This window comes from Nipponia nippon, unplaced genomic scaffold (assembly GCF_047370975.1).
Source record: "Nipponia nippon isolate SJK-2023a ecotype South Korea unplaced genomic scaffold, ASM4737097v1 scaffold_6, whole genome shotgun sequence".
NCBI lineage: Eukaryota > Metazoa > Chordata > Aves > Pelecaniformes > Threskiornithidae > Nipponia > Nipponia nippon.
This window is the reverse complement of record NW_028262380.1, coordinates 6,042,622-6,114,710: the sequence shown is the minus strand read 5'-3', so window position 1 is coordinate 6,114,710 and position 72,089 is coordinate 6,042,622. Positions and strand designations below refer to the sequence as shown.

At 39.1% G+C, this 72,089-nt stretch overlaps 1 long non-coding RNA gene across 1 annotated transcript; it reads left to right on the top strand.

Annotated features, from left to right (window-relative positions):
- Positions 1 to 12,676: 12,676 nt before the first annotated feature.
- LOC148051329 (uncharacterized) lies at positions 12,677 to 56,017 on the top strand. The gene is made up of 2 exons (XR_015700015.1): positions 12,677 to 13,017; positions 55,492 to 56,017. It is a non-coding gene; the product is annotated as an uncharacterized LOC148051329 (long non-coding RNA).
- Positions 56,018 to 72,089: the final 16,072 nt, after the last annotated feature.

The window sequence follows — 72,089 nt, the reverse complement described above, 5'->3', positions numbered from 1 at the left end:
AAAAAAAAAAAGTGATAAAGAAATTCAGAGAAATATCATATTCATAGAAATTACATCTTAGTTAGGAGGTCCCTGAGCTGAAAATGATTGATAAATAGTAAAGTTCTAGAAGATAACTGCATGTTTTCATTTTCATATACTCTTTTGTAGATATACACTATGGACAACCTTGGGAACAGGGTGCTGGCTAGATGGACCACAGATCTGATCCAGTATGGCTATTCTCATGTTCTCTCTGGACTTTTTCTAACTTCTTAGCTCCGTATCTCTCTCTGCCTCTTCCTGTGCAATTTGTGGAATGTTTTTCCACTCTGTGTGTGGTTTTCATTTTTTCCTTCTTTACATAGCAAAACCAATCAGAAGAATGGCAGGACAGTTGTGTCCCAAATAGCTTCATTTACTGCATCAGGTACTCCATTACCTTCCTTGAAGAATATTTCTCTGAAGTGTTTCAGGAAGCTTTTGAAATACGGATATAGTGAACATTATAAAGGAGAAAGTACTTAAAGATCTACCACTGTACCTTTTTTCCCAGGTTTATTCTTAATCTTTCAAATTATTTTTCTTGCTTTCTTCCACTCTGTTTATCCACTATCTATCACTTGCTCTCTGTTTTCCTCTACTTTTGCTCTTTGTCTAAAAGTTTTTTAACTTGCTGATTGATGTTCTATTCTATTCACAGTCGAATCAAGAATCCACACGTCTTTTATATAAATAAGCAGCAGAACAATACACTTTCTTTCTTTTGGAGTAAATATCAAAAAAATTTGATTGATGTCAATAGCACAGAGCATGAGTGGTAGAAACAGCCTGATGATTTTCAAAGACATTTCCCCCTTCTGTACTTTCACAGATTCATTCCTATTTTTTCATTTGTTCTGTTTTCTTTCTCTTTCTTGACAATGTTGGTGTTCTTCTGTTTCCACCTGAGGGGATGAAGGCTCCAAAGCCATTTGTTTTTGTCAGGCAGCTCTGTAACCATGTAGAGATGAGCATTCTAGACTGGAACCAGTCCCAGCCCAATATGTATATTCAGTAAATATGCTGGGATTTAGAAATAAACATTTGCAAAATAGAGGCACTTGCCCTGGTCAGTAGACATACTTTGGCAGGGGTGGCATGAAGTTACTGGCTGGAAGAAGAATTGAAAGCAGAATGTTTGAGATTTCATGTGGAAGAAATGACCGCAGAGTTCAAAATTACTAAGGCATACACCTTCAAAACTAGTATGTACTGGTGGTATCATTATAAAGTTGTCAGACTATTTGTTTTCAGCATCTAAGCAACTTAAGGAGCCCCTGGTCCCCACATAATGAACGGAAACAACAGGCAATTCAGAGAACTGAATTTAGAAGCCTGAAGTAGAAGGCAATACAGAGAGCATCACAGTCAAAGATCAAGACAGGTACAAAAGATACTATGCACTGTACAATGAAACAGATTTGTTTAGCAAAATGGCGTCTTTTGTCCTTAAAGCCTATGAATCTACTACCGTGTTCACAGAAGGAGATCAACTATTGTTCATGGATGCTGGATCAATGCCCTCTGAAGGGAAAACAGCACACTTCCCATGGAAATCTGAATTAAGTCAGACCATCTGACAGAAGGAGAATACTCTGAATAAAGAATGAAGCCTTTTGGGACAACTTATGCTAATGAAACTAGCAACATTAAATGAGGAGGTGATACTCCCTAGGAACGGAGGGAGCATCAAGAAAAAGCATCAAGAAAGAGCTAAACCTTGTGTTTAAAAAATGATTGGAAGTGGGCACTTTCCCCTCCCCCATATTATAAAAATAACTGAGCTAGTAAGAAAAAGACCAATTCTTATTTTATCAATTGTCTAACCAATACAAGTGATAATGCATTGCTGATAGCTTACACCATCTTGAAGCATGCATAAATTGGAGACTATGGCAATAGCTGCAAGAATAAGTTGGGTGAAAATAGTTTATTTCTTCCAGAACAGGACTTATATGTGATTAGTTCTCATTCAGAAGTATATGAAGATATAGACTGAGGGAATACCCTGATCAAATCAAGTTTACTGATTAGAAATCTCTTGACATTTTACAGGGCAATCACAGGAATATATTGTCAGTTGTGAGCAGCACATATAACTAAATACATTTAATACCGAGGTTTTGTTTATTTAGAATTTATAGTAGTCCAGTGGTTCTGATACAGTGTTGCAACCAAATTACAATCAAGCCAGGAGGGCACTGTAACAGGTCAAATCTAAGTAATAGAGATACTAGGCCAAAGAGAAAAAATATAGTTCTATTTTCATTTAATGATAATAAAATAATAATTATGTATAATACAGGCTACTAGAATGATCAGTTCTGCATATCTGATTATGAAGGAGGGTGCCGGTGCAACTACTTGGTTCTGCCTGCTTATAAAATAAGAAGACACCTCTCTCATCAGTCCTGAGCAGCTCTATAATCTCCTAGGACAGAGATTCCACAGCCTCTCTAGGACCTTTTTGCAGCATTTCACCATCCTCAGAGTAAAAACATTTTTCCTTAAATCTCATCAGAATGTCCCAATTTGAGCATTTAGCAGTATGGATCCTGAACTTTCCTGGAGCTGCTACCAAAAGCGTTGCAATGGCAAACCTTTCGTAGGAATGTTGTCATACTGTCCTGCCCTCTGTGGTGCCAGTCTATAGCTACTCAGTGCTATGTGAAATTCTTTCCACTCCTGAAAAAGAAGTATGGATTGGAAGAAATAAAGTTTGCAGGTTCTGTGAATTTATTATGTGTGTCACTCTAGGGAAAACTGGTTTTGGCTAGTGATGAGCAGTGCTTTAAGAATAAGCAGCCTTCTACTCATCAGAAGACATTACTCTTGACCAGTATTGTGGGCAGCACTCTAGTATTGTAAATGCAGCTGCTGTATAGAACTACCTCTGTCTGATTGTGAAAAAACATATTTGTATTCAATATTAATTTCTGCCTCTGTTACAGATAGAGATCCTGCACAGTTGTGTGTACATAGCAAAGCCATTACACTAGGGAACATCTTCAACACTAACAAGCATGTAGTTCAGAAAGCATCTGACTGTCTTAGTATCCTTCCTAGATTAGTGCTAATGAAAGTTTATTCTTCAGTTACTCGTTTTTGCTAACGCTTCTTTTCCATCACCAGTAAAACAAGGTTATTTCAGAGGTGGCACAGAATTATAGTGTACTTCTTACCCTGTGAACTTTTTATATTATCACTTCCTCCAAAGATTTTAATTATTTAAGCCCACAGAAACATTTTGATGGCCTGCTTTTACAGTGTTCATAGCAACAAGAGATTTTATGGCATCCAAAATGATTTCCTTTCACTTAACTTAAGTAGTATGACAAAGGAGCTACCTCAGTTTCCCTTCTTTTCTGTTATAGTGACAAAGAAGGGAACAATCACTGAGATATTGTGCAAAGTGAGGTAACTTCACAACCCACTTGCAAAAGTAGAGTTAGAAGAGTGGTCACTCCAAATGGAAGCTCATCCATACCTCTGAAGGAAAAAGCCTCTAAACTGAGGCTTGCAATCCTGGCTCCTTTCAACATAGAGAAATAGCTGGAGGCTAGAATGCTGTGAATACACCACTTGGCTTTCTTAGCCGAAATCCATGATAATGCTCTCACATGCATTTACTTTCCAGACTTCTTCCCTCTTATATTCCTGTGCTGGTTCAAGAGTTTTCAAGGGGCACCCCAACCTCTAGGAACTCTGCCTCTACTTTTCTAGAAAAGTTGGAACAAAAGAAGACAGAAAAAGGTTTTTTTTCAATGTATGATGAATTGGAGCTTATATATGGGCTGGGACCATTTTCAGATGGAATCCTGAAGTACATCAGGAGCCAAAGAAAAGGCTCTGAAGATAAGGCTCATATAATACGTTGGTGATTCTTGCCACATAAAGACCATTGTACCTAATGGAACTTTTGTTTGTCTCAGTTCAGGTACCACACCCACATTGCGAGAAACAAGTGTCTGTTTGTGTGAGAGCTGCCATTTTGGACAATTACAAGTACTGATCAGATCAGAACCTAAAACTATGCATTTCTATGAAAGGAGCTGAAAAATGTACATGCTATATTGCAATCTGTAGCAAATCTCCTAAAACTTCTCCTGAATGAACACAACAAAAAGATCAAGCAGATCTTTCTCTTTCCCCTGTGATCAAATCTAATGGTGCTCATTTCAGAAACAGCACAGTGCTATTCACTGTCAGCAAAGGATTCCACCTGTGTACCTTCTAGTTTCTCTCATCACATTAAGCCACTTGTCATTTCATTTAAATACTTACATTAGATTTCCTGATTTTTTATTCATCATGTCACTGACAGAATCATAGAATCATAGAATCATTAAGGTTGGAAAAGACCCTTAAGATCATTGAGTCCAACTGTTAACCTAGCACTGCCAAGTCCACCACTAAACCATGTCCTCAAGCATCACGTCTACCCATCTTTTAAATACCTCCAGGGATGGGGACTCAACCACTTCCCTGGGCAGCCTGTGCCAGTCAGTGCCTGACTACCCTTTCAGTGAAAAAGTTTTTTCTAATATCCAACCTAAACTTCCCCTGGCGCAGCTTGAGGCCATTTCTTCTTGTCCTATTGCTTGTTACTGGGGAGAAGAGACTGACCCCCACCTCACTACAGCCTCCTTTCAGACAGTTGTAGAGAGCGATGAGGTCTCCCCTCAGCCTCCTCTTCTCCAAACTAAGCAACCCCAGCTCCCTCAGCCGCTCCTCATAAGACTTGTGCTCTAGATCCTTCACCAGCTTCATTGCCCTTTTTTGGACACGCTCCAGCACCTCCATGTCCTTGTAGTGAGGGGCCCAACACTGAACACAGTACTCGAGGTGCGGCCTCACCAGTGCTGAATACAGAGGCACGATCACCTCCCTGGTCCTGCTGGCCACACTATTCCTCATACAAGCCAGGATGCCATTGGCCTTCTTGGCCACCTGAGCACACTGCTGGCTCATGTTCAGGCGACTGTCAATTAATGCCCCCATGTCCTTTTCTTCCGGGCAGCTCTCCAGCCACTCCTCCCCTAGCCTGTAGTGTTGCAACTTAAAAGGCAACTTAGAAGGCAACTTAAAAGTTCCCTAAAGGACTGCTGGATCTAGTAACAGATAGACACATACATGCTGGTTCAGTGCTGCTAATCTATGCTTGAAGGAGCAACTACCTGTAAGAAGTCTCACTGTAAACATAGCATACATTTGAGCTCTTGCATTTGGAGAGTAAGACCAACAGCAGCTTGTGCTGCAGACGTAAACTCTTTAGCTTGCAGATCCAAAATCAAAACTTTGCTTAACTGAAAGTTAACTGAAAGTTAACTGAAAGTTAAGCAACTGAACTGCTCTACAGCCAACCATCTTGCACTTGTAAGTGATGTCCAAACAACTACATGCAATCCTTTGTGATCTTGCAGGATCAACATACTGTGAAATGACTTTGCACAGTAATGATAAGTATCCCACATCATAGCTCTTTATGCAGAGCATAGTAAACAATATTAAAGTTTTTCTGCTTTTAAGCTTCCTGCTGCTGTAGTTTAAATAGTCCCATTTATTCACAAGCAAGTGAAAAGTCTAATCTCTTTCCAGTTCTTTCTGCACTTCTTCAATTTAGAGAGGCATCCACTGTCTGTGCAGAAATGTAATTATGGTGATCAACCTTTTTGCAAAACAATACCACAGGGGCTTTAATGACAGTAAGAACTTTTCTGATGAAGGGGCAGGAAGGGAATGAGACTTTTGCAACAGATCATGCCTGTCTGGAGGAAAGCTGGCGTGGAAGTTGAGTCATCCTTGTATTCTCTAATTACTTTTTCAATTGATGATGAAAATTTCCTTCATAGATTTGTTTAGCATTGGAGTGGTGCACACTGTGCAGAGCAATAAGGAGCAGAAATTTGTTTTACTCAGCTTGAGATAAGATCCTGATATCTACTCATCCATTTTCTCTTGTCTAATGAACAGAGAAACAGACAATTCTAGGATTCAGATGTCTAAAATGGGTGAGATAAATGCTTCTGAGGAGGACCCATTTCTCCCCACTGATTTGAAAGGGAATTCAGAGAGCAAGGTCAGTTGCAGATGTCTATCCTGAGACATCTGTGCTAAGAGAGGAGAATCCCAATCCCGTTTGTGAGTTCCATGAGAACACTTGGTTCTCATGGCTGCATCAACACACAAGGCAAAGTGAAGTGGATCAAATATTCTCTCTCTTATATGTGGGCTCTTTGTCTTAATTGCTTTCCCTGTATTTTGTCCCATACACAGATGATATAAGAGTGCTCTTTTTCAAGATTTGTTTGAAAGCATTTTTCTAGTCAAAGGATTTTCATCACCCTCTACAAACTTCAGAACTAACATTTTCTCTTTAAGGGAGTTCCTTCTCCCAATAACTTCTGCAATGACTGTAACATTGAGCTTCATTTTGTACATCATATTGGTGCCAAAAGTCTAGTCTAGAACTTTCTTTTTAAATAATTTACTGTTCATTTACATATAAAAAGTTTGCGTTATAAGTTAACAATGTTGGCACGGAGCACAGAGATAACATTAAACATCCGAGATGAAGTTGGCTTGTCAAGTTTAACTTTGTTCCTTGTATACACAGGTGAATCTTTAAATGCAGCTGATGTCTTAAGTAAGTGAGGAGGAGAGAATGAATCAAGGTGAATCATACCTTATCTGACCATTTTCTTAAGGTGTTTCATGTGTTTGGACAGTTGTCTGTTACATATCAAATTATGACTAAGTCCCAGGCACATCAATTACAGCAGGAGTAGAGAAGCATCCTGAAGGATCTAAGTCAGTGGGGTCAGGCTGTAGAGGTTGCAGAAACTTAGGAAGGTATTGAGAATTCCCTAGTAACTGCAACACAGCCATGTATTGAATAAGGATTAGCTCCAAATTGTGGATGCTTCCCTTTGGTAATTATCATCTACAGCTCCAGCTTTTCTAGCATGAAGTTAACCTCTTCCCATTTTGTAGAAAAGTCAGTGTAAGAGCCAGGCAGTTTAAAAGGCACAGCAAAAGTCCAGCCTGGTTTGTAAGAACCAAAAACTCATCAGAAAGTGTTAAACACTCTAAAATATGAGGCATATTACGAGGGCATTCCACATTTCTGTTGGTGCACCCTGAAACAATTTGATTCAGTTTTCAAATGCTTCCTGAGAAAAGTATAACAAGTGGCTGGGATATCTTGCCTATTTCTATTGCATTACAAAAATAAAATACCCAGAATTAACATTGCAATACACTGGAATGATTATAATTTTTAAAATATATTAGACCTAGTCAGTCTTTTGTCATCTTTATGTGCCTCCTTCTGAAGTTTCTGCCATACTGTGGGCTTGGAAACCTGTGCAAACATGGCCGCTTTATGGAATCTGTGACATAAAACACATCACGCTCGAGCTCCACGCTTCTACCATGCCTTGGTATTTTATGAGCTGCAAAATCAAACACTAAATACTGCCCCACCAATGTCTCCCCCAGTTGAACTGCCCTGCCAACAGTTGTTTGAACTGCCTTGCCAGCGGCTGCGCCCGTTTGCAGCCACGGGGTTACGGTGCTCCCTCGGAAGCACTTTGGTAACGAACCAGCACAGTGCCCAGTCACGGCAGCACCGGGGCAAGGCTCCCTCCTCCGCCACCCTGGACTCAGCCCAGGTGTCTCGAGCCCTCCCCTTTCCCTGCCAGCCCCCTCTTGCTATAAAGCGATCCCACTGCTGCGCCTGATGTGCCCGCTCCTGCTACCCTTCCCAAGCATGGCGGCTGCCCCAGTTCGCTGAGCGCTGGGCACTGCAGGGGTTTCATCTGATGACCCTGCGTGCCAGCACTGACGTGCTCTTTTGCAGCATGAACTGATAAGAGAGTAGGACCTGGCGGAGATGGGGAGGGCTGCCTGGTCCAGTGGCCTTGCCTCAAGCACAGCAAATTATTGAGCGCTTGGAAAGAAGTTAACATTCTGCCCCCCTGCCTCACCCTGGTTTTTTTTCATTACTCTCTGACCTGATGTTAAGACTATGGCAGCAGCAGTGGACTGTGGGAAGGGGTTCCGCAGCTGAACTATGAATCACGTTTCATTTTTGTTTTGACTCAGGAAGCTTTCCTTGTTTCTACCTTTGGTAACTTAAGGTCATGTGCTCTGGTGCTTCACACACTGTTCTATAGACCAGCAGCGCATTGTATAGTGGCAGCACCCATCCCCACCCTCTGGCTGATTAAAAGGCATCTGCACCTCCTTCCCATATTACAGACACAATAAATCAAGTACAACACAGGAGCAGAAGGCTAACAGTAAAGGGACATCGATCTCCCCCAGTGTCATGGGGTTGACAGGAAGATAATGCTGATTATTGTGAGATGCTAGACTTCAATGATGAAGAGGTCCATCCACCAGCAATGGCTGATCTGCAGCCAATGCCAAGATGTCCACTGCCAGATGCATCCCTGTTACCTGGAATCCCCAGTCAATGCAGCCCAGATCAACTGGAAACATTGAAAAAGCTGCCTTTGTCCTTATCAGCCACAGAGCAGTGGCCATGCTAGAGGTGTTTCTGATTGAGCCCCTTTCCAGACTCTGCAAGTGAAATGAAAGGGAGACAAAATGATGCTGCCATCACTAAAAACGTTAGGATGCTAGTTACACTAAACAGATGAATATTGTTTTAGTGAATAGATTTTTTTTCTTATTTTTTCAAAGGAAAATAAAAAAGGTATAAAAATGGGTGTCAGTAGAACCTTGTCATGCTCACATAGGAAGCATGGTTTTACATTTGGAGCATAGGATCTGAAAACTGATTATTTCTTTGAAGACAATCATCATTAGAACTTGATCAAGCCTTTATTAAAAATACTGAAATCATAACACATATATTTACGGTAAAAAAACCCATAACTTCCTCTGAAATTTAAGTGTCCTTCATCCTCTTTTCCTGGCAGAAAGTCTTTAAAACAATATGGAAAATAAGTATTAGAAATTGCTCAAATTAATTAAAGATAATAACTTTTTGAGGTGCTGAGGAATTGAAGGGGAAGAAATGGATTCGAAGCTGTTGATATATAATGATGTTAATGTGAAGGCAAAAAAATCTAAAAGTGTTAAAGAAGCAAAGGTCATCATTTGTATTATCATTCTATTTGTGTCTTTCATATCTATTATATGTATTTCTTTCATATTATCATTATTACTTACTACTGGGTTTTTCTGTATTTTTTTTTTTTTTTTAAATAGGAAGAGAGTACATATATTACAAAAACTGAGACCTGTCCCTCCATGTTGGGTAATCAGACCCAAGGTTGGACACCCAAGTGTCAGGGCTTGTTCGTGGTGTTGCTCCGTTCCCACTTACCTGTTTGCAGTTCCAAAGCTGGAGAGTTCATAGAATCGTTTAGGTTGGAAAAGACCTTTAAGATCATCAAGTCCAACCGTTAACCCAGCACTGCCAAGTCCACCACTAAACCATGACCCCAAGCACCATGTCTACATGTCTTTGAAATACCTCCAGGGATGGGGACTCAACCACTTCCCTGGGCAGCCTGTTCCAATGCTTGACCACCCTTTCAGTGAAGAAGTTTTTTCTAATATCCAAGGTAAACTTCCCCTGGCGCAGCTTGAGGCCATTTCCTCTCGTCCTATCACTTGTTACTTGGGAGAAGAGACCGACCCCCACCTGGCTACAGACTCCTTTCAGGCAGTTGCAGAGAGTGATGAGGTCTCCCCTCAGTCTCCTCTTCTCCAGGCTGAACACTCCCAGCTCCCTTAGCCGCTCCTGACCAGCCTTGTGCTCTAGACCCTTCCGCAGCCTCGCTGCCCTTCTTTGGACATGCTCCAGCACCTCGATGACCTTCTTGTAGTGAGGGGCCCAAAACTGAACACAGTACCCGAGACGCGGCTTCACCAGTGCAAAGTACAGGGGCACTATCAGAATTTAAACTTTCAGCTCTGCGACCATGCTGAGCAGATCCTCCACCTGCTCACACCTCACGCAGGTGTTGTCTTGGCTGCCCTCCATCACCAGAACAAGGCTCTGGCACTTCCTGCAGCCAGAGACATGGGTGGCTCCATGTTTTTGTAGTAGCTCTGTCTGCTTCTGCTGATGGCTCTTGCCCGAGTGGAAACCATGGCCAGGTCTTTTCCAGGAAGGTGAAAACCACAGGTAGAGCTCACCAGCTGCCTGCGCCCTGTCTGCATGAACTGCTGCACAAACCGCTGCGCCACGCCCTGGTCCCTGGTGCTCCCTAGGGGTGTTTAAATCTCTCGCGGTTGCCCCAGCAGCGCCCAAGCCCTGTCTGCCTCACTCGCGACAGCTGCAGGTTTTTGGCGCAAAGGCCCCACCAGGCTCTTTATCGGGTTCCCCGGCACAGGAAACCCCCCTTTCCATCCCAATCTAGCACCCAGTCACAGGACTTAACGTTGCTGCTGCCGTGTGCCTCACTGACTCGAGTTCTTAGGGTCATGCCTTGATATATATGTGTGTGCATACATATATGTATAGATATATATATTGGGCGGATGTGCATGGAAATCCCATACAAAAATCACTAGGAAACTGTCCTAAAAACTTCTTCCAAGTTGCTGAGAGGGCTTCTGTGTTCTAGGAATGCCTTAACCAAACTTGGATGTCTAGTTTTAATAATCAGTTCATACTGATTGATTTTAGATAACTCTGTCCTTGGACCTGGCAAGTCCCTCTACCACATATTACTACCTTCAAGGGAAAACCATCAGGAAGGAGGGTGGATCCATTACTCAGCTGCTACAGTTTATTGCCCAAAACATCAGCTAATAGGGAAATTGGTGTCCAAGCATCAGAAATGCAGTACAGATGGGTCAATGAGTGTTTTTTCTGAAGTTAGTAGAAATATGGAATGGGAAGCATCAGAGAAATTAGCAGAGACTAGCATTTCCAGTGAGAAATATTTCAGTTGTGGCACAAATAATTTGATTTCACCATGTATCCATAGCCAGTCTGTGCCAGAATTGGATGCAAGAATCTCAGCTTCTCACTTGTGTGCTATCAACTAGACTATACACTTTACAGTATTTGTTGTTTAAGAAGGTCCATGTCATGTTTAGCATAAATGATAACTTTGGTAATCAGAGTTGGGTTTTAATTCATATAAATAATTGGTTTTCTGAGTGATTATTTGCATTTACCCACCTCCCATTTATCTCAGGCAATAGTTACTTGTAATATCCCTCATCTACTCTATCTTAATTTTTGCTTTTTGCCCCTTACAGATATTCATATGAGACATTGTAACAAAAATCAGCTACATTTGCTGATGCTTTTGCCTTCAAATCCATCGACCCGTGTTGTGATGGGTTAGCATTATTGACCAAGACCATTAGATTTATTATTCAGGGTAAAATTTGATGGCTCTGCCCATATTACTTTATTAGCGTTCAGGTACAGTGCACATAGCTTTTTAAATTGATTGATCTACTAGTGTTGCTATTGGAGCATAAAAGCAAAGTTGTGGCTTTTTAGAAGAAAATGAACGAGAGATTAGAAACAAGGTAAGCTGGAGGATCAGTAAAGGCCTTTAGAATATGTTGTAATCACAGCAAAAAAACAGACTTGAACCTGCTCACTTCCTCCTCCTAGGTGTTCCCTCTGTCCCCAGCCAAACCTGTATCTATCTAGCAAATTTGCAAATAACGAAACTTACAGGATATAGAAGTAGGAAAATGCACATCTAAGTTGCTGGAAACTGGCCTGATGATAATTTTATTTTTCTAGTATTTCCCTGCTATAATAAAAAAACTTTCATATATTTAGCTCTTTCAGCCTGAGTATTTCTGTTTCCCATTCGCTTGATGATTTTAGACTTCAAAGGATATTAAATGAGCACCTGGTTAATATAAAGTGAAGAAGTCACTTCTAAGAGGCTCAGAGGCCTCTTAGAATCAGTGGCTGAAGAATGAAGCTGGGATAGACCTTCAGATGATATAATATATAGGTTATAACTTGTCACTTCAGAAAGCTCTGCTGCATACATGGACTTTTCAGCAAAAGACTTTCATTGCCTGTTTGATTTATTTGCACTTTTCCTATGGATTGTTCCAACACCTTTTCTCTTGCAGTCCAAATTTACTAACCAGAAGCTTGAAGCATTAGTAAACAGCTCCCACTTTTCTCCTTCAAAAATGAATGTCATTATTATATATTAGGCTACATGAGGTCCAAGGACGGTGTACGAGGTGGCATTCTAGTGAACGAGATTAAAAAAGCTTTCAGGGTTGGTCCTTCAAGTCTGTGGGCTCAGCCACAATGTGGAAAGTAGTATTCCTAACTAAAAGGAAAGTTGCAAGTAAAGTGGAAAAGCAGCTTCTAGGTTTAAGGACATGAATGAAAACGCTGAGTCGTTCAAATGGCAAGGGAAGTGCTGTGAAATCATTGACCGTGAGGAAAAGCAAGCTGTGCTTGCAGTCTCTCATGAGGGAAGCAGCGCATTGATCTTTCCAGGCTGGTATAGGAGAATCCATGTTACACTTCCACAGAAGACCAGGTGAAGCAATTAAAAGAAAGCATTTTACCACCTGGTCTCCTAAAGGAATTAAACTTAGATGAGCATGTTACACCCACATGGCTATAAGACTGCCCACCCAAACCACTTAGTAGTTTCTGAACTTGTTAGCTAACTGAAAACAAATCTGAGTCAATGGTAGTAATTTTAAAGACATTCTATTTCTGAAATTTTTCTAAAAATGGATGCCTGGGTTAGAGGAATGGGTTTCTATTAGCAACTCTACTGAAAGAAAAGGTATAATACATTACTACTCTTTGGACAGTGGAGAAGCCACGTTACAGAAACAACAGTTCTCCCTGAGAGAGCTTTGGACAGAAAGTTCACTTTGTCATACTTTTGAGAGTCCAGCCACAGAACTTTAACGTTTAGGAAAAAGGCTTTGTTAGTTGTGTTTCTCAGAACTGGTTTTCCCCTTCAGCTCTTTTTTGGCATGAGCTTCCTGCAGAGGTTACAGGTAAGTCTGTGAACTGAATTGTATTTTTTAATATTTTCACTTAGCTTTTATTTTGGAATATATCTTATCTGTTCCTGAGAGCTTTGTGTGAGGTAGAGTCCCTTAGAGGCCTTCTCTTGAGGATTGCCTTATTCACTAACCATAGGGGTGAAGTAGAACTGTCCTGAGTTGTTTGTGCATGCTGCAATTAACTTCTGACACTAATGAGAAAGAGACTAATACAATGTACGCTACATTAGTTTTTCTTGTTATGTTTCTTTTTGTATTGACTTACAAATGATGTGAGTACAAACTTGGTAAAAAGTGCTTTCAAACTAATACAAACTCACACAATTCATTATAATACTTCAGCTATAATGCGTTTGTCATATTAAATCAGCACAGCACAAAACCAATAAAAGTGTTACATGAAAACTAGGGTTTAATTTCTATGCAGCTGGTAGTCAGATGTACTTCATCTGGCAGAAACAAAGTGGAACTGACTGTTTCAAAGACTTGGCATTAGAACACAAAGTGTGGAATAGAAATCTGTGTAGAAGTCCTCATTTTAAGTCAATACTAATTCTCTTATCCCTGAGTCAAAAGCATTTTGATATTTAATATTGGAAACATTCATCTTGACAGCACAGATAGCTCATTCTTTCAGGCAAGCTTCTAAACAAGGTGCAGCATGTGATTGTAAGTGAAGAAGTGATGTGTGAAGGGTGCAATGTGTTCTGTGTATAAGGAAATAGAAACTTATCCTGCCTTATTGCTAAAAAAGAGAAACGTTGCTCTACATCTAGATTGAAAGGGGTAGAAATTATTTTTCTATTTAAAATAGTTCATATCTGAAGACATTTTTGTAAGACTGGGGTTCAGGAAAGAGGATAATTGTAGAAGTAATCATTTTTTCCACAGAAAAGGAGCCTCCAAAAGTTAGGTCTTTGGCTTAGATGACATTTTACTTTCTGGAAGTTTTAGGAGCCTTTGAAAAAATCTCAGCCTAAATACTGTTTTTCTTATATTCTTCTAGAAGAAGAGTGTGTCAAAGATTCATAGCTGTTAGGATCGAGTTATTATTCCTTCACAGTTATTTCACCTGGAGTGGGATAAAATAAACAGTAGTATTAAGCATTTTGCCAACAGCTAATGAAAAATCTATGTACTATCACAGAAATGGGACTTCAGAGGCCGTATATTGGTGGAATAAATTTCACTTGAAAGATTAAGAACAGGCTAGTGAGATAATAGTGTTTTCATCTTGTGGTTAGAGAGAGAAGAAAGTGTTAAATCTCCAGGGTTTGTCTATTCCTGTACTTACTGACTCATCTTGGACAAGTCACCTAAAATCCTTTTGTTAGGTTTACCAACTCCAAAGTTGCTGTAGGTGCATTTTGATGACTTGTAAAGCATTTCATATTTTCTGAAGGAAAATGTCACAAAAGTCTAAGCACACAGGATAAGTGTAAGTAAATTGAAATGCTGTCTAAAATGATGTAATGCAGAGATGCACAAAAGCTGTACTGGAGCAATTAACAGCATCTTTATTGGCACTGAAGAAGTTAATACATCTCATAGAAAAGGTGAGCTCGTGCAAAGGATAGAGCATGTGTTGAGACAGGAGCAAGAAAATTATGAGCTCTGAAAATGCTAAACTTGGTGGAGCAAAGTATAGAGTTAGTAACAAGCCTGCTCTGTAGGTGAAAGAAAATATCCATATTCTTGCAGTTTGGGGCATAAATAGTTCATGCTACACTGGCTGCTACAGGGCAATGACACCACTATGCTATTTCTATACCTGGGATAGTCTTTCTGCATTGATATGTTGTCCTGAGAAGATTAAATACAGGTTAATGTTAATATTCTATAGAAATAGCTCCACCAAACTAACAGGCTTCTTCAAAAACGTCTTTCAGGAAAGATAGCCTTATCTGCAGTTTTCAAAGTTGTGTGTTGAGGAAAAAAGTTGGTGGCCTTTAGAATGCTGGCAGTATGTGAAGATGAAGGAAATGGATGACAACAATGTACCTCAGAAAAAGGTTGGGTAATAACTGCTAAAATAGATGAGAATTGCTCTGTGTGCAGGAACCCAAAAGTAAGAAAATCACCTTCACTGAGTGAATGACCTTCACTGAGTGCAGAAGGAAAGGTACAGTCAGGTTGTCTGAAGATCCACCAAGACTCCAGAAACTACTCAGGCTCCCTCATGCTTTTTTTCCTTTTAATCCAAGTTTACATAGTTGAAGTGTTGAGCATCTCTCCACCTCCATCCAAACAGATATTACAAAGTCCTGCTGAGAACCTCAGAGCCAAGAATTAACTAAAGTTGATCACCAATTTTGTAGTGCTAGGGAGAATTACGTTTTAAGAGGTGGAACAGAGAAGGTGCAATATTGGAGAACTTGTAGAGTATTTGGAGTAGCTTAGCTTTCCCCTGCCTCCAGGTATGTTTCCTTATCTGTTACAGAAACCTCCAGTCGAAACAGATGTCTGTATGCACAGCTGTATTTCTATGTTGGCAGGAACTTAGCTATGTTCAAACAATTCCCTCAAATCTTTGGTGTTGTACAGAGCATGTGAACAATTTAATTCTCATCTAACAACACTGAATCAAGTTCATTCTCTGACCAAGTTAAGTGCTAGAATAATATTACAAAAATAACAAAACCATTCAGTCATTTTATGTTTTTAATTCATGGGCAGAAATATGTAATGAGTAGTGAACAACTAGATCTGACCAAAAATAATCAGTTTTAACATAAAGAAGCTTATTACTTCCCACATAGGTCTAGAAGATGGCAAGGACACATCATGGATGTTAAAAAATGAGGGGGGTATGAGTTGTTTTTTGTGTTATAGCTCTTGAAATCACCATAAGACTAAACTCTAACAGCTCATATGGAGTGAAAACAAGCTACCAGAATGAAATCGTACTGCCATTCACTATGCAAAGGCCACTCTGAAGGTCTATGAATCCCTATAATTCTGAGTTTTACCCATTGACTTTATAGATAGGGTAACAACGAAAAGGAGACTCTCAAAGATCTACCTGAGCCTAGATTTCTCTCCAGGCTAATGTTGTCCCAGAATGCTGGTTTCTATTTCTAACATTGCCCAAGGAATTTAGGTTACAGATTCAGTAGCAGTCACTTTTCTCTGTCCATCTCAAAAATTTAGTTTAATTTATACAAGTAGGAGGCACAATTAAATGCTTGTTTATCAATGGCTGTCTCAAGAACATCTCTGTTCTCTAGATTTTTCCCTCCTGAAAATGGGAGAAGGTGCCCAAATGTGATTGCTTAGGATTTATATATATTTGAGTGGAATATGCCTGAATGGGGTCAGTAGTAAGCCAAGCTGGAAGAGAACATAAAGTGGTCAAGTTTTTGAGTAGGATTAGCCCAAGAAAAAGGGAGACCAACAACTGACTAGTTACATATATGCATTGCACTGTTGTTCAGCATAGCTGTGTTAGCCAGTGCTTCAAGTTCAGTTGGGGTTGCAAAGCTTGCTGAAGCCATGTATAGCACTGTACTTTACTGTACAGTGTAGGTGTGCTCCCAGGTCCCTATCCCAGAATAGCCAGCTGTTGTAGAGTTGCAGTGATGACCTTATCAGGATCCACTGAACTATTATGTTCTGTTATGTTTATATGTCCATTCATTTTTTTGGTTTCCTGAGCACCTTCATTGTCCCCCCAGTGACTGTTCCAGTCCCCTCTTAGGCTCACCATTCCTTTTCCCTGGATTTTCTCTCATTTCTAGACTTGTGGCTATCTGGAGAGTAACAGGTAGAAATCAGAGTTGTCACTTGACGGTTGAGTCTTAGTGAACTGAAGTTCAGAGCATTTGCCCTAAGTTCTGGAGCACAGAAAGCCCACCCCAAACCACTGAGTGGAGTTATTGCTGGTCAGAGTCTGTTTTCTGCTGTGGTGAAATTATAATACCTCCCAGATCAGTGGGAATTTTTCCTGATTAAGAGTGGCCCAAAATTGGTAAAAATTATCTCCTGCTTAGGTAGCAGAATTGCCATTTAAATTTGTGTTGTTTTTTTTTTGTTGTTGTTGTTGAGGTTTGTTTGTTTGTTGATTGGTTTTTTTAATAACTGAAGAAACCAGATAGGCAGCTTGCAGTTAATGTGAGAGATGAGAGCTTAATTCTATAGTTGCCTCCTCATTTTTTTCAAAGAGCAACCTATAAAGCATGGTTGTGATGCAGCATATTGCAAAGTAAAACTTTTCTAACATAAATGGGGGACTTTTTACCTCTATAAAACAATCCGGAAACCTGAAGCAATATTGATTTCAATTGTGACACTAGAGCAAGCAAGACATAAGACAAATGTCATCTGAAGAAAGTAAATCAAATCAATTGCTTTCATTTTGCAAAGGTTGGTCAAGAGAGTTTTCTCTGATCTGCTTTTATTTACCTGCTAGTCTTGTGTCAGAAATACCTTTTAACTATGTTTTAAAATGATCCAGAAATACTGGCAGTGGAGGAGCCTGTCCAGTCTATGCAATTGGAAATGACTGGTCCCAGTACAGGGTAAAACCTCTCACATACAGTTAGTCAGTGAGGTACTTAACAAGCCCAGAAGAAATGCCTGTGCAAAATAGACATAGAAATATTAATAAAGGTTAAACAGAAAACTGGATTTGGTTGTAATAATATTGTGCATGTGTGTCTCAACAAGAACAAAACCTTTTGGCCCTGATAGTGCCCAACAGCACATAATGGTGGAAACGTATAAGAATAGAGTGAGTATATAAAATACTCCCCAGTATCTTCATATGCATTTGTGGTTCATAGCCTTCTTAGGTTGGATGTGGTGTCTGTGTAATGCTCGGTGTATTTCTTTCCTGTAAACATGATTGGTCTTTCCTTGAACCAACATAGCAACGATAACATCCGTAACTGTTGATGGGAAGTAGTTCCTGAGACACCATCTATTTAGTGTGAGGAGCTACTTCCTGTTGTATGTTCTGAGCTTGACACTAGCAGGGTTCTTTTGATGCCATCTGGTTCCTCTCTTGGAAGAGGGAGTGAACAAGTGACCATCTGCTGTGTTTGGTCAGATAAATTCCAGCGTAAAAAGTTATCTAATACAGATGTCAACACACTGAAAATGTCACCTGGTCTAATTCAGTTCTGTGATGGAGTACAAGACACGTAGGTAAGATACTCGGTTCATAGACACTAGAAGGAACAAGTGCCACAAATGCCTGTACAGAATGGCTCCACTCTGACATTTCAAATGAGGAAATATTATTTCCTCTACTTTACAGTATGAAGTAGCATTTTAGTTGATTTATGTTAGTTTTATCAATTGTTTAACAAGCACAATGGCCATCAGCAGTTTTGTTTTCCCCGGAAACCTGATTGCTTTAGAGAAACTACTGGTGGAAAACATCAGTTATGTGGAGTTTCAAGATCTGGCTTTGCTGTATCATTCAGTTCTCACTTAAGGCTACATTTTCAGCTCATCTCAAGTTTTAAAAAGATTGGTTTTCATGATGATGACTTGCTTCTGCTGGGCCTGGTGACATTCAGGTACAGAAATATTAGGACAAGCTGTACTTTTTGCATATGGAAAATATTTCTTTACTCCTTGCAGGTAAGTAGTACAAGGTACCTTATCTCATGTCAGAAAACAGAAATTTTGCACAGGACAGAACAGGCTCCTGTGTCAACAAGAGAAGCTCAGATTTAAGTTTATTTGATGGATTTCTCTGAGTCACAGTATCTTAATATGCAGATGATGGCTTATTGCAAATACCTGTGTGTACTGGTTCTTTGCTCTTCCTTGAAGATTTTGTAGTAGCACATCATTCTTGCCTAAATTTGTTAATATGTCATTAAAGGAGAGAATAGGATCAAAAATATTAAGATTAAATTCAAGGGTGGATAAATAATTTAGCACAAATGAATTACCAAACGTAGAGTCATCTTGTTATTCTTGTACGATGTTAAATCAGTGTCTCAAATCTGTTTGCTACTTAAGTTTGCTAGTTTTTCAGTGAGTACGCACTTGCTTCTCCCTCTCCTGTTCTTTGCCTCTTCCTATCCCCTGTATTCATAAAGCCTGTGTTTTCCAAGGAGCATTTTATGTGTGATACTGCATATGTAAGCAGGTTTTCTTAAGTGTATTTGGCCAGGTAAGTTTTATAGTGCAGACATTAATCAAGAGATGAATAAAAGTTATGATTTTCATGTCCTGAAAATCTGGCACACTATACATTTCCATCCTTTGCAAATCAAGACCATTAAATTATTTTAAATAATATTCTCAGTAATAGAAAAAAACAATGTATAGGCATCCAAAATCACTGACTTTTTTTTTTTTTTTTTTTTTTAAATCTGAGATAACATATCAGTACTTTCTTTAGGACCATTAGCTTCTGTGATGTGTGGCATTTTTTTTTGCTTAGGACTTAATTTTTCTGTGCTCTGAAGACTAAACAGATTTGTAATTGCTGATATTTAAGGGGAAATTAACTTTTTTCACACTGTACTTAATGGTGGTTTACATTGCAACCACTTACAGATGTATCTTTTAATTGTCATTAACAGCTGTCAGTGTTCCATGTAAGTGAAATCAGGTAGAAAACAGCATTGCTGCAGCTTTCTCAGTGTGAAGGTTACACAATTAAAGGAGCATTAATATATACCCTGGTAGCAGGAAAGGAAATTGAGATGCCTCCTTGCTGTGCATGGATCCCCTCTATCTCAATTGCTACATGACCAACCTCCTTTTGAGCTAAATGCTCCTTCTGCAGTAATGAACAAGGTTGTAACTTGCTAAAGATCAGACAGAGAAGGGACTTATCCTGCTGTTACTTGATCTTTTTACCTGGGTTGTCTTTTTTAATGTTGCTGAGATTTTTGTAATGAATCATCTTTCAAAAGTCTCAAAGGTACTAAATAGGCTGTTGTCCTCATATTTTTTTTCTTGTGATATAAATTAAGGAAAAATACTTTTTCTTGTGGGGCAATTATTGCAAAAGACAGTGATATCTGAAGGCTACCCAATTCTGGCTTTTTCTGAAACATAACAAGATCAGTTATAGGTTTTGCTTTCTATCCTGATTACAGGGCTCTATGCATCTATTAACATACTTTGGTGCTGTTCACATATAACATAAGTGTTTTATAACACTTGTCTATCATGGATGTTGCTGTTTTACTTTATTAGATACATGTTTGGAAGGTGTAAAGAAAATGTTTCATTTTGGGGAGATTGTATTGACCTAAGGGCAGATGACTTCGTTCATTCTTTTTTAGTATGATTGTGGTGGCTTGTTAGTAACTTCTAGGCTTTCATTAAAACTACCTGCAGTGTTTCCTTGACTGTGCTGTCTTTGAGGCCAAACTGCTTTTTCCCCTGATTAGCTCTGACTGCAAAGGGAAATCCTTGTGGCTGGTTTCAATAAAATACTTTTGGCTGATCTTAAATTTTCACTGAGTGAACAGACTATAACAAAAACTTCTTGGTTACCCATAGCTAATATTAAACCCCTTAAAAAAGTATCAGGTCGAAAGAGCCCAATTCCTTTAGACGTCTTGTGTAGATCCAATGATCATTATTGACCTTAATACAGAGTGGCCTTTTTGATAGGTTTTTGAAGTAGAAATTGAACATAGTATGGGAAAAAAAAATAATTAAAAAAAAAAAAAATCACTTCTGAGGATACTTTGATTGTATTTCCTAAATACAACTGTTATTTTAATTTACACAGTGGGACGTCTCTGACGTGTAAGTGTCATGGAAGGTTACCAGTACTAGCTAAGTTGCCGTGAGCTGGACTGATGTATTTTTTTTAACTGGAAGCCAAGGCAGGATTCAGTTTTGAGATAAGATGTGCATGCAAACATGTATGATTACCGGTTTGTCTGATGATTGCTACATATATATATGTTTATGATGACTGCTGTGTTTTCTTCAGCAGTGGGAACTTCTTGGGGGGATGTTTTTTGAGCTTTAGATCAGTGCAGAATGATTGACAATACATAAGCCTGTAAGGTATGGACTGCTGCTGTCCAGACATTTGTAGAAAAGCCTCAGAACTTCAGTTTTCTGGACCAGCTTCCATGGTTTTTATGGCATAGAATCATAGAATCGTTAAGGTTGGAAAAGACCCTTAAGATCATAGAGTCCAACCGTTCACCTAGCACTGCCAAGTCCATCACTATACCATGTCCTCGAGCACCACGTCTATCCATCCTTTAAATACCTAATGTCCTACCTATGTCTCTTTTCTTTGTTAGCACTGTCTCTTTGACCTCTTATTTCAGCACAAACTCTGACCCTCAAGTTTATGGGAGCTGTGTTAGCAACAATCAAAACATAATTGCCCTGTTTGAAGAACTAGAAAGTGCTTTTAAGAGTGGGATTTGAGGTTGCATCCTTTAATGTCTAAGAGGTGTCATTATCATTGACTTCAGCAGAAAAATAAACACACTGCGTGTCCATGGCACCATAGGAACTTCCTTTTCCCAAATAGCATTTTTCTGCTTCCCGGTCTCCTTTCAGCTCACCTTCAAGCTCATCTCTGCCTCTGCTTTCACTTACCCTTTCTCTTTTGCGCCTGTAAACCTCTGTACACTCTGCTATACCGTGCTGCTAGTGCCATAGAGCATCAGTTGCAGTTGGAATGGTCGAAATAGGCCAGTATTTGATTCTGTGCATTTCCAATATTGCACTACTGGTATGTTGACACTCTTCAGACATGATTACAGCAAGGTTTAATTGTTAGAGTGAGATTTCTTTACCTTCAGACTAAGACTCTTTAAGTTTCTATTTTGACAACCAGTTACAGTAATACCAGTCTGAGTGGCCAGTTTCTTCATGCTCAAAGGTCTTTAGTGTTGCCAGTCTGTTTTGGAGAATCACAGCTGCAGTCAAGCCTGTAAGGTTTCTGTCTATTATAAAAAAATATAGCTGACGATAATCTGAACACAACCAGGCATACAAGAGCCCTGCTCTGCCAGCTTGGCGTACAAGTCAATGTTTCTAGGACCCAGGCAAAACTACATGCTGAGTAGATGCTGCCAACTTCCTTCTCATATCGTTAGAAATGTTGGGGGAAAACAAAAAGAACAAACCTAAGCAGAAAGGGAAATGAATAATAACCTTCCAACAAATAAGATATCTGCTGTTTATCCAGAGTTAATGTTTCACCTGTATAATTATAATGTAAATAATATACATTATATATGTAATACTAACATTCACCAAAGATGAAGGTCCTGAGATACATCGAGAACTTCTCAGCTGGTTTTAATGTAATTACAAAAAGAAACAAATGGTATTCATAACAGACCAGAACACCACCACAGAGCCTCATGAATTATTCATTATAATCTCCAAGATGATGCGTTGTCTTCAATTTTTCTTTCATTCTCTCCCATTTCGGTGATGAAGCTTCTAGAGAGAGAGTCATTATTTAAATTATTAAGGAAGAAAAAATACAAATCCTTATCTTCATTTTTTTTTAAAAAATGCTCCATTTAGGAAGTAAGTAAGTAACTAAAAGCAGTTTTGCCAGTCTGCATTTCTCCTCTATGTCATATAGAATTAGGGGGTTTTGTCACATTTATTTCTCCAGAAACAAAGTCTATGTTATTACTTTCTGACTTTGTATGATGTTTGAAGGTTGTAGTTTTTCAAAGGCTAGTTCCTCACCTAACTTAGCCCAGCAACTCAAGTCTGGCTAGTACAAATATGGGCTGTAAAATTAGTATGAGAAAGTAATGAAAGACTGAGAAATGTGTTACTCTTTAACCTTAACACAGTGTCTGTGACTGGCTGATGGTACCAGTGACTGAAAACAGTTGATTCTTAGAAAGTAGCCCAAAAAAAAAATTAAAAAAAATTAAGGTAATAAATGGTTGGGCTCTTCAGACTCTCCCAAACAATGACTGCAAATTACTATTGATTAGTTTAAAATAGAAGCACATTATTACTATCTAAGAAGGAAAATAAGACTGAATACCTGGCACTCCCCCCAAGCAGGCAAGTAGATAAGGACAATAGAACCAGTTCTTAACATTACAAATATTTAAATAGTATATTTGAAAGGAACACCTGACGGTTTTATGTACATCAATAAGGACTAAATACAGACATAAATATTGCAAGATAATGTCTCCTATTCAGAGTTCCTTACTATTCTTGTTTTAACCACAGACCACATCAGGGTTAGAGTATTATTACTGTAATGAATAGCAACCAGATGTAAAATGTTATTTTTAGTCTTTTTACTACTCCTAATCCATTAACTGAGCCTTGAAAGCACAAGGGCAAGGCATTAGCCAATGTAGTATTAGTTCCCATTTTTGACAGGGAGAAACTGAAGGATAAATCCTTTATTTGAGCAGAACTAAGAATAAGATTTCATCTATGCTTGGATTTTCCCTACTGATTTCAATGACAGAAGTGTTAGGCTATTTGTAAGAGTTTTCAGGCTTCCTACTCTAGGTGTATATTATTCACAGCTGTAGCTGAAGAATGTGTCAGGGACAAATTTAGAATTTCCTGATTAGCTCCCTCCTTTACACATTTTTCCTTTGTCTGAAAGTGTTTTCAGCCATGCTATAGGCCATACATAATTCAATGTGTAACTTCCACATTAAACCAACTCCTTCATTCCTTGGTTCTTTTGAGACAGTTCTGTTCCTGAGCCAAATGGGATGGATTGTTTAGAGGATTTATTTTTTTAACATTTCATTCCTTTGATCTGAAAGTGGAAATAGCTGTTTGTTTATGCAAACACAAAATAAATTCCATTAATTAACACTTGAAAGTCTTAAGACACTTTTGTTTGTTCTGTACGTTCATTAACGTAGTAGTATAAATAAAGCATGTAGAAGCAGCAGAATTACCACAGTAAGACCTTTCAGTAACCTCAACGCTAGAAACACATTTTGCAACATGGGAGTTCAGTATTTGCTTTTTTTCTTTGTTGTTCTCCCTGATTTTAATTTTTCTCTGCGATTTGGATAAGGGTTCAACGATTAAATCCCGGCAAAAGCTATGGTGGTTCTCAAACTGCTACGCTGAGCTACTGTGAGCTGGTTTAGAAGTCTTGGGTCCTGGGCAACCCCATACTCCATGACTTTTGTATCATCCTGTTGATTTTATCTTCCTAAGGTGGTAAAGAAGCTATTATCACCACTTCTCTTACACTTATTAAAGCATCTCTTCTTGCCTGCTCCATCCAATGCCTGGGCAGCAGCACTGAGAGGGTTTAGACATGGTTACCTCTGCTCATTTAAAGCATTTCCGTCCAATGATCCCAGCTGTGGCTCTGCTGTTGCTCATTATTCATGAAGCCTGGACAAAGACATGAAGATGCTCACTAATGAACCACAGGCAGAATGATTTGTGACCCCTTTATTCCATGAGTTGTTCACAAGATGATTTACAGAGTTGGATTCTACTCAGCCTGACTAAAGGTGGGGAGGTGCAGGCTTACTTATTGAAGGCAATACTAAATAAAGGCTGCCAAAGGAGTGTGTGAACCAGGCTATTAGTGTGTAGCCACACAAGGGATAGAATTGCAATTAATTCCTTGCGACCTGTCTGCTGTCAGGGAATAGTAATTAATGATCTGGACTGTCTGTAAAATCTTTCCCCCAGGATATCTCAAGCTATCCTGAGCTGAGCCTAGACCATTCACAAGGTTACCCCTTGTTCTTGCAGATTGCAGATGCACATCTATATAAGGAAGGAGCCCTAACTTCATCAATGTGTACAGTTTGCTCAGGTGACAGTCTAGTTGTTTGTTGTAGTTGGTTTATTCTTAGACACTGAAGGACTTTTGAAGCCAGGTGAAAGATCTGTGTTTGCTACTGTTTGTGTGTATGATTTTCACCTTGAAGGGCAATCAGTTATGCATGCCTTGTGTTTATTCAGTTCAAGAGTCTCCTTTTCGTAATGGGTCAGGTTGACTTTGTTGATTTGACTGCATCTTCTTGTAGGTATGTTCTTTCCACCCACTGGACAACACTTTTATGACTAGTAGTTAATGTAGCATCAGTACAGCCAGCACTCTAATGTATTAATAAAAATGGCAGTGACATCAGCAAAGAATGCTTTAAGGGTAAATGGGTCTTGTAATTTGTTCAAAGGCTTTCTGCTAATGTTTTGCTTTGATAACACATACATTGAAGGGCTTTAAAAGAGGAGAGAAACAGGAAGAGAAAAGTATTTTAAAAGGAAGGAGAAGTTTTACAGTACATTAGTAGAAACGGAAATTGTTTTTACTGTTCTCATCCTGTACTAACAGTGCAGAACAGCAGCAGTGTCCTGGAGGAGGAGCTATGTGTGCACCAGAGGTACTTGCATGATGTATGAAATCTGCAAAGTCTGGGCAAACCTGTGGTAACTTAAAACCACATGAAAACTCATGGACTTTGGAGACAGGTAGCAAGAAGGAAAATGCAATCAGATACGAACCCCGTGATTTCTGCCATGTGTTCTTAACATGAGATCACATGGGCTAAGCTACTCAATAGGGAGACAAATTGCGGCTGAACTCTGTGTGAAGGATCATGAAGGCACAAGAAATTGTGTGGTGTGGGGTTTTTTTGTTTATTCCATGCTTACTGCTTTGGTAGTGTGGACCCTAGGCCATAATATTTCCTCCACTGACAGAGGCGCCAATGCCTGACACCTTTGAAATGAATTTGCACCCGGTTCGAGGTCAGAGGTGTCATTGTTGTGCAGGTATAAGACGTAGCCTGGCTTTTTAAAGGCCTGAGTGGAAAAATTGCATAATGCTAGTTCTCCTCCTTCCATTTAACAATTAGAAGTCATTTATGAATGTGGAGATGCTGGTTTGTATATTTATGTTAATGACAAGCAAACCCATCACTACTGCTTAAAAGAAAGGGCCACAATATCAGTCTAGAATTAGTAAGGTGAGTTTTAATACAATTCTGAGTGTAATTTAGACCCTAGATTCATTGCTACAAGCTGCTGGTATTGTAGAAAGAACTTTTTTCTTTTTTTTTTTTTTCCTTTTGGCAAACTTTGTAAGTTCCAACACCTTAGGTCTTACAAAACATAGTTGTAAAAGCTGGCTGAGAGATAGCAAACACAAAACTTGGTATTATACCAAGCAGCACTGTTTTGACAATGCTGTGCTTGCAATTAAGCCTACAAATGCTGCTGCCTGCTGACTTTTGTGCTCTGAAGCATGTGTTGTATGGGATCTACTGCTACCAGAGTTCAACCGCATGTTTACTATTTATTTTTAACCTGCAATATCCTTTTCAAAAGTCTTATCTCAATCTTCTTTTCTAGTTTTAATAGTAAATATCAAATCATGAGATACTTGTAATCTGCTGATGTCAGTCATTGGTGACAATATGAAGTAGTGGGTTTAATTTGGGAGTTTGCATATTATGTAAGAATGACTATACAAGTCAGATAGAAGGCCCATCTAATCCAGCAACCCTAACAGTGGCCCTAAGGTGATACCTACAGAAAGGCAAGAATAGTCTATGAGAAGTCATAAAAGTCTTCCAACCTTGAATATTTTTGTTTAATTTGCCACTTCATTTTTGTATCGTTGAAGAATCCTAGCTTATTCTTTACAAATCTTAATTCCTGGGATGAAAACCACTTCAGACCTGTGATCTTACTACTTATCCTTCTCTGAGCTGCTTACAGTTCTGTTGTATGCGTCCCAAGGTGAGGACATCAGAGCAGTATAAAGTTTCCAGGTTGTACATGAAACAGAACCACCCCTCCTCTCCATGTCCCCTCTCCTCCCTTCATTAGACTTGATTTCTTAAGTTCTGCTAAGCACTCAGCTGATGCTTGCAAAGAAAGCTAAGATATTTTTGTAAAGCCAAGTCTGTTTTTCCTCCATGAACGTCGCTTTGCTTTTATCTGCATTGGGTTTCACCTGCCATTGAGTTACTTTGCCTTATAAAGCTCTTTTGGAATTCCCTATATCTGCCCCCATCCTTACTATGTTAAATAACTCTGATTAGCAAACTTTAGCATTTACTTAACTACTTTTCCGTGTTCTTTACAAATAAACTAAATAGCACTTGTCTAAAGCAGACCCTATAGAAGTCCACCTGAGACCTACCTCTTACAGGAACTGACCACTTACTCTTACATGCTGTGTTTGTCTTTTATCCAATTATTTATTCACACCAGGACCTTTTGTCTTAGTCCTGGTTGCTTTGTTTCCTTAAAAGCATTTGGTAAGAGACTTTCTCAAAAGACCTTTTGAAATCCAAAAAGACTGTATCAACCAGATTTTTTGTTATATGCAAATTTGTTGACCCCATTTAGGAAACTCCAAAAGGTTTGTAAGGCAGAAGTTCAATTTGCAGCTGCCACAGTTACTGTTCCAAAGTGGATCACATTTATCCAAATGTCCACTTGACCTATTCCTTACTACAGTTTCCACTAATTTGGCCTGTTCCTTCAGTGAACCTTAAACTTTTTCAGATTTATTTTTAATTGATGTCACTTTTGCTATTTTCTAGTCCTCAAGTAAAAAGCAAGACATTACGCACCAGTAATGTCTGTAGCAAAACACCTTGTTCATCCTTGAGTTTTCTTGGCGAATAGCTACAATTTTTTGTGATGTTTCGTGATGGTTACCACTAGCAATTTTTGAGATTTGTTACCATTCACTTTGCCAATCTATCCATTATGTGTTTTGAAGTCACTTCAATTTCAGAAAGTGTGAGAATATCAAAATTTTTCCACTTTTTTTCTGCAGTGAATACTAATAAAAATAATTACTTTAGTTTCTCTGCAGTACTCTTGTCCTCTCCTGAATTTTACATTTATAGTCCGACCATCATTTGATGCTGTGGGCTTTCTGGCAGTACTGCTGTTTCTGATGTATTTGAAGACATACTGTGTTTCTTTTTTTGACTCCTTTCACTTGTTTCTCCAGTTCTTTTTGGGGGGCCTCCATTATTGTATTTTCACATTTAATCTGCCAGAATTCGACTGGTTTTCATGTCTTCCTTTGGATAAAACTTCTGCTTTTGACAGATGTCTTCTCATGTATAATAACCTTTTTTGCTTTTTTTTTTTTTTTTTTTTTTTCTAGGCCAGGTTAATTTTCTTTTGTCCTTTCTCAACCCTGTCTTCAGGCCCGATGCCTACTGGCTCTGTCTCGTATCACCTGTAAGGTTTTCATTCTTTTATACAGCCTAAGTTACTTTTGAAGGGCTTTCTCTTTCTTTCTGTAGCTCCTGTTGTTGAAGGTGAATGTAAGTCCTGCAGATTTGTTGTATTTTACTCCCCTGGGAGTATGTTACTGTAACGAAGTACTTTCCTGAGACCAAAGTATGGTATAGTTGCTTCAGTGGAATACTTTAGCATGAGATCCTGTACAACCAACAGGTTGCATCTTCTCTTTTGTGTTCCCTAACCATCTGACCTGTGTTAGTCATTGATTGCTGATGTTATATCCTGATATGGTCTTTCCCCTGTCTGAAGACAGGTCATTAAAATTTCAGTTCCTGCTGCATTTCCAGCTCTCATTTTCTGTGTGATTTCTCACATAACATATTTCATTAAGTGCTATCATCCTGGCTGGATGTTTGCTTGTGTAGGACATGCTGGTTTACATTGAAGGTTGCTTTACCACGTGGCTTTATTCCCTCCGCCCAACCCTGGCAAAGTCTGCTTGCTTTCTTATGAATTTTGTAGCCTGGCATTACAATGTCTTTCTGCTACCAAATTTCCAGCATGCTTAGGATATTGAAATTATTTAAGGCAAAAATTTAAATGAAAATAAATGTGACTCCTTAGCAACTCACTCTCTCTTATTTCTTAGTCTTCTAGCATTTATTTAGGAACAGGTGCCCTGTGAGTTTGATTCCCTTCTTGCCACCCGAGTGAGATGTCACTCTGTTTTACATATCTTATGTGACATATCCTTCATTTGGAAATATAGAATTTCCACGTTTTCATCCATTATTGTGTTGTCATCACAAATGTGTGTTCTCTGGCACCTACTTGCTTCCCCCACAGTTCACTCTAACAGGTCATGCAGACCTCCTTAAATGGCAACAGTTAGCTTCCTGCGGTTCTGGTGAAGTCTGTCAGGCTTGCAGAGGTTCTCCTTATTCTAGAGGATGTATGCTCAATTCCAAAATGGTGTGATCCATCCCAAGATCAAAACCCCAGCTGTTGATATGGTTGATGGTAGATTTTGCAGCCATAGTGACCTACATGATCTTTCTGCCTTGGATTCAGAGCATACATGTTTTCAGAAGGATATTCTAGAGGTAAGAGAAAATATGTCCACCTTCCGCTGGAGAGGAGCCCTAGTGTGATCATTTTCTCTCTGCTGGCCTTTCAGCCTTGCTCCTACTATATTATAATCCTGGCATAATTCTTCTGAACTTCTATGCCTCTTCTTTTCTTTTGGAGCAGGATGGGTTTCATTTGGTTGGAGGTAAAACTACTCAGTGGGGCCCTTCAAGTGGTTGCTCCTATGCTTGCCTGTCCCTTCAGCTTAATCCAGTTTAGCCATTTTAGACACCAGTGGGAAACACAAGCAGTTTGCACCATGAGCTTGCATGTACTACTCTTGTAAAGAGCCTATTCGTACATTGTCCATTCCATATAGTAAACTGGGTAACCCCCTCTCTTCTAGCTTGATTCCTGTCTTCGTTTCTTCATTTTGAATAGATGATGGGTATAGCCCATATTGGCCACTGCATCTAGCTAATCCATCCAAGCTACTCATCTGTTGATGTCCTCAAGCACAAAGGCTGGTGAACCTGCTGACTTTCTTTCATCTGTTGCTGAATTCCATGAGCAGCCAAAGTTAGAAGAATCTTTGTAGCCACAAGGAGAGAAAAGCCCTGGGATACACTGAGGAGGGTGTGGGATCTCTGTCAATGGAGATTTGATAGAAGGTTAAAGATAATCTCCCAGCAGTGGTTAGTTCTCCTGTGAGACAGGAAGACAGGCTGAAGTTAACTTCTAAGTTCATATGCTGTTGGATCTGTAAAGGCTCAGATAATTTCTGAAAAGAAGCTATTTCTCCCTTGTAAAGCAGCTATTCATTTCGATATCTCAAAACCTTTCAAGCAGAAAGAATATTTTCCTCCTTTGTGAGTAGGCAATGGTGTATGGTCAACTGGAGAACATAGCACTTAACTCTAAATTAATTTGGGGTACTGATGGTGATGGAAAACTATATAGCAGTAAGATGTAAGTAAGGAAGAAATTATTAAGCTATTGTAAAGATAAGCTGTAGAACTTCTTACCAGAAAATGTGAATACTCAGGTTTACAAATGTTCAAGGGGAAACTAGACAAATTAGTTAAAGGGAAATCCGTTGAGAATTATTACATACATAAAATACATCCCGGGCTTTGACCTATAAATATTTGCAGGATGAGATAGTAACAGTGATGGGGGGCAACATCATATATGCTTGTCATGTGTATATATATTTTTTTCCCCAGTGACCAACAGCAAAAGCCTATTTGAGACAAGTTACTGGGCTAGATGGGCCTTTCACCTGAACATTCACTGTCATATGCTGGCGAGACACCAGAGAAAAAAAATGGAATTAGAGGGCATGCAAAAGTATTGATAAGAGTAATCCTCTTGTTAGACTTTCTTACGCCTTAGTTACTTAAATTGCATAGCCCCCAGCTACCGTAAATCACCTTGATATGCAATGGCAGGTCAATTATCTATTTTTCAGCACTGTTATTAAAGATTTTTCAGAGTAAGGACTAAGTTTTTTTTTTTTTTTTTTCTTTTCATCATATGCTTTTCCAGGTTTATGTATCGGATTGGCTATAGAGCGTCCTGGCTTTCCTTCTGAAAAGGTGTAAATGGGACTATTGACAACTCTAAAGGCAGGGTGTGAGATGGCTGGGAACACTTTAGTCTCAGAAAGGTTACTATTGCTGTGCTAAGAATAGTCAGTGAACTGAGGAAACGTGTTCTTTTGGGATTTCAGTCTGCCTGCCCAATCCTGCACACCTGTAGAAATGTTCTGATCATTTTATACGCACTGCTTTATAAATGTGTTATAAAAAGACATCGGTGATTTTGGCAGATGCTGTTTGGAAAAGAACAATGCAAATGAAATTACAGAGAGTTTCACAATTGCCATATTGTGTGAAGTACTTTTCTGGATGCTTCTCTTTGGATATTCCTTTGTGTTTATGGGAGGGGATTTATATCATGTTAATTTCCTTCCAAACACAGCTTGGGACAGAAACAGGTTAAAAGCAAAGTATAAAGTAGGAAAATAGCTTGAACAGCAAAGAAAAACAAAAAAGCAATGCCAAACTGGTGCCTAGAGTTAGTCCCAGGGGTGTCTGTGCTTGGCTGTGTGCTTAACTTGCAAGCTCTGCCAAAGCATAAGTTGCCAAAACTCAGATAAAACTCCATTGAAAGTCTGTGGCTCAAATGATTTATTCTACTGAAGTTTCCTCACTCATTGTTATTTAACGATTCTGAGTTTAGTTTTTGGAAAAGATGGAGCAGAAAGAATTAGGAACTTGGTTCCTTTCTGGATGGAAATGCGATGCCAGTTTGTGTATGCACATGGCTAGAGTATTAATAAATTCTCTGTGCCCATCTATATTCTTTTACATTGGTAAGCACTGAGATTTGCAGTTGGTTCCCAGGTCACTTTTGCAATTTGATACAGTTTTCAGTCATGCTCCAGTGTCTGCCTTTGAAAACAAACAAGCAAATACCCACAAAAAAACAAAGACACAGCTTCCCCCCCCCCCCCCCCCCCCCAAAAAACAAAACCCTTCATCCCCATGCCTCCCAGCTTCCCTCAAAGATATCCTTGACTAGACTAAGCAGGATTAAAAAGAGAAGGAGCATCACAGGAGGTTGGTGCTGCTCCTCAGGTACCTATTAATGTACTGAAGAACAGCCTTTCTGTTCCAGTTCTGGTGATCATACCTGACAGAAACACATCCAGAGTTGTGAAACGCCTCCCTTTCTTCCCCCTCCTCTTATTGATTCTCCTGTGAATAGAAAAGTTTGCTTTTTGAAACAGCAGTTAAGACTAGTCTCTCCCAAATTTTTAAAGTATGTGTTTAGCATTGATAACTTAGAAACTTGATCTCTGATCTGAAAATTTATTTATGCTGTAAATACACAGAGTGGAAGTTTCACGAGGCTGTATTTCATCTTCAAAAGGATGTAGGGACAGAGAAACAACAATAGTCAGACTGCATTGTGTTATACTGTAACCATTTGTTCAGTGGCAAATACAGTTTTAGTGAAGAGAAGTTTTTCACCCATTCTCAAACCCAGTGGTAACTTAAAATTCGTACATCTTGCGAGGGTCTGAATTATTCAGCTGAGATTTTAAACACCAGTATCAGAACAACACAAAAACCAGAATTCATGATACAGCTATACATTACCAAAGGTAGAACAGGCATTCATAATTGTATAATACCCAGCATACAACTGTGCTTGGTCCCATGGTGGTGGATGGTGTGGTAAGCATGTGCAGTAAGATTCCTTGTCTCAAAGAACTGTAACTCTACATAAAGAAAATGGATAAGGTAAGGTTATCCTATATTACTGATGCAAAACAAAAGCTCAGAGAAGCTGACTCCCAGGTACACAAGTGTTGATTAGTAAGTCCAAAAATTGAGTTTCTGAAAATGTTAGGTATTTAATTCCTGTTGAAACCTTGGGTATCCTCTGCCTAAATTCTGGCAAAGATTCACATGTAAGTAAGAGAGACTAATAACTTCGTCTGTCAAAAGAAACTTAGGAACATTGTTCCTAAGAACACCCTCCAAACCCCTTGTATTGTCTGTGTAGTTTGGATTCAGAACCTTAAAACATATTTAGGTCCTTGTTTCTTCTGATTCCAGGTGGATTTAGGAACTTAAATGTCTTTCAAAGAGTTTTACAAATCTGTGTTCAACTAACATGTCCAAAGGTGGATTAGGTACAAGAATCCACCTCAGGTTTTTGGAATCTCGGTGCAATTGAAATCATCATAAAGTTATTGTTCACAAAGCAAAAATAAAATTAAAGGTAGGGTAACATCCAAATGCATCATTTTAAGCGTGGATCTAGCTCTTCTCCCTGAGAAGAGCATCCACTCATAAGGATGCTTTATAATAGCTAATTTTCCCAGCACAGGTGAGAGATGCTGTGAGTGAAGTGGAGGGGATGTCTGTTAGGAAGGGGCCTATCAGGATGAGATAAAGCCTACAGATTAAAGCCACTTCTGTATGGAGTTACAAAGATATGACAAGAGGTAACATGGACAGGAGCTGGATAGGAACATATTTAAAAGTAAGTAGTGTGAAAGCACAGAAAAAAATTTACTTCTCAACAGTGGATATTTCTGACCCAATGAGAAAGCAAATAGCTCTTCTACTATGGCTTTCCTGAGAAATGTGCTCCCAAACTCCCTGCTTTATTTGGTAAACTGAGGAAGACTGAGTAGTTTAACAGTTTAGCGTTTTGACAAGAATCTGTACTGAGGGTTTGAAATCCTAATGGATTTTCAGAACTGTTTGTCCTTGGTGCTTTGGTTGATTATCTGACAACACTTAAACTATTATTTTTATGATGGGTATAAGGGTGGCAACATGAGTTTACATCATTTTCCTTATGAACTTGGGGTAGAATGAACCCTGTGGTAGCAATAACCCATCAATGGGAATACTGGCTGGTTTTACTGTGATATTCATTAAATTAGTTTAGAAGGCTACACTGTATCTATTATCTGGACAGAAGAAATAAACAGAAGAAAGAAAAACATAAATAAAAATAAATAAAGGCTTGGGATTGCTGTGATATTCCCTGTGTTGGTCACGTTTGTAGCATGATCTGGAAACTTACAGATTTTCAGTATTGTTAAACTAACTAAAAGAGGTATAGGTGCTTGTGTGTGAAAAAGAAAGTGGGCAGCAAGCAAACAAAACATTGAGAATGATTTTTTTTTTTTTTAAAACATATACGCTAAATTCTAGGTTTATTGGTGTTCTTTGGCTTGTGATTTATTTGAAGTTAGTACCATCTTTTTTTTTTTTCTTTTTTTTTCTTCTTTCCTCTTCTGTGGGATGTGGCAGCAATCTAGCAGTGGATTAGCCTAGAACATAGACGGGAGGTCCTCTAAGTAAAAGGTGGCTGAGAGCATCTGCAGGCTTTATGTTGGACTCGCCTGAAACTTCTCAACGTTCCTTTTCATTGCTGGAGCATCAAATGATGTCAAGCACATCTCTCTGTCCAGTTTTATTCTATCTAATGAGATTCTGCTGACGTAACAAGGTTCATAAGGGTTAAGCATGTATAAGAAAGAGGCCTTTCTAGATACAGTCAGATCGTCTAATCTATTTAGTGTCTTTTGTATCATACAAGAGTTTTACCTGGCTGTGAGCAGGTAGTATGGGAACCAGATGCAAACTCATCAAAATCCTTCTGGATGCATTACAGGTTAGGAATCTGTAGTGCTCACTTCTTTTCCTGACTCTACCGCTTTTCTGCTGAATCCATTTGAACCAGGTTCTTTCCTCTGTTTCCCCTCAAATATTTTCTGCTTTTATGAAGTGACAACTTTATGGATAAGCAAAGTAAGCATCTACCTCTGCTACCAAAAATTTAGGAATAGCAGTGGAACCAATCCAGAAATGCAAATCATTCATTAGCATTCCTTTCCTTTTAAAATCTGGCAAAGGGATGAATCTGGTTCTTCTAGGATATCACTGGGGAGCAAAAAGAGTTTTGGCCTCTTCCACACTACCCAATAATGGCGTATATGTCTGCTATTTAGATTATAAATACTGTGTAATCAAGTCTTCTTTGTTTGAACAGTTGTGCAGTGTCTAAGCACAACAAGGTATTGATCTCAGCAGGGGGTGCAATGCAAATAGTAACAGTATTAAATAAACAGTCTGAAAAACTTGATGCAGGAACACAAATGCTACTATTTATTTGAGAACAATACTCCAAATTCAGATTCTTCTAACATCTATATGAACTTATAAATACCTAATTTACATGTAAATAGCCCTACAAAAGACTGCAAGGAGTTGATCTCTGAGGATATTATCATCTTCGCCCTCCCGCCTCTGCCTGAAGCCATAGAATTTTTATTAGCTTAGTTTCCATTACTCAGCAATGAATGTCTGATCTTTGATCAAACTAATTTGAGGAGTTGCATTTTTCACTTACAGATTTATCAAATTTATTAATTAAAATTATGTATGTGTACACATAGAAAATAGACACATTAAATAGTAAATGTTATGTTTATATGACTGCTTGGAGTGAAGAAATCTTCTGATTAGGTGGTGAATATTCTACAGGAGTAGCAGATTTTTTCTTCTCTGTATTGTTCAAGGAAAGCCATATTTTCTCTCCCTAGATTTATGCATTTGAAACTCTAAATGCACAGTTACATGCAGTTACAAGCAGTTTTATTTTGTCTCATATATTTATACATATCAGTGACTCACGCCATTCTAGTGTCCTCTATATCCTTATTCTTCTCTACCTCCCCTCTGGATTTGCTCAAAGACATTCAGCTGTGCAAAATATCAGAAGATTAGGATCATTTTTATAATGTTAGATCAGCTTAATTGGTATATGCTTTGTCTGCTCAATTAAAGAAAAAACCCAGCATGAAAATCTTCTTTGATCTAAATGGAGTTTACAAAAGCATCTCTGAAAATGGAAGTCACGTTTCAGGTTTTCAGCTGGAATAATTCATATAGGGCATGATACTCCAGTGGAAAACATGTCCACACACTTAGGAAGAAGACTTTATCTTTTTAACTGTTGCACAGAATATTCCAGCTCTGTTCAGAGTATTTGTAAGGTAAATGTTTGGATTCAAGGCTAGTGCAGATTTCAATTCATACAGGCTTCTTACTGGCTCCTCTAGTGTTCTTCACTCTGAATTAACCTTTAATTTTCAGATATCAGTATAATTAGTCCTTCATTCTTGCAAAATGGAGTAGTCAGACTGTGACTGCTGAGCCTCTGTTTAACCACAATCCAGGTTTCTGGCAGGAGGTAAGCTGTCAAGGGCTGACAAGGCCAGCATGGCTGAAATTGCTGAAGAATCTAATTGCATACCTAGCCCTATCCCCCGCTCCAAAGTGCTGCTGAGGGACTCTTGGGAAGCTACTGTCATCCCCAAACTGAAGCAACTCCCAGAGCTTCTTGTTTCCTCAATTCTGTGTTGTTAATGCTGCTGTTATTGTCTAATGACTCTTTAGAGCTTTTGGAGAGGTGATAAAAGAATCGTATTTCAATCCCAGAGTAAACCAGCTCGGATATAAGAGATGAAGAGATACTTAGATTCAAGGTTCTGTTTTAACTGGAACGTAGGCATCCAGAGTAAGAGTCCTGGATCAGAATTCAAAAGTCCGTAGCATTCAGGGGAAAAAAAGCTGGGCAGGGCATCTGAATTTTGGTGTTGGCTGCCAATTTCCAATGTCTAGTGAGTGTGTTTCATGTTTCTTAGTTTACTAGAATCATTACATAAAGGAAGAAACGTGCATTGCTTTGGTTTCAGTGGGTGCTTTTTGTCTGAGTGCTTTGTACTTAAGAAATAATTACCAGTCTTGCTCAGATAGTGAAAATGTACTTTGAAATCCGAATTTGCATCACTTTTATCCTAAAGTTTGTCTAATCTGGATTCAAGAGACATCATCTTCTGAGTACTACTGCTGTGGAATGTGGACTTTGGGAATGGGTCACAATCCACTGATGATGCAGAACAAGATATTGCACGGTGCCTTGTGCTCATCGGCTGATTCATTACTGTAGGAGGCAAATAAGACATCCAAGGAAGAGAGTTTGGGAGAGCTGAGAAAGTGTTTAAAAAACAAACAAACAAACAAAAAGCCCCAAACCAAAAACAAGAACAAAAAAACCCCAACCGAAACAAAACCCGACAGAAACAAACAACCCCTCCCCAGGAGCTGTATTGTTTTACAAACGGAAGACTTCTGTGAGAAGTCTGACAGAGGCAGTGTGCATTTCCGAGTCTGGCAGATCACAAGAGGTTAATGGCATCCATTTTAAAAGTTAAAGACTAAATTCTAAAAATCATTTCTTTGGATGGTTCACCACACCTGAATGTCTTGGTGAGATTCCTCTTCTAGACAGGAGGTAGAACCAAAGATTTTTTTTCCTAGAAAGTCAAACAACACAAACTCTAAAATGACTAATATGAAGAGAAACAGAACAGAGGGCATTTGTTTATTATCAAGATGGAATAAGAAAGGACCTGATAAAAATGTATAAAATAATGAATAATCCAGGAAGGAAACTTGGAATTTATGTCCTCTGTGATACATAACATGAGAGAGGTGATACTGAACGAAACTGAAAAATAGCACATTCAAAACTGGCAAAATGAAGTGTTGTTTCATACAGTATGTGATTTCACTGTGTAGCTAAATGCCAAGGAAGTTGTTAAGTAAGAACTCAGGATGAGAGATGGGGAAGAGAATTACAGAACCAGCCACTGTTCAAGGGCTCATCAGTATTTGCTACAAAAAAATAGAGAGGAAAAAAAAAAAAACCACAAAAACAATTGTTGGAATAGGGCTATCTTATGATTTTATGATAGTGATGAAAACTGTAAAGTACAAGCTTAACCTAACTCTGTTTCATGGACTTTCAGACTTGTATTAGTGATCAAAAGCGATCACATTTTTCTGCTGGTTTTTCAGCTGCCTGATATTTATATTATGGATGAATGAATGAACATCTTTGGCATCAGTCTTTGTGTGAACAGCCTATAGGTAGCAGACAACTGCCCATGCCTGCAGTGGCTTTGATGGTAATGTGCTCACGGGTCCCAGCGCTGCTGTTCACGTTGCCTTGAGTAATGCCTGATTTTTAATGAGGTACTTTAAAAGATGATGCTTTTCAGTGTGAGGTGAGCTACCAGGGTCTGGCTATAATCAGAGAGGTAGAGGACTGTTGAAGATCTATTGCTAGTGCGGTCAGATACTCCATGGGCTAGACAGGTGGACTTTGGACTCCTAGCACTTACACAACCACCTGGGGAAGGAGAAGCTGATCACTGAGATGCAGAGAGCCCCAGCTAAAGATGGTATGGTTTCTGAGGCAAAGCAATAGTTTGAGTCTTCTCATCCTCTGGCCTAGTGAAGAGAACTAACCTCTGTTACCAGATTTTCTTGCTACAGTTGTGTTTTCCAGAGTTTCTGTAACACCCAGAGGAGACTTTTTTTTGGTGTGTGTATTTCTGGCATAAAGAGAGAAAGAAAGTCTTTGAAATCCCCTCTGTCTGTTATTTCCCCTCTGTCTCATCCAGCTGCCACAATGAATGGTCAGGTCATAATAGAGCACACTTCTGTAAGACACAGTAACAGGTATTTTGTGATAATGTTTGTTGAGTGCATCTTCTGAGTGCTGCATTTGGAGCACTGAGGGGCAAAATCTGTCAAGAACTGTGCACCTACATCCATTATATACCTTAAAAAAAAAAAATCACTCTCCAAACTAATTGTGAGCAAACATAAAGATCATATTGGCATTTCAATACTCTGAAGACTGTGTTTTGACTTCTGTTGGGAAGGGGAACAAAAATGCGTTGTTCCTCACATTGACTTTCTGTTCTTTAAATTGAGCCATTTTAAAGAGAGAGTTTTTGAGACTGTCCCAGCCATGCATGGATTTCTTCCACCCTGTCATCCACACCTACTGCCATGTTGAAGACTGTAGCACCCACTTTACACAGAGCTCCAGTTCTGTTGTAAAATGAGCTTTCCATAATTGATCAAGCTTTGCTACTCGGTCCTGTCAGTGGTCAGTTTGGTATATGAATTGCCTGTGATGGATTGGTCTATTTTTATTATTCTTGAAATGGTATGTTATTAGAGGAGCCGAGTTTGGGGTTATAGAGGATTACAGGACTGCAATGGGTTGACCCTGTCCTGCAACTAAGCACCCACCAGCTGCTTGATCATTGCCCCCTGCAGCAAATGGGGGAGAGAATCAGAAGAGCAAAAGTCAGAAAAACCCTTGGGGGTGGAGATAAAAAAAAAGGAGGGGGGAAAAGAAAAAGTGATGCAAAGGCATTCACTAACCACCTCCCACCAGCAGACCTATGCCCAGCTGGTCTCCAGAGAGCGGTAATTTTGGAAAGACTCCCCCCCAGTTTTATTGCTGAGCATGATGTTATACAGCATGGAATACCCCTTCGGAGAGTCTGAGTCAGCTGCCTCTTCTGTTTCCCTTCCCAGGTTCTTGCCCACCCCCAGCCTACTTGCTGAGGGGACAGAGTGAGAAACAGAGAATTTCTTGAAGCTGTGTGAGCACTGTTTGGCAATAGCTAAAACATGGGTGTGATATCAGCACTGTTTTAGTCACAAAACCAAAACACGGCACCATATGGGCTGCTATGAAGAAAATTAACTCTATCCCAGCCAGACCCAGTATGAGGATGTAGCAGCAACACAAACCACTGGTAACCTTATAAGAACTTTGACTATGCATCAGCAAACCAGGGAAATGAGAACTCTGTATTTACTTGCTGAGGTCAGTGGCATTGGTGCTGTTCTCTTCAGTAGGCCCAGAATTCACTTTGGATTCACAAAGATTAAATGCAACTACAGGTCCAGAGAGAAAGGATTCAGAAGAAATAAAATTCCATAGATAGTTGTGCGGAGTAAGGTATTAATTGCCTCATTGCATCTGCAAGCTTTGGGAAGTTCTTTAGTTCAGAACAGTCATTAAACTGATGGAGAAAGTCATTAATGAAATGCTGAATGTATGCATCACCACATTTTGCTTCTGCTTCATAAAGCCATTCTGTGGTCAGATACAGATCTTTGGATTTTATTGTAGGAGTTGTGATACATATTTCAGAGATTTATTTCTGGTCAACAGGATTGAGATTTATCTCAGGTTCTTTAAACCAACAAGGTCTACAACTGAGCTAGTCACCTTCAACTCTGCTTATTATCAGTGGAAAATAATAGACAGCATTAGGGTGAGTCATCTGCGTAATTCTGTCTGCTTTGATGTGGGACAGAGGGACCCGAAGTGTTCTGCTGACTACAACAGGGGGTCAAGGTTATCAGATCAGATGTGGACTACTCTGTGGGTGGTGTATGTTGGATAAGGACAGTCCTACACTGTCTAACTTCAGTGTTAACCATACAAGCGAGTGTCTGGTCTAAGATTATCACCCCAGTTCTCTCTGTCGTGGTAAATCATGGCATTGAATTCAGAGATTGATCTTGAAGGGAGGCACCTCCCTGTGAAGATACCTGTAGACCAAGCGTGTATGGATGTCTAGACAATGTTTTTTGAACAGATATTAAATTTGGAGTTAAGTCTTTCAGGTGAGATAAATGCTATTTCTCCCTCAGATTAACAGAGAGCAGCTATAAACAATGTTACTCTGAATTTTATAGATATATTAACATTATGTTGAGTTTTCAGTGTAAGGAAACACAATGCTTTTTATGGTTAAAATGCAATCCTCTACCACTTTCTGTTTCACTATATTAATTCCTGGTTGAGAATCTGGCCCATGCATGAAGGGCCTCATAGGACCTGTGACTATTTTTGTCTGCTTTTCTGCTCCGTATTGATACAAGTGCAATTCTCATTTAACTTATGAGACCAGAAAGAGGTTGTCTTACTCATTTCCAGAATTCATGTATTTTGATGGACTGTCTGTGGGATAACACCGTGTATGAGTAATAGAGGGCAGACAATACTGAAGTTATTTCATTAGTGAAATTTCACACAACAGTGAGCAATTCTTCTGAATGCCTTTGAAGATTGTATTAAACTTGACTACATTGGAAGCTGATAAAATGGTTCATTTGTCCCATTCTTCTGTTTATCATAAGTCATTCATTTTAGCAGGCTGTTTGTAGTACTACTTCTGAACTTTATGTAAGACTTCTTAAAAGTCTTTTTACTTTTGGTATATACAAACAAATCAGACATGGCTATTCAATAGGAGGCTCAAAAAATAGAGGTGCTTAAGGAGAGAGGAAAAAAAAGACTTAAAGATGCTCATAGTGACAGTTGTTTGTTGTTTATAAGACAATTATGCTCTATGATACAATATAAGGCAACAATGCCTTAGAAATTAAGACTGAAAGACAGACTATGTAGGGATGGGCACTAGAAAAGATAGTCCCCTAGGTCACAGTTAATGGGTATGGAAGGACTGTACCACTGCAACGGTATTGTGTGACTTTGGGTAAATCACCTCATGAGGCGCTAAGTAGAGACTGGAGTATTTTCCCTTTTAGTGTCTTCTGGAAAACCTGTCCCTGATCTTTGCCATAAAACATGTTTGCAGTTTGGCTACACAATAAAACAAGTATTTTATTCTGTGCTTTACAGATGAGGACCTGAGTGATACCACAATATAATCTCTAACCTTGTGACTACAGAGACACTTGTGTGTCTCAAAGAGTACTTGAGAGTTCAACTCAAAACAGTTATCCTGAGTGATTTACAGAGGGTGATTGAAAGTTTTATAGTGCAAAGAACTGTGCATAGACTTCCTGAATGCAAGTTCTATGCCAGAAACAAAAATAAATCTTTTCATGTCAAAGAGGGACTGCATAATCCCTGAGAAGGAGTGGGTGAGATTGGGACGTTGCACTATTTCCCTGGATTTAAAGTTTTGACTATTTCCCTGGAAATAGGATAAAAATCAGGATCCTGGAGCTAATAATTTAAGTGAAACTGAATGCTTTTATAGGCAGATAAGTAGATTGGTAGGCACCCGGACATACACAATATAGAAATAAATTTTATGTATCTATACATACAGAAATATATTTGTCTCTTATACAGATATAAAATGTATTTCATATATAAAATATCGCTTTGGGCTAAGGAGGGGGTAATACAGAAATGACAAGGTTTTTGATTTACAATGATGAAAACATGCACTTGCTTTAATGTGATGGGTTGAAATGTGATTTGTGATTATTGAGAGGAATTGTATTTTGGAAACAGATTTTGAATTACATTGACTTTACATACTAATGTTTTGCAGCTTTAAAGATCCATTCATCTGATAAAGATTTTTACATTGTTCAAGGTCTACTTCATTAATTATTATGAATTTTACTGGAGGGGATGAACAGGAAACACCCTGAAATCTTCTTTTTCAAAGCAGATGGGGCCTTTAAGTCTTTTATTATGACATTATCCCTACATTCTGTACAGTAAAGCAGGAGCTTCAGTCTTATTTACCTTAGTGGTATATTTGACAATGTTGTCACAGAGCCGGATTCATCTGGCATGTTTTTATGAGCTGCTTCATCACTAGGCCGACTACATGCAGAAAAGTTTGAGAAGTCCAGCCATTTCCATCTGTACTGGCATTGCTACTTAAGTAGCTGCAAGACATGCCTAAGAAAATTCCAGAAGAAAAGGAGGACGCTGGCTGGAGATAATTTTCGGTGCTAGGACTTCACTGTGAACCTTGCAATTGATTTAGCCTGGGAAAAGGCTGTGCTGGACTTACTGGACCCAGGCCAGCTTGACAGCTGCAGTTATCAAGGAACTGGATATGAGGGGGGAAATGAAACTCTAAGCAAGGTTCTCCGCACCATATGTTTTGGGACTGCTCAAGGCCTTAGTCTTTATGTAACAAAGCAATTCAGTGACAAGATGCTATTTAACCATATCTTCTCCTTTTGTTGCTTGTTGGAGAGGACTGGGCTGTTGTAGGAGGTATTTTCAGTGATCACAGAGGGTGGTTTGCCCAGTCACTGCTAATTACCAAGATCTTAATTTGCTAGCACTAGGAATTCCCCTCAGGCCTTCAACATTATTGAATTAAGTCCTGGCCAAAGACAATTAGTTACTCTTGAAAAGGTCTGTTACGATCTCTGGAAAATGTGGGGATGCTCTTTATTTGAGTTGAGGAACTTTTTTTCCAGTTGCTCTGAATTCTGTGCAGTCTAGTCAAAGGGTTTTATTTCATTTTGTAGGACTAGTCATTGCTGTGGGGGAGGAAGGTTTTGTTGCTTTTTTTTGTCTTTTCCTTCACAAAGACTCTATACATGTGATTCTGTCACCTAAGCCTGTTTGAAATGTGCTAGTAAGCCTCTCTGCATGTGATCCATTTACTAAATCTTTGTTGAGATTATAGGCAGCCGAACTGCTTTGTGGCATGTGCTTGTCCATTTAAATTCTCTGATGTACACAGAAATGGGAGGATGGTATCTAAATTGTACATAGTAGGAGAGGAGGCACTCATCCCTGGCTGCAGGGAGAGAGTTTGGAAGAGATTCTTGTGGCGTTTCTTCATTTAAACAGTCTAGTGTCCCTGCAGAATGAGTGGGAAAGCACAGGAAGGTTGCCTTCATTGCACACAAGCTACAGAGATGTTTGTCTGCTTGGAGGAAGGAGATCTGATTAACAATTTCTGAGTGTTCAACGCAGCAGAGAAATTATTTTGGATTTACCTACACTCATTGTGCCTGGATGAAAGAAAGTGTGGTGAGAGTTGCTTCTGGCTTATTTCTCCTTGGATGGAAAAACTAGGGGCATATATATCAGACCAAAATGCAATAACGAAAATCATGTTGACCTGTCCACATTTGCACTGAATAGGGCTGAAGCACAATAGGACCACTTTACTTTGTTCCAAAAGTCAAGAGCCCCTGTAAAAGTGTCCAGTGGTTGGACACAAGTAAAGAATACAAATGCTTTTTTTGAAGGCTCAGACAAAGAGGCCCGAGAGAATCTTGTTGAAGCAGCTAATGTTGTTGCCAGGTTGTCCTCCCACTGAGCTGGCAATTGGGAATATATGCCTTCACTTCAGCATAAACCCTTCAGAGTGAGCATAAACTACTGATGGAAATGAGTTTGTGCTAAAATGCTGGACGAGCATTTGGACTGGCTGAGGCCCAGTTCTATCTTATCTTTGGTTGACTATGTACAGAAGCTTATCTTTCAGCGATCAGTCACAGACCATCTGTTTCCATGTCAACCGTTTCCTCAGCCTATATGGATCACGACTTTCGGATGTTCCACCAAGCCAAGGGGTAGGAGCTGCAGTCGCAATCCCTGGGGAAGGAATGCTTTACTTGAAGATTCCTCCTTATGGAGAATATAATGAAAAAACTGGTGTCCTGATTCCTGAGTATTTTGCTAATTGGGAATTTCCTATCTTGGGTTGGTATTTTAAAATCAAATAATATCAAACACTTCTGATTGTAATTTGTGAGTACTATTAATATAAGATAAGATTCAGGAACTCTCATACAATTAAAAGTATTCACTGTGGTTTTGAATCAGTATTTCTTAGACTAGATAAAGAATTCCTATTTTTTTTCCAACTCCTCTTTTTTCCATGAAAGCTGGAACATTTAGAGATGAGTTTTAGCATGGCAGCTGTATCACTTAACTTCTTATCTTGTTCAGAACATACATAACATTGTTGCATTCATTGACCTCTCAAGGGTCTTTTCTGGTGGAATTCTGTAACTGTTGAGTCTTTGGACTAAAGCTTGGAAGATGTTTTGAGGGAGTTGTAGTGCTTTATGGCTACGTGCATTCTTCTCTTTTCATTTTAGTAGTAATGATTGTAACAGCTCACAGTTCACTGGGTCTTAATTCTGTGTTCTACACATTGGGCTTATAAGAAGATGGGAATGAATCTAGACTGATGGGTCAATTGATGGTTTATCCGCAGGACCAACTCATTGCTCAAATTTAAGGGGTCTTCAGACCCATATCCTAAAACAGATACTTATCTCAATCATTAACGGCCAGAGGTCTTTAATTCACAAATTCTGACTTTATTTCATTTCAATTGTGGTCTAGCATTGTCCATGAGTTTTACCTGAAATAATAGCACTGAGCGGTCTTGAAAATTTGCCTCCAGGCTGTGTCCTCTGAAATATATTATCTGTTCTTACATGAGAACTACTCCAAACTACTTCAACTTGAACCGCAACAAAGTTGAACTGTGTCAAACTTAATGAAGAAATGAACTATTTAGATTCCATTGCAATAGGACACATTGTTAAGTAAAATATTACAGATTTTAAAGCCAGAAAGGAGCATAGTCACAATTCTATTGATCTTGAGTATTAAAATCCACAGTTTTCTCCTCAGGCATTTCTGCACCCCATCCAAGAGCTTAATGAATAAGTAGAACTAAATTGCTTTGAAAAGGTCTACAGACTTGATTGAAGGACTCAAGATAGTTTTGATTTACCTTCTTCCTTCCTCTTCCCCTCCAAACATTTCCAATTGTTGATTATTGTATATATTTTTAAAATTACATCTGTTAATTAATTGACAGATTATTATTAATTAAAAACTTTGCCTGCCCAAAGAACATTACTGTTTTCCTGACAGTTCTGAAAGGCCTTATATGCTTTTTAGGAATCTCAAGCAGAATTTATTGTTTTGTTAAAATAAATAAATAAATCAGTACATATACAAGTATTTCTTACCAATTTCATTTTTAGCAAAATGTTTTAATGCAAGGAAGTGTTTAATTCTTACCACACAAGGAACTACACACATAAATCCATACATGTGTGATAACCAGGCCCAGACTGACAGATGCTAGTCACCTGGGAAATATCTTTTGGTCTGCTTACGTTAGTGAGAAAAATCAGTTTTATCTCTTTCTTTTCCTCCTGTCAGACCTACCTGGGAAGCACAGCAATAATATTGAATTGACATAATTTTTGTTCTCATGAAATATCAGCAGAACCACTTAATTCCACTCTGATAGACAAATTCTGCTTTGTGCTACTCCCTTTTAAATCTATTGTAGGCAGAATGATTGCATGTTTGAAAGCAAGAATGAAATTTGTCCAGGAAAGTATTTATTACTGATAATACACACATAAGAAGGAACAGGACTTGACTTTCTGAATGGAAGCAAGGCCAGGAATCATAAACACACACTTTCACATACAGTTTGGTGGTTTGAGGGGGAAATCATGGTAAACAGGGACTCATACAGTGATATATTTGAAGTTATTTTTCGGAGCATAATGAATCTTTAAGAGGGTGGAAGGAGTGATTTAGTCAGAAAAGGCAAAATATACAGCTTTACAAAGCTAACCCTCCAGTTTCTCAAAACCAGGTTAGTTCTATTCATTTCTGTATTAATTTCAGGTAGATGTCAGTTCTTGTTTTCTTTTAATGTTTTCCTCCTAAGCATTTGACAAGCAAACACAGTGGCAAGTTTTGATGAAAATATGTAACCCATCTTTTTTTTTTTTTAATTTTTTCATGTTTTGAAGTTAGGTTTTGAAATTAAAAATGTAACTGATTTTAAAACACTATCATAATTTAAAAGTTCTTTTTACTGCTGCTTCAATGTGAGCAACTGATAGGATATATGGAATAAACTGGAGTTAGACTTGTAAACACAAATCTAACAGCATTTGAACCGATAAAATGGACTTAAATGGAGAAGAGTTTTGAGTTGTCTCTCTATTCCATGTTTTATAGCACTGTGCACTCTGGGAAGCTTTTAAAAGCCTGGATGTCTATAGCGCTATCGTAATACAAATAATTTGTTAGAAAAAGAATGCTATAAGGTAGCAGATAAAAAAAAACCTTTATCACAGATGGCGCTTAGCCTACTTTTCAAATATTTTCTTTTTTTGGTCTGTCCTGTTCATTAAAAGCTGGACCAGAGTGGGAAGGATCATAGATATTAGGAGATGATCATGTAATTGAGCTATTCTGTTGTGCACTAAAAAGGTAAAGAGACAAGAGTTTAATCAGGTTCAATTTTCTTCACACTGAGAATACTATTGTATTCTGCTGGCACTGCTAACGATTTCAATGGAGTAGCTATATTTCATTATTTCACTATTCGTGAGCCTGTATTGTATTTTCAGTTGTTTGTTATTGAAACTGTGTAAATACCTACAACAAATATTTTATAGACAACAGAAACCACTTTTTGTCATGGAATACGCACTCCTTGCTCCAAAGGTAAAACTGCACAGTGCCCAGTAAACAATTTTCTGCTTCATTATTAATTGACTACAGTTTTCTTCCCTACTTTATAACTTGATGTCAGGGTAGGAGTTTATATCTCCCTTCAGATTGTTAAATAAAGGCTGGTATTTGCTAAAACACTGTGGCATAACTGGATCTTTGAAAACAATAACTGAAGGCAATAAGGTAAAAACAAGATGAGAAAGAAAGTTCCACTGATGGAAAAATAAGGGAAATTTGCATTGGTGTTAATTTGTACTGATAGTAATGAAAAAGTACTATATGCTATGCTAGAAAAGATACCACTTCTAGTGATCTACAGAACAGCAATATCAAAGTTAATATGGGAGAAGAGGAATGGTAGCAGGGGAAAAGATGAATTATTCTTGTTAAGATGGTACAAAATCTGAAGGCAAGAGGTTCTTGTATGACATGGATCAACATGGGAGAAGCAGCTGTAATGAAAGCTGAAACTTTAAAATTTACAGGTGCATATCAAAAAAGGAGCATATTGGAGCAGACAGCTCAAGTGTGGCAGTGACTGGACTATAATGAATAATGTATTGGGTATACGAACACCTTTTTTTAAAGCATGTGTTATTAGAGAACAAATTGTAGCAAATCAGTGTAGAATTTTTATTCTTTGAAAGAATGAATGAAAGAACTGTTCTCAAATGCAGGAGCTGCCAGGGAATGTTCCAGTGAAACAGGGAACTGTCTTTCAGTAGCTTTTGTGTAATATGTTGCTTCTATGTCATCGGGAAAGTGATCAAGATACCGTCGTCTAGGCTCCTGCTCTTTTCTCTTACCTGTTTCAAGTGCTTGTTTCAAAACCCTACACAATCCTTGTTGTCTACATTCATGCTTTGAATTTGTGCCCCATGTTGAAGTTTCTTTTTTTCTGGATGGTTACTGAAAGCAGTACAAGGAGACATGACTTTTGGGTATGGGAGTCCAGTTGCAAGTCAGCTGCACTGTTCTAGACCGTGTTGTACCTGTGAGGTAACTATGACAGGAATGGAGAGATTGGTTGTGTCACTGACTTCAGCACTGATTTATATATATTTGTATATAATTCATTTTGATTTTTATGTTGAAGGATCCTAGCAGGTTGGTCATACTTTTTATTGTTGATTTATATCATTATAGTTTATGAGCATCCTAGGAATGGTCCGGGATGTTTGATGCGTTGTTCATCTGTCAACGTTCCTTTTATTTGGATTATGGTAATTTGTGTGTGTCCTGATGCATTGGATATGTTTCTAATTATTACAAAATAGAGTAGGCAAGAGGAAGAAAGAGTGGTGAACTAGCTCTGAAACAGAAACCATACTATAACATTCTGAGGCATGTGTGATACACTTCTTGTAGCTCATGCATGATGATACAAACATGGACAAGACGGACATGTATCTGTGTGAACCTTTCAGTCTAAGTGTACCAAAATAAAACATGATCCAGAACAGGGAAGATGCTGTGGATCCCATTAATTTATTCAACAGGTAGAATATTTTCCTTGATGACTTCTTGGCTCAACGTTCATCCCTCTTACCTTCTAGCCTGATGCTTTATTCATACTGTAAAGGCCCTAGAAGAAGGCTGAAGGAAGGACTACTGGTTGAAGTGTGATGAGAACATACTGATATTTACTCTGTACTGGCCAGTGGAACACTTTTCTTCTAGTGCAGAATTCTCTATAATGGATAAATTTTCTGTTAATGTAACAATAATAAATTTGTTCCCTTATTCTTTATACTGCCAAGATCCAGTCTGTGCTTTCACATTCTCTCCATAGTTCTGTCTTGCACCTTTTTCAGTTGTTTTCTCCCTCGTGCTAATAGCTTGCTTTTTTCCCCTGCTATTTTCTTCTCACCTCATCCCATCTGTCTGTGTTTCCTGCTTGACCATGCTCTCTTTACATCTCTTCCTGGATCTGCTACCCTTTCTAAATGGTACTGCAACATCTGTTTTCTGTGCTAATAATGCTCAAGGGTCCTGTTTGCTAACCTGGTTCTGTCTTCTTTAGCACCTCCTACCCCTTTGGTTTTTATGTGCATTGATAAAATCATCTTTGTTGCACTTCACTGGACTTGCTCCAGAATGTCCACATATTCCTTGTACTAGGGAGCCCAAAACTGGACAGAGTGCTCCAGGTGTGCTCTTACCAGTGCTGAGTAGAGGGGAATGAATAATCACTTCCCTTGATCACTGGACAACACTCTTTCTCATGCAGTCCAGGAGGCCAATGGCCTCCTTTGCAGCACGGGCATGTGGCTGGCTTATGTTCAACTCGTTGTCCACCAGGACTCCAAGGACCTTTTCTGTCAAGCTGCTTTGCAGGTGACGTGTCCCCAGCCTGTACTGGTGTATATATCCTCACCAGGTGCAGGATTTTCATTTTCCTTTTTTGAACATGAGATATCTGCCCAGCAGGCAGCACAACCACCTGATCTATCGATCACTCTTCCCAATTTTGTACCATCTACAAACTTTCTGAGATGCCCTCTGTCCCATCTTGGCCTTTGCTGAAGATATTAAACAGTATTGGCCACCAGCATTGACTCCTGGGATACATTGCTAGTGACTGGCCTCTAGCTGGACTTCATGCCACTGATCACAATCCTTTAAGCACAGCAGTTCAGCCAGTTTTCAGTCTGCCTCACTGACAGTTTCAACAGTTTGTCTATGAGGTGGTTATGAGAGAGAGTGTTGAAGGCTTTGCTTAAAGTCAAGATTATGCTAAGAACTTAAGAAGGGCTGTGCGAGGTGACATACAAAAGGTCCGTGTAGCCCAACAGCCTACCTGACAGCAATCAGTGATGAATATCTGCAAAAGAGTATACAAGAACATGGTAAACACAAAAGCATACTTCTCTGCTATATTCTTCATCATACAGAAACTTGTCCCTTGGGTTTCCTGAGCTGTATGTTATGTACTTGTGTTCTTGAAATCACAGAGCCAGATGAATTGCTTTTTTTCTCCTAAGGCAAGTCACGTGGTAATGGCTGTTACCACTTCCCTTTGTAAAAGCAGGTATCTGGAGCTATGCATTTCAATTTGTTTTGCAAGATAATATTTTCAATTCTTTCTCTAAAAAAATGAAAAGAAACAACTATAGAACATGCCCCACTGTTGAGCGTGATTTATGAGAACAGGTACGGAAATGGGAGTTCCCTCTGGGAACAGAGCCCTGGGTAAAGGTTATCACATCACACTGAGTTGTGACAAGCTCAAGGAGAAACTTTGGGTTAAAATTAAACTATTGTTTCCTGAGTTATATGTGAAGCCTGTATGTAAACCAAGTTCTAATTAAATAGATAATCAGAAAGTTGCCCAGGGCAGATTCTTTCGAGGACAAGAGATTGACACAGCTTGCTCACTTTTCTGTATAGGTCAAAGCATACAAAGAGCCAGAAAAATGTCAATATGTTTTGAACAGTGGTCAAAATTCAGAGTCCTGTCAAACTTACATGGCAATCCTTTCAGTCTTGTCCCCAAAGGATATTCTCTTAGATTCCTCATTTTACCTCTGTTTAAATTCACATTGCTCTTTCCATAGCAGAACCTACATTTACTTTCCTTGCCTGCTCTGGCTTTTCCTAATTTAACCTTGCTATAAAATTCTAGCACTTGCCATATATGTCCTTATGTGGAAAACTGGTGAGTTTGTGTGATATCCTATAACTTAATAGGAAAATATATCTCCTAGTTACTAAAAGAGATCCCATTCGGATCCAAAATGTAAGTTGTGATTTATATGTTCATTCCTCTGTGGGATAGAAATGTCTACTCCAAATTTAATGTTTATTCATTTAGAAACGAGGTGGCTGCTGAAAAGAATCTGGGTATCCTCTTCATACCACATACAGCATAGTAAAGCTTCTCTAAATGTAGGTCGGTCAGAATTGGTAGTCACTTTACCAATTCTGAAATTGATACTTGTACGAAAGGACTGCTTTGGTCACCTAGAAAGCTGGATGTAGCCATTGCGGTGGTGTGAGCATGCAGATGGATTCTGGGGATGGAGAGGAATTATCTATTTGAGAATATATTTTAAGCCAAACAGAAAGGATCCAGATAGTCAAACATCTCATTTCTCATCATTGCCCATTGTGGCGAATTAGGGCAAGACTACAAGAAGTGGATACACAGTGTTTCTACCTTCTTACAGTTTCCTAACCTCCAGCAGTCAGAGGGAAAGGAACCTCAGCATAATTTCTTTTTTCCTTAGTTCATCAGTCTAATAACCATAACGAATTATCCTTCATGAATACATTTAATCCAGTTTTTGAATCCATTGTCCTCCAGAGGACTCTAGTCCAACGATTTGACAACTGAATTACATTTCCTTTTTCACATTTTAAACTTGCAGCCTCATACTTAACGCTGGTTCTTAGATTGAGAGAAACTGAAAGGTCATCTCCTATTCATTTTCAACATACTAGTCTTGATTCACCTGTGGTGGGTTGACCCTGGCTGTACATCAGGTGCCCACCAAAGCTGCTCTATCACTCCCCCTCCTCAACTGGACAGGGGAGAGAAAATATAACGAAAGGCTCGTGGGTTGACATAAGGACAGGGAGAGATCACTCACCAAGTACCGTCATGGGCAGAACAGACTCAACTTGGAGAAATACTAGTGTAAATTTTTGCCAATCAAATCAGAGCAGGATAATGAGAAATAAAACCACATCTTAAAACACCTTCCCCCCACCCCTCCCTTCTTCCCAGGCTTAACTTCACTCCCAATTTTCTCTACCTCATCTGCCCCAAGCAGTGCAGGGGGACGGGGAATGGGGGTTGTGGTCAGTTCATCACATGTTATCTTTGCCATGCCTTCCTCCTCAGGGGGGCACACTCTTCCTCTGCTCCAGTGTGGGGTCCCTCCCACAGGAGACAGTCCTCCACGAACTTCTCCATCGTAAATCCTTCCCACAGGCTACAGTTCTTCATGAAGTGCTCCAGCGTGGGCCCCCCACGGGGTCGCAAATCCTGCCAGCAAACCTGTTCCAGCGCAGGCTCCTCTCTCCACAGGTCCTGCCAGGAGCCTGCTCCAGTGCAACCTTCCCATGGGGTCACAGCCTCCTTCGGGCATCCAACTGCTCCACCATGGGGTGCTCCACAGGCTGCAGGTGGATATCTACTCCACCATTAGCCTCCAGGGGCTGCAGGGGGACAGCCTGCCTCACCATGGGCTTCACCATGGGCTGCGGGGGAATCTCTACTCCAGTGCCTGGAGCACCTCCTCCCCCTCCTTCTTCACTGACCTTGGTGTCTGCAGAGTTGTTCCTCTCACATATTCTCACTCTCCTCTCTGGCTGCAGGTTTTTATTCCCCTTCTTAAATGTGTTATCCCAGAGGCACTATCACTGTCGCTGATGGGCTCAGCCTTGGCTAGTGTCAGGTCCATCTTGGATCTGGCTGTCATTGGCTCTATCAGACATAGGGGAAGCTTCTAGCAGCTTCTCACAGAAGCTGCCCCTGTAGCCCCCTGCACTACCAAAACCTTGCCACACAAACCCAATGCATCACCTTATCAGTCATGACTTAAGTCATAAAGTGAAGACTAGATGTCTGTCTTAATGATAAATTAAAAAGTCGGCATAGACGATATTGGGAGAATCTTTGTCCTCTGTTAGACAGGAAGGTCAGGCTAAAGAGTCACAAAAAGAATTTCTGACATTAACACTGGAGAAGTCTATTGTCTCTATTATGAAGATACAAAAAGAAAAGGGTAAGAGTCAACTATTTAACTATGATTTCAAAATCCACTGTTTCTGAGGTATTCCAAAGTTTAAATGCGAGATGACTTTTTTGGGGGTAAATAACATATAAGTATTGTCATGGGAAACATGATTTGAGAAAACCTTCTGTTTATCAAGGTTAACAAAGTTAAATAAGACAAAATTCCTTTCTTTGTGTTCGTGGCGAACAGGACACCGACAAGGCTGTAGTATCACTGGATTTGTTTTTCACAGCTCTTTATAACACACTTTCTTTCCAGTTTGAGTAACAATCCCTCATGTGAAGGTGAGAAAACAGTTCACAATGACAATTTAGTATTGATAATGAATGAATAACCTCTCACTTTTATTGAAGTGGTGAATGGGTTAGCAATTTTTTCTTTTATGACTGACTTGATGTACTGAGGAGTTGACATTGTTACTTGTGCTCCAGAGTTACTTGAAGAAGGACAAATGGATTCACTGAAGATGCAGGAGGTGAATATATTTTAGCTTTTAACTTGAAGGTTATGAACTGGGTATTTTAAGCTGTAAGTAAACAAAAATGTTTGATAGGCTAAGGAAAGGAGAAGAAAGGCCCATCGAACCTTCAGAACATGGAGGCAAAGAGAGTTTCTAGGTTAATGGATAAAGAAGTTACAGACATAGGAGGAAGACAGTGAACTGAAGAGTTACTGCAGTTGAGGTTCATTTTTGCTGAATTTCAGCCACATCAATGTTAAATTTCTACTCTACCTAATTGCCTAAGTTCTGCTACAACAGGAGGGGAAAGATTGTGCTCCTCCAATTTATTGTAGACAATTGTCTTTGATAAACCACCTTGTGGAAGTACCTGTTTTTCTCCATGGATTATGACATAGGAATCTATGACGACTTGCTCAGACTGGATGTCTGTGTGTGTGTCAAGGTAACAGAGTTCCTGAGGATTCTTACTTAAAATGAAGAGAGCATCTCATTGGCATTGGAAGTTGAAGCTTGATGTTTGGCTACCCTGTGGTATGGAGAACGTACTACCCTGGAGAATGTTGCTGCTGCTGTTCTAGTTGGGAGAGCAGAGGGAAAGTTGCACAAAATCTCAGATATCTTCCTAGGATTTCAGCCAATGCCTGACTATCACTGGTTTTTAAAAGTAACTATTTAATGAGAACACATAAAATTAAGTTGTGATCTATTCCCTAAAGGTCTCATAATTGACTGTGCTCTATAAAAAAAAAAAAAAGAACCCAAAATCTGCAGACCCTGATTCTTCTTTCAAACATAGTATACTAGATTATACCTAAACTGCAGTTGATTACTCTGTTTTCAGTTACGTGATATTGCACAAACCCAATACTTTTACTTCTACTGCCTTCTCTCTCATATTCTTCCATGCTGATTTAGAACAGAATTCAAGCAAAAAGTTGTGCTCCTGGTAGGAGCTGAAGTTAAGGAATGAGTGGGGAAAAACCCAAATAACTCATGTGTCAGTATAGTTTTAAAAACTTTGGAAACTATTGCTGGTCAATAGTTTCTGGTCATGTTCATGAGACTAACAGTCTTTCAACATAGTCTTCCAACATTACTGGACAAGCTCACTAGCATAGTTGCTATTGTCTGGGGAACTGTCTTCAATACTGTGCACTTTACCTGTTTCACATCTACCTAAAATAGTTAGTTTAGGCTTTCCTCTCCTGAATTTAGACTTATAAATGCTGCCTGATTGCTGCTCTTGGTATTGACATAGCTTGCTGAATACATACTTTAGTTTGCTGCAATGTAAGATGCTTTTAATCATAGGTAGTGTTCCATTAATTATTAAGTAGCAAGCCATTGTTAATGATTTTACACAGACAATAAAATGATATAATAGTAATAGTGTATACTAATCTCTACTCATAGCCATAACATGTTGTTAAATCATATAAATAAAATCAAAAGAACATGAAGTGAAATCATTCCACTCTGCAAATGAAATGTTAAGATTTTGAGTACAATTTTTCCAAAGAAAAAATTTGTATAAATTCTGTTTCATAGATCTTGTTCTGGTAACACTAGCCTTTTTTTAAAGGAGAGCATGTTATGCAGAGTAAAAATCTTGATTTTTTTTTTTTTTTTCCCCCACTCAGTTTTAGCTGATCTTAGCACCTCATATGCTTACAGATGTATTGTGCTAGGCAGTCTTTAGGCAAAAGAATGGAAGTTCATCTTTGAGAAGAACGTGTTGTCCAAGCAGCTATAACATGTAATAGTGGGCAGTTACTGGACACTGCCTAACACCTTCATCTCAGAAAGGTTAAAAATGCAACAGTTAGAATTCTGAAGGAAACCGTGCTGAGCGTTACATAGTTTGCTTGTCTTTACAGAGGGGAACGGGGTTGATTTTGTTCGCTTTTGTCTGTTCTTTGTTGATATTGTCTATTTTGAATCAGTCATGTTAGATACTTGCTATTTTAAAAATACTTGTATGTGGCTAGCTTATAGTTTTGTCTCAGAATAAGTTGCTACTAAATTCCTTGCAAGGTCTAGGAAGTTCAATATTCTGTATATCAGAAGGAAAATTAAAGCAATATCAGCAGGAAGAGTGTTAGAGGGGCTCTTGCAGCTTATTTTTCTTTCTTTCTTTCTTTCTAACCATCCAATCACAAATCTTCTTTTTCTCTAAATATGTCTTGCATTTACTATGCCTGTTTAAACTAGCTCCCACTGTACTGTAACCTCTCTGCCACACATGGTCACTTTTGCTGTTTTAACTCACTGTTCCACATTATTAATTTATTTATTTGGGCTTGGCTTTCTCTGTTTTTTTTCCTGCAGGCTTATTAGGACTACTACATGTAACTTGGTAGACTGCACTCCTATTGCCTGCTACCTGTGGTGACAGCAGCTTCCTTTCTCCCTCACCTTCTCTCTCAATGCTGGTGAAAAACAGCACACTGAAGATTATATGGAGCATGAAATAGCCCAGGAATGGCTTTTCTCGCGCTACTTAAACTTCATTTAATGAAGCTGAAATACAATGCCATCAGCTGAAAAATGTTATGGGAGCTCACCTCATCGGCTCAGGAAAGCATCTGTTGTGGTGATCTGAAGCTGTCTTAGCTAAAGGCTAAACAATGCACATTCCCATCATGGAAGCAAGGAAATGGAGTCAGTGGAGCAGAGCACAGAGGAATGATCTGAACTTCAAGATATATGTTGTAGGGGAGAGTTCAGTGCAGTGAGTCAGTGAAGCTAATGTTTAGGTCATATTGAACTCTTAGCCAAATTGTTTTTTCAATTGTTTTAAGTATGTCACCCTCATCATTCTGGTTTTGATTAAAAGGTGCTCAAATTGTTTGGATTTTTTGACTATTTCTGAATCTTCTCCATCTCCTATTTAGCAGTAATATCTTGCCAAGTTGAATAATGTAGTTAAATAAGGATCATTGCTCTAGGCAAAATAGGAGTCTGAGACTGTTTCTTCATAACTCAAACCCATTCCAAACCAACCCAAAATGAATATTTCATATCTGTGTCTGGGTCTTAAGTTTGCTGACCCACCACATGAAAGAAAACAATTAGAAATTTACCGATCCACTGAAATAACTAATCACCTGTACATTAGGAAGGAATAGAGCTGGTGCATAATCATGAGGTAAAACAGACAAAAGTGGCTGAAAATGAGGAAAGTAGAGATAACAATGTATCCCAGCTGCATACAAACAATTGTGGCAAATAAATAATTATAATTAGATTATTACACTATGGCCATTTCATGTTTTTCTTCCTGAGTATATAACATGGTTTTTCTAGTCCATATTTATGGTGTGAGCTGGATACTCAAAAATCCAGGTAATTAAACAAGAATTATAAAGTTTTGACTCCTCTGATTGCAAGTCTCCCGCTGACATTAGTAAGGGCAAAGTTTTGCCCTAACTGAAAGGTACTGGATATTCCAGCTCTCCAAAAAATACATCCTTGTTTTGATGCACAGAAAACATTTGCAGGTATTTACATGTAAATGGGAAATTTGCTACCTGCTATTTCAGGTCCTACAGTCCTGAAAATGTTTATGGGTGTGTTTAACTTTGCATGTGGCGCTTGAAGTCAACAGCACAATTGACAATTAGTTGTTTAAGCACATCCCTAGGACTTTGCAAAATATATGATTTATCCCTAAATTCTATGAAATAAATATTTAATAGCACAGAATCAACAGAATAAGGAAAAAAAATTCGCAGGAAATTAGAATCCTCCACGTAATTCCTGAAAAGAAAATTCCTTTTGGATTAAGACTTGGTAGGGTCAGTGGAGAGTGCTGAGTGCCATTAGAAAGCTCAGAAACTTTTCTTTCTCTGTTGTATAGAGATCATCTTTCTACGCCTGCACAGACAGGAGATAGCAGTCTTTAAAGCAGCATGTACAGAAAATTTTCACTGGTGAAAGATTGTCTTATATATCTTGGACCTCAGGCTGAACTCATCCTTTTTATAGCTGAAAGGAGGAACAACTCTGTGTTTGGCTAAAGAAGGAAGAATTTTTTCTTTAGTGTGTTACTTTTAAAATGCCAGATGTTTAGTGCCTGTCATATTTCCAGTCCTGGAAACTGCTTGTTGGTTGAAACCTTAGAATAGTCCCTGATGAAATCAATTGGGCTGTGAAACAATGAGTTGGTACATTCAACTTTAAGGTAATAGTCTTGGACCAAAACGGCTACAGGCATATGCTGCAAAACATTGACCTGGTGTCGAGTTGCTCTCCTGACTCAAATGTGGTCAGTAGACTTTAAAGGGATAACTTTTTCTCTTTAGACTTCACGTTAGTGTGAATATACTGTTCTTTTGATCCTAACTTTAGGATTAACTCCTCTCCCTTCTTGCAGTCAGTATAGAACTGGCACTGGCCAACTTGATAAAATTCTGTGATTAAATGACTGGCCTGGTAGACAAAGGGAGAGCAGTGGATATTGTCTTCCTGGACTTCAGTGAGGCCTTTGACACTGTCTCCCATAAGATCCTCATAGATAAGCTGTTGATGTATGGGCTGGATAAGCAGACACCGAGGTGGATTGAAAACTGTCTGAATGGCCAGGCCTGGAGGGTGGTGACCAGTGTATCACAAACTCTAGTTGGAGGCCAGTGACTAGCAGTGTACCCCAGTCTTGTTTAACAACTTCATTAATGATCAGGATGATGGGGCAGAGTGTACTCTCAGGAATTTTGTTGATGACACAAAACTGGAAGGAGTGACTGATATGCCAGAGGGTTGTGCTGCCATCCAGGGGGACCTTGACAGGCTGGAGAAATGGGCTGACAGGAACCTCATGAAGTTCAACAAGAGGAAGTGTGAAGTCCTGCACCTGAGGAAGAACAACCCCATGCAACAATATATGCTGGGGGCCACCCAGCTGGAAAGCATCTTGACAGAAAAAGACCTGGGGGTCCTGGTGGATACCAAGCTCACCATGAGCCAGCAGTGTGCCCTTGCAGCCAAGAAGGCCAATGGTATCCTGAGCTATGTTAGGAAGCGTGTTTCCAGCAGGTCAAGGGAGGTGATCCTTCCCCTCTACTCAGCACTGGTGAGGCCACACCTGGAGTACTGTGTCCAGTTCTGGGCTCCCCAGTACAAGAGACATGTGGACGTACTAGAAAGAATACAGTGAAGGGCCATGAAGATGATAAAGGCACTGGATCATCTCTCCTATGATGAAAGGCTGAGACACATGGGTTCAGACTGGAGAGACTGTTCAGCCTGGAGAAAAGAAGGCTGGGAGGGGAATCTTATTAACGTACATAAGTACCTGAAGAGAGGGTGCAAAGAGGACAGAGCCAGGCTCTTTTCAGTGGTGACAGGAGCAGAGGCAACGGGCATGAACCAAAACACAGGAGGGTCCCTCTGAACATCAGGAAACACTTTTTTATTGTGAAGGTGACCAAGCACTGGCACAGGTTGCCCAGGGAGGTTGGGGAGGCTCCCTCGTTGGAGACACTCAAAAGCTGTCTGGACACAGTCCTGGGCAACTGGCTCTAGGTGGTCCTGTTTGAGTAAGGGGGTTGGACCAGATGACCTCCAGAAGTCCCTTCCAACCTCACCCATTCTGCGATTCTGTGATTTGTAATTAAAGTAAGAGCAGATGAATAAATTGTAATGTAAGTTCTTACTGATTTGGCAGAAACACAAAATCCTGTCTTCAGACAAAATCTGTTCTGTTGGGTGCTCCAGTAGGGAACAGGTGTGTATTAACCATTACAAAACCACCCTTTCTATCACAGAGGCATAAGACCTTCAGGATAGACAGATCTTTAATATCTCAGCTGTTTCTGCAAATGATGGCAAGGGTATGATCTTCTAATTTGGGTTTTAACTGAATATCTACTGAAATCAAGAGAACTGGACTGAGTGTATTTGATAGGCACTGGATTTGGAAATTAACTTCACAGTAGAGTCTTGCTTCAGTTGCTATTTGGGTATACCAGACATTTTACATGTTGTATGCTGTCACTGATGCACACATTTACTATTAGAAATCTCCGTATCTGGCAGTTTATTTGTGTACAAATACTAAAATTGGCATCTGTGTTTCTGTTAACTCAGCCATCCAGCTTGTTTTAAAACAATGATAAATTATTGTTAAAATCTCAGAGGAATAATGTACGGAAGAAATGAATGCATCAGATTTATTGGACAACTGTATCTATGAGTTAGTTTCTAAATTCTGACACTGAAGAATCCACTGTTCAAGCAACAGTGATGTGCAGAATTGAAAGGACTCTACTTTTGTACGGAGAAGTTATTATGAATTCACAACTATTCTATAGCAGAAGCTGTTTGTTTGAGATGAAAAGACACTATTACACTGTCATACTGAAAGATGGCTCCTTTCAGCTAGCTCTGTGAGAGAGATGTTTTGTCGGAAATGTATGAAAAATGGGATGTTTTTATAGCTTTCAAATGAAAAGAGGTGTATAATAATGGCAAGTGGTTAGAAACAATGAAACCAGTTCACCTTAAACACCTTTCTTCAGAATAGGCAATTTATGTGTTACCTGAGGGGAAGGGTATCCACCCATATATTTCTCAAGAGTGTAGTGTCATTTGTATTTGTATTTATGCTTTCTATTGTTAAATAGAGGCATGAAGTATGAATGAAGACGTGACAGTTGAGTGGCTGTAGACAGCCACAGGACCTATAGGAAAATACAGCAGCACCATCATGATGTTCTGTGCTTTTCCTGCTCCTTCTTCTGACAATTTCCTGGGTGAGGCTGAGCATGATCCTGCCAGGGTGGATTGGTTCCTGTGTTTTAATACAAGAGCCTTGAGTTTCATGTTCTTGGCCTGTTTCTGCTAGGCTCATCTCAGAGAGGACTACATCTGAGTGTTTAGAGTTAGGCTGATTTTCAAGGAGTAATCAGATTACAAACAAGACAGCAAATTATATCCATACTACAATAGTTTTACTCTCTGATATAAGAAGATAAATGTACAAGTCTTATGGAAGTGTATGTATATAGTGTAGAAATACCTGCTATTATCAATGAGCTACTTAAGGTACTGAGAAGCAGTCTAATGACAGAAGCCAAGAGCTCACAGAAAGCTGCTTTGGTCTGCTGAGGAATTTGCGATAGAGACCTTCCCTCACTTCAGAGGAAATCAAATCTCCAGATTCCATGTAGAGATACAGGAACTGTGACATGTGGTACAATCCTTAGCATTGTACAGATTTTCTTTTGTGACGTAGAGCCACGTCCACAAAAATGCGAGTTGTAACACTACTGGTTGCATACCATGCACTGTTCTATCATTTAGCTTGCAAACTTTCTGGGAGCAGATAATATTTCTGAATGCATAACCACAGGAACAAGTTACTGGGACTGAATTTGTCGCACATCAGCTATTCAACAGAGCTCCCCATGTGAACACCCTAATTTTGCATGCTACATCAGGAAACACCTTGTGCCCTGCACGTTTGTAGCCTACCTTTCTTTCTTGTGGGCATCTGTTCATAGCAGTCCTGGAAGTGGTTCTTTTTGTTTTGGACAAAGCAGTTGTCACAATTACAGCTGGCTACAGAACTGATGCTTAATTCTCACTACAGAGCAGTAAGTATTTCCCTCCTTCCTTCTCTTTTTGCTTTTAGAACAGTTCTCTGTGCAGGGGTATGAATTTCAGTGGAGAAATACAGGAAGGCAGGGTATAGAGAGCAGGTTCCATGATGGCTTTCAGTTCTTGCTCCCCTTTATGCCTCTTCAATCCATCCTCATCCCTGGAAATGTGTCCTTGTCGAAGGGAAGAGATATAGTAATATCTCATCATATATAATTTCGCCTGGGTACCCAGCAACATTTCTCTCACACCCAGTCATGTTGGCAGTAAAAAAGCATCAGGGAATTGCATCTATTTAGCAAGCTAAACCAAGCAGGATCTGGTCTGAATGTCACACTGAGAGCAGCAAGACATTTAGCTCAGCTGACACTTTACCAAAAGAATCCATTAATCCACACTTGAAACACAAAAATAAACTAATTAATAAATCTTTTAAGCTCATATCTCTTTCTCTTATGAAAAACATCCTCTCTGTGCTTAAAATATGTCAAGACAACTGTAATAAGAAATCCAAGCCATTTTCCTTTGTGGTTGTGTCCTAACTGAAGTGCGGTGTGATGGCATAGCTCCCATGATATCAATGGACTTCTATACACTATGAGAACCTGTAGTTAAAGCGTAGTGGTAAAAAGATTCATGGCAGCTCAGTTGTATTCAAAACATAGGATGGATCAGAAGACAGGAGGGAGTCCTATCACAGGAGTTTATTTTCCATGTGAAATGCTTTTAGCCTCTTAAAATGCAAGTTGCAATATCAATAGTGCCAGGGAACTGGAAATACAATATTAAATCTGTTGTTTTAATTATGAAAAAGAAACACACTAGAATGTTGGCTTAGCATGGAAGAATATACTTATGTGAGAACTTTTACTGCAAGATGTATATTATGTTAGTATTTCACATTTTTAATCATCTAGGGCTTGATTTTTGGCAGCTCTCTTGCAGCCACTGGTTATTTTAAATTATGCTCTCCATGCTCCCCTCCTGTAGCTGGTCTGACTATCTTCTGGATGTACTCATCTTCCTTAGTTTATTTCTAAGCTGTGGGTGCCAAGAGTGCTTTGAGTCTTCCATCTCCATGTAAATAACCTTGTTTTATCCTGACTCCAAGTCAGCAATGAAACCCATCCAGCAGCAAAACAGTATGTAGTGAAGAGCTATAGCACCTTTCCAGTTAGTCTCCCTTCTGGACAATCAAGAAAGCAGGATCTTGGGTCCATACTTTCCCTGTAGCTATACAAACTCTCTATTTGGTAGTGTTGCAGGCAAAACAGTCTCAACTTGGGGAATATTACTTAATTTAATTTATTGCACATTAAACTTTTAATTTGTGATTTAATTATTGAGAAAAAAGAAGAAAACATAAACAATTAAACAAGCACATGGGGAGACACATCTGCCCCTACTCCAGGATGAATTCTAACTCAGAACCCCTCCTTTCTGCTTCTCAGTCTCAACCACTTCTTTTCACTATGGGTTATACTCAGTCCATCCCAATCCCTTTGGTTAGGCAATGAGTAGCACAGGAGGTTGGGGTTGTGTGTGTAAAGGTTTCTGTCTGCCACTCCTTGTTTCTTACTTATTTTCCTCTGCTCAGGTTGCCTATGGACCACAGTCCCTTTAAGGGAGTCTATGCTCTGGCATGGGTTGCCTGCAGACCACAGTCTCTTCAGGGGTGTCTCTGCTCTGATGTGTGTCATCCATGGTGCACAGTCTCTTTAGGGGTGTAACTGTCTCCCATGGGTTGCATTCATCCTCAGAGATGTCCCTGCCCTGGCATGAAGCACCTCTTTCCAAAAGGACTCTCCAGCCATGCCCCCAACAATGTCTGCTTCTACGTGTCTCCTTCATTCTACCCCTCTGGCTCCTTCATTTCTCCTTCCCTAAGCAGCTGTCACAATTTCTAAAATATAGTTGAACAGAGGTGCCATGTGCTCCTCTGGCTGGCTGAGGTTTTGGTGTGCAGTGGGCTGTTACCTTGGTGTCAGAGCCGTCTGGAAGCTGTGAGTGGCTCAGAGCAGTTCATGGCCTCCTCCCACACAGATCACCTCTGCAGCCCCCTTCTACTGGAATTCTGCAGTTTTTGCCAAATACAACTAGGTGAAGGAGAACAGGTTCTGGACTACAGCATTCCTGCTTACTACCCAAAATTAAGTTTGATGAATTCCCACAGAAAGATGAAGGAGAAAAAAAGATTACTACATGTGTCTCTATTGTTCTCATATTAGCAACTGCTTCACGTGTTATGAAACTAGAGCAAAAAAAAAAAACGTCAATGCCACAGATGATGACTATATACCTTGTGAAAGAATGGTACAGATAATCATAAAAGCTTTAAAGCTGTCCTTTCTAACTGACTTAGTTCCTACAGCCTTTATAAATGAAATAATTTGGTTTTGTCATTTAAAAGGAGCTACCTCTGGGGTCCAAAACAAAGCATACATTTTGTTACATCTCAAGAAAATGTCTCTTTCTATTGGCCATTAGTAACCTAAAGGCCATAAGTACCTCAGATCATCCATATAAATCTTCACTTTTATGAGACTTGAAACTGCCAGATCAGTTAACTTGTCACGATGGAGGGCACAGAGGCTTGTGAGATGGAAACTGATATTTTGCAAACTGTTTTGCTTTATTTAAGCTGAATGCCATTGTAAACTTGGAAAGAGCTACAAGGAGACTTAATTTGAAAACATAAAGGTCACCGAAGGCCTAACAAATGGGAAGCCTTTGGCAAAAATGCACTTGCTGACTTGAGCACTACCTCTGAAAATGAAAACAAACCAATATATGTTATAATCAATTCGAATGCACAGAAAGACTCTGGGTGTATTTCCTTTCCTAAAGTGGCTGAGCAGACACAATCTTCATACTGTTTCAGCCAATGAAGCCTATTTGCTCTCATTTGATATGTGTTGTTAATAGTAAATAGAGGTAGCAAATGCTGATACTGTTGAGCTGCTGATTAATGGACCTGGGCTCTTTAGCTCACGCAGCAATAGCTTACATGATATTCACATAGTTTGCATTGAATCTACACCAGGCAATCTTTTCTGTAACTGGCCTAAAGGATTAAAGACTGTACAGAGATTCTCAAGGTACTCATTGCCACAAGTTCCAAAACTAGAGTACAAATCTGTCATCTAACCTTAATGCATTTTATTTTATGAAAAAACCATAGCATTAGAGCAATAGATTCCAGTGGGAAGAATCAGAAGTGAAAATAAACCATGTCTTTTCATGAATGGAAGTCACAAAACAGGCTTGACCGCAAACAAACAATGGAGATATACATTCATATATATATGCATGTAAATATATATATAAGTTTATACACTCATATATATGCACATATGGGTTATAGAATATGTTTAGATATTTACACAGATTAGGATAACTTTTTTTAGTAGTATCTGATATACATTAGGACAATTTTGGACTGATAATAAGATAATAAAGGATGATTCCTTGATGAAGATGTTTTCTGTCCCTACAGTCTCATTCCTGAAGCCATAATTAGCCTGGGAGGCCCTCAGACCTTCTTTGAAAACTAGTATCTGAACATGGATAAGGTAGGTGGAATTTTTTTCTCACTAGAGTGGCCATCTGCTCATGATCTTCAATGTAAAATACATATTTGTGATTACCAGCATTTATTTTCTTTTATGTTTAATAGATATATATTCATTGTGTATTGATTTCATGTATGATTTCTGTGTTATTTCTATTGCACTGTCACGTATCTATCATGTTTTGTGCTTATGGTTATAGGTAAAGGATTTTTTTGCTTTATTGACATGACTAAAGATGTGGCCTGATTTTCAGAGATGTCAACAAGCAACTAATTTTCATTTGTTTGGATTAACTTTGGAATAATGCCCTTTTTTAAATGCCTTTCCTAATTTTCACCATGTGTGTGATCAATATATACAGCTTCCATCTTATTGTTTTCTTAGATTTAAATCTGCCAACAAATACCTTAGAACCTGCTGGATCACCTTTGAATCTGTCACACTGTTCTCCAAAGTGTCCCAGTTGTCCATTTTCACGCTATCACAAAAAGGGAGCATGATTGACATGTTATTTAGGATTTTTGAGGCTGCAGTAAGGAGGTGTCATATGGCAAAACAGTGTGCAAATGGGCCTCGCATTCTGCTGGAATGGATCAGTTTTATACTATCATCTGCACAGCTGCATTTATGTTTCGGTGAGGGGATTTTTATTTTGTTGTTGCTGTTGTTTTGTTTTCTAATCCAGAGACATTGAACTTACTATTACAAAAAATTAATGTCAAAAGAGTAAAAACAGCTTTAATGATTGTATTTTAACTAAGTGCATATGCAGTTATCCATAGATCCTAAGATCAAAAAGTATTGTGCACATACAATGCAGCACTGACTAGAAAAATAAGCCTGTCGTTAATTTTTAGCAAGAAATGTTTTTCCCTATTATATGCCTGGTAGGTAATTATAGACATAGCATTGATACTACAATTACACACTGCCAACCCAAACATGCTGTACTGGCTTATGGTCATCTAATATGCTGGAAAAGGACTGGTTCAGTTGCAGGCTGTAATGAGCCTGTTGGAACAAAAAGCATTCATATGAGGGAAGTGGCTTCACCTCAAACATCATCCTTGGTTTTAAACAAGTGTAAGCAATATGGTACTCACGTGGTGTTAATATAACCTCCCCATCAGCTCGATAATATTTGAAAGCATGGGGAAGTGTAAGCATTCAGTTACTACTCACAACCCTTCTTAAGCCCAGCATGGAAAATCAGAATGTTTACGAATACAAATTCTATTCTAAATTGTTTTCCTAGTGGAAAAGCCAAGGTATGGTTTAAGTGCTAACACATAGGAAAGAAATCTGATAGTAGAAGGCTTCTTGCTCTTGCAAAAGGTGATGTAATGTGTATGTGCAGGGACACATGAAGTAAGATGAGTTCAGTGTAGAAATGAGATTTGATTTCCTGGAGCTGAGGGAAATTAAACATGGAAACAACTTTCTTTGGGAGGCAAGAAAGTCTTCAAGCATTGTGTGTGTACCTTTCACCACATCACAAAAGACAGGCTTTAATCCCACATTTTAGAAAAAACTCTATAGTTTGTATTTACAGAAGACTAGGTAACTGCCATCTTTTGAGCATAGAAAACCACTATATCTACAAGTTAGCTTCAAAAAAAGACAGCCATTAAATGTAGGCACTGAAAGGAGGGGCAAAAGGGAGAAGACATCAATAAGCAAAGGTAAAATATGTCTTAACAGATTTGGTTTGCCTGGATGGATGTTATTTCAGAAAGCTGTTCTTGAAAACCAGTCATGGAAAGGTAGAAGTTCCCATACTGAGTCCCTGTACTGTGTACCCTAATGCCTGGGCTTAGCTCATGCTTTTTAGGGTAAAAAGGATCTGGTCACTTATGTGAAGCTAAAGATGTGTAAAATTGTTTGAAAGCTGAGACACAAGAAGGATTTATTTTAATGTGAAAGGACAGAAAAGGAGGTGATACTGTATGAACAAAAATAAACAGGGGAAGTAGCAGGAGAAATAGGAACAAAATACTATGATTTAAAAAACAAAAAGCTTAGTTTTGCAAGCCAGATGTATTTATTATAATGCACTCTACTAAGTTCTTGACCTTTTCTGAGCTCAAAACCAGGCGTGAATACCTCTCTATGGTCTCATATCAAGATTTATTGGGCACTATTGTCCTGTGGGGGATATATAACCACTAAAAACTGGACTTCTTAGATTGGAGGTGATGCACTCCTCAGATTGGAGGTACACTGTACTCCTCCATAGAAGTATCAGGTGGATATGACAGTCACATTTTAACAACTGATGTTCAGACTGCTTATTTAGGGCTTTCATTCAACAGACTGAATGTTGTGGCACAACTGGACTTTTTTATCCAGCTGCTCTCTCATATGAATTGGTGAGAATAAAGTGACTCTGCTGCCAGTGTTCACTGAAAATTAAACTGGGTTTGTGTGGCAAGGTTTTGGTAGTGGGGGAGCTACAGGGATGGCTTCTATGAGAAGCTGCTAGAAGCTTCCCCTGTGTCTGATAGAGCCAATGCCAGCCGGCTCCAAGACGGACCTGCCACTGGCCATCAGCGACAGTGGTAGTGCCTCTGGGATAACATGTTTAAGAAGGGAGAAAAAAAAAAAACAACCTGTGCAGCTGCAGCCGGAGAGAGTGGTGAGAATATGTGAGAAGAACAACTCTGCAGACACCAAGGCCAGGGAAGAAGGAGGGGGAGGAGGTGCTCCAGGTGCCAGAGCAGAGATTCCCCTGCAGCCTGCAGTGAAGCCCATGGTGAGGCAGGCTATGTCCTGCAGCCCATGGAGGTCCATGGTGGAGCAGACATCCGTGGGCAGCCCATGGAGGTTAACAGTGGAGCAGATGTCCACCTGCAGCCCATGGAGGAAGGAGCGGCAGAGACAACGTGTGATGAACTGACCGCAACCCTATCCCCTGCGCCGCTTGGGGGGAGAAGGCAGAGAAAATCAGGAGTAAAGTTGAGCCTGGGGAGAAGGGAGGGGTGGGGAGAAGGTGTTCTAAGATTTAGTTTTTATTTTCTCATTATCCTACTCTCATTTGATTGGTAATAAATTAATTTTTCCCAAGTCAAGTCTGTTTTGCCTGTGATGGTAATTGGTGAATGATCTCTCCCTGTCCTTATCTCAACCCATGAGCCTTTCGTTATATTTTCTCTCCCCTGTCCAGTTGAGGAGGGGGAGTGATAGGGCAGCTTTGGTGGGCACCTGGCATCCAGCCAGGGTCAACCTGCCACAAGGGAAAAATATATTTTGATTAATCTAATTAACTTTTAACCCCACCCTCCCACCCCCTGCTTTTTTTGCCAACTGAAGACCATTGCTTTTGTATCTGTTGAAGCTGAACTGAAACACTGCAGTTAGTTAAGGCTGAAGCACTTTTTCTAGTTTTCATGAAACAAGACAATACATTTTGAATGAAATTTTAACCTGGAATACTGTTTTAAATAGATGTGTCAAGAGATTTTCCTTCCAAACTTTAACTACCTGCATGCCTATATTAAGCCATAAATAGATAGAGAGACACCAGCTAACCTAACTACAATATATGTTCTATTCCCAGAGGTGATTTTCCTTCCTATGGCATGCCTTTCTGTGGGTGGAAATAATGCAGAATGAATTAAGGACTTGCTGCATGAACAGTGTTACTGGTTGTGAAATTCAAAGGTATAATCACTTTGTAAAGAGCCTCACAGAGTTTTTATGTTTTAATTTTAGTTTAATACATTTATATTATTGCAAACATGTACCTCTGGTAGTCCATAATGAGCAAATCTAAATCCTGCCTTACTTAATGTGGACACATAATGACCTTCATTGAAGACAGATTCCATGTGCAACACTATGTATCATTTATGAATATAAAAAAGTCAGGAAGCAAGCTGACAGTAAATCATATATCAAGTCTAAGTCCAAGACAAAAAAGTGCTCTGTCCACCTCATAAACTGAATTTGCTGTAAAAGAACTCTGTCATCTAACTTTAGCTTTGTAGCTCTAGTTCAACCAGATTTAGTAACGTGAATTTGGGTATATTTTTCAAAATGGCCATCCCCTAAAATCAGTGCAACTTACAGATATTTCTTGTTAGCTGTGACTGAAAAAAATATATTTCTATACTAAGGGAAAAGCTGGAAGTTCCCATTACAGTTTTTTTTTTCCTGAATTGAAAAAAGAGGTAAAAATATCAATTTCATAAAATTAAAAATTTGAATTAATTATGGTTCACAAGTGTCTAAAAGCCTTTTATTGGCTTGACACTAAATACATAGTATGCCTACATTGTAGTTTAGAGCCATGTCTGCTTTCAGTCTCTCAGCTGATTCCTGGCTACAGGCCAGACCTTGCCTCCCATCATACATTTCAGACATTTTCTCAGTAGCTGATGTTCATGACCAGAGACTCCTACAAGTGACAAAAACAACTAAGCCATGAAAAGAGAGATCATCGTACATCATGGGGAATAGCGTCTGGTCAAATAATTTTGTACGAAAAGTACCAGTGAAAGAATGTTCCACCCACTCTAAAATTTTTGACCAGCCTGAACTGGGAAGAATGCTTCTTTTTCTTGATTTGATTTCTGTTTCTAGTGAATTCCAGTAAAATTGAACTTTTTTTTGACATCACAATACCGCAGAGTAATTTTGTAGAGCAGTTACTTCTTGGTGTGACTATTATTTGTTACAGTTGTTGTTCTGTCTCAGAAAACTGAAGTTTAAAGAAGGGAACTCTATCTGTAAAAATAGTAAAAACCTAACATATCGTATCCTCAAGCTGTCTAGTCACACCTTACAAACATTGCTCACAGTAGAGCATTGCAGTTTGGTCTTGTACATAGTTCAGTTCTTACACGAGGTTCAGTGTTTATCTGAAGAGTCTATTCGAAAGAGAAAGACTGTTGGGTTTTGACCACTTGCTTCTGAGACGACTCAGGAAAACTGATCCTGTAAGAGGTGTCCATTGAGTATCCATTAAAGTTCTGACCAAAAATGACTGCTGCCACTCCTTACCTCCCTTGACCTTCTCAAAGCTGCAGTGATAGATTTTGGCAAATCTGGGACATCAGAGAGTGTCTTGGCCGCCCTCCAGTTGTCACTCAGGAGTCCATGGGACCCTCATATTACTCGTGTTGTATGTCTCAGACTTGTGCAGAGGTCTCAAATACCCTAGGCCTTAGAGGTCATTAGATGCCAAAGTGTGAGAAGCTGAATCCAGCCTCAGTGTACTGTGGGATAAATCCTCTCTGGATGCTTCTCTCTTCATTGACTACAAAAGCGTTAGAAGTTTCCTAAATGTAGTTGTCTGATTATTTCAGTCACAATGTTACTGTGATGAATCTCAATATGTTGATACTTTGCAAGCCAACAACAGGCTTGTATAAGCACTACATGCTTATATAATGAAACAGAGAAAGATACCTTGAAAAGTTTACAGTCCGTGTAAAGGAGGAGATGCAGCTTGAGGATACAGCAAAGTATCAGTGGGGGGTAGAAGCTGACAGACAGTTATGCTCTATGTTGTAAACAGTGAGCACAGCACATACATCCACTCTGCTTTACACTCTGTGCATTTATTCTCCTTGGATAACACAATTTTGTGAATGAAAGCAAGCTGATGAAAGGCAAGCCTTGCCTTTTGGTTGTGACCTCTGGTAAGTGTATCTAAGGGCAGAGCATGACCCTGTTTCTCTGCATAGCTTTGTCTTCCTGCCATTCTGGGGATTAGAAAAGTAGCCTCTTTATAACCCAAAGGAGAGTGGTGTAAATCTTTTTATACTGATCACAAAGGGATGCACCTTCATTTTTTGTATCTTAAATCTCTGCTATGGATTTTGACAACATATTTTTCAAGAGTATAAATTTTTTTTCTTGTTATTTTTTCTTCCCCCTTTGGGAAGGTAGGTTTTATTGTTACAACTGTCAAAGCTTGTTCTTTTTTGCCAAGATACTTGTGGAGAAGGAAAAAAAAAATGGTACACAGCCAGTAATGGAGGTTGAGAACACCTGATATGCTGCTATTGTGAGGAAAACATTTTACTTTCATCTCCTGGCCCTCCCTATTTTGTTTGTTTGCCTTTCCCTGAACTTTCTGGAAATGTTGTTAGCCTTTTTCTGTAAGTGGAGTATTACAGACAGATACAGAAAAGGAGGCATGCGACAATTGTTAGTCCCTCCCTGCCCTACCCAATCTCTTCCTGGCCCTGAAGGTAAACTGGTGTACTTCATGATAACTTTTCACTCCTTCTCAGTGTTTAATACAAAAAAAAAAGGGTCTTTAAAAAACCCAACACTTTCTGTGTAGTAAGAGAGCCTGACTGAAATACATAGAGAAGGAGGCAAAAATCTGTAAGGTCTCTCTAGCAGAATGTGAATGCCATTGGTTAGAGACATACAACCATTCAGGTAGTACACAAAAGAGCACTGAATCCCAAGGGCAGAATAATGAAAGGCAGTGTGGTGGCTCAGATTCGGTCTGTGAGCCCGGAGACCCGGATAATACTCCAAGGACTGACACTCACCCGTACACGCTGTGATTTTGTTTGGTTTTCTTTTTGTTTGTTCATATATATGATAGGCCCATTGGGTGGAATTTGTCTGACCATATTTAATGATCTAGAACTTAGCTAATTATCTTAAACTCTCTTTATAGTTGTGGGGAGACTTTCACAGGTGATTCATCTCTTCCTAGATGTGAATCCTCTAAAATAGGTCAGAGGAATGGCATCTTGACTCTAAAGACAACCTGAGATACTGGCTCAGATGCCAATACCTATTCTACAGTTAGGTCTCCCTCCTCTCTAGGTGAGGGAAGATCAGATCCTGTTATGGATATTTGCCATGACTTCTATGATTGTCTTCTTTGTGGCTTTTATGGGTGGATTCATCCAACTGAAGTGAGGCACCCAGGGGAAAAAACATTTTAGTCGTATTTAGAGAAAATCTGTTTTCAATGAGACAGCAAAAGTTTTCCATTCCCTTTCTTCCTATTGGACTCCTCCTTCCTAGTATGTTATTTGTGATGTTCTTTATTCCAATAAAGGAAATTTGGGGTTGGTCTTTCATGCCATCATTTGTTTGAACTACTCATATGCGCCCTATTCTGGAGTGTAGAAGAGAGTACTATTATTTTTAGAGGTTTGCTATAAATAGAGCCACATAAACAGTTCATTTCCTGGACCAGCTTCTGAACTCAATTGTTTTAAAGCATTGCCTTTGTTCTTTTCCAAAATAATTTTAGAGAAGTGGAAAAAAAAAGCCCCAAGCTTCTTTTAAGCTCAAAGTAGCGATTTTTCAGTACTCTTTTGAGTGACTCAACTACTAACATAAATTTATGCTCAGTCTTACTTACTGGAGATGCAAGATTCAGAAAAGAATTGTCAAGTGCTTAGCAAGGATTACCTGAATAAGCTATAGCGAGAAAAAGAGAAAACACTGTTGCAGTGGGAGAAATTAGCCTTAGAATATCATATTTTCATTTGGGCATGTTTTCTGATGGGTTGGGAAAAAGTGCCAAAAACCTTCTGGTAAAAGCAATGTTTGCACCCCAACCTTATGTTTTGTGGATTGTTTGCTTCCCATTAGTGCAGTTCTGCAAAGAAAAAAGGTCAAACACAATATTAATTTTCTAGCTTTTAATAATTTGAACTGCATTTCTTAGTGAACAGTGAATTTTTGGGGTGGAGGAGAATTCAAGTCTAATCCATTGGTTGTTGGTGCTGGGAAAAATAACTGGTACAAAGCAATTTTGTCTTTATTTCTGTAGCT